At 43.1% G+C, this 72,089-nt stretch overlaps 1 protein-coding gene across 1 annotated transcript; it reads left to right on the top strand.

The window, feature by feature from the left end:
- Positions 1-17,730: 17,730 nt before the first annotated feature.
- On the top strand, positions 17,731-71,265 carry PTCHD1 (patched domain containing 1). Its single transcript, XM_031445711.2, has 3 exons — positions 17,731-18,131; positions 53,603-54,263; positions 65,653-71,265. Exons 1-3 carry the CDS (start codon positions 17,781-17,783, stop codon positions 67,305-67,307), a joined length of 2,667 nt encoding a protein of 888 aa, XP_031301571.1. The 5' UTR covers positions 17,731-17,780; the 3' UTR covers positions 67,308-71,265.
- Positions 71,266-72,089: the final 824 nt, after the last annotated feature.

The following is a 72,089-nucleotide window of genomic DNA, read 5'->3' as shown; positions in this document are numbered from 1 at the left end:
GTTGTTGTTTTATCACATTTCGATTGTTGTGGAGCTCAAAATACTGGGAACACTCATCACTGCTTCAACATCACAGTAATTATTAGACCTGTTGCTAGATCTTGTTATTTGACACGTTAATAAAGCAGCACACAGATTACTCTAGCACAAATCTGTGTTTTCTTAGTGTTTTGTATTAGAATTTAGCATTTTGTATTAGTGTTTAGTATTTTGTTTTAGTATTTAGTATTTTAACAGCTGTACTTCAATATAATTGATTTCCTTTGTTACCCTATGTGTTTTATTTTATGCATTTAAAAATATTTTCTGAGAGGGAGTTCACAGGCTTAGCCAGACTTCCAAAGCTTAGCTCCCACCACACATTGTGCATTAAAGTGGCCAAATCCTCTCACTGATACTGCAAAGAAGTTTTTGTCTTAGGTAACTTTGCAACATAGATAAGTATGTCTTACTTGTCTCCACATCACGCCCCACTCTGTTCTGTGTCATTGTCCCCAGCAGGGTTTCTCAGCTTTTGTGGGCCATGCTACCTTTTAATAAACATTCATGACCACCTTTAATGCTCTCTGCAATGCAAAACAAATTAAACACTGTGATTAAAAACCACTCAATAGGGCAAAGTGCTGCTTTGTTTTAAACCATCACATTTCAGCTTCACCAGAAATTCTCAATTCCCAATCTCACCAGCAACCTTGCTTGAGAATCACTTCTAAACGAATGCCCTTGTGAGAGGACGGTTGAAATCACACTTGTCCTTGGCTACCCTCTCCAAGGTATTTACCTCACTAACCACTCTACCCTTACTAGACTCACAGGTTAGGACAGTTTGGCTTCTCCCATTCCTGGCCCAAGATGTAAGGGAGAGGGTCTCAATGGGCAATTCCCCTTTTCTTTTTGTTCTGAGATGACAAGCGTGGGGTTTCTGGAAAAGTTTACCAAGACACTAAAGGGAAAGGTAGAAACTGCAGAAGTACAGAATCAAACTTGTCTTCAGAGAACAGATATTTTATCCCAGGGTGACTGCAGTCTGGCTTCATGCTGACTGGGCTGGCATCGAACATGGGGCACTCAAGTCCCTGTTATTTTCCTCCTCTCTGTCTGGCTGGGATGTGAGACTTGGCAACTCTGAACCCTACCCAGAGGGAGCTCATGGTTGGCACAGTTTCTAGGCCTGGCAGGAGTCAGGCCCTGCCAATGTCAGTTTTCTGACTTCTCTCCAGGTGTGGGCAGAGTGAGAAAAGAAGGGGGCCAATGACAGAATCGAAGAGAAAGCCAACATCTGAGGGGCAGGGTGAGGATCTGGATTCAGAGGAGCAGTATAGAAGCCACAATGGTGGCGAGGAGTGACCACAAGAGTCCTGAAATGAGCTCTGCGTGGGGCCCAGTGGCGTGTCCTTCTCTTTGGTTCCCCCTTGAGGCCACTACTGGTACTGCATGTAGTCCTGCACCCCAGCCAAGGGAACAGATAGCCCTGCCTAAGCCTGCGCGTGCGCACGCACGCACGCACGCACACACACACGCACGCACGCGCGCACACACACACACACACACACACACACACACACACCCCTGAGTTCTTGCTTGGTCCTCCGGACGCTCATTTCCAATCCCCTCTCCCTTTTTCTGACAGACTGAAAACCCTAATCTCTTTCTCTCTTGCTTGTAGGAGTGACCATGTGCTACAGGTCTGGCCATTCAGACACAACAGGAAATCTGCTGCGGTGCTTCTGAGAAAATACTACTTTCCTTATTAAAGGAACAGACGTAACTTCGCCCCCTTTTCCTGCCTGAAATGCATATCTGATATTTAGAATTGTAATAGTCATATTTCAACCATAAGGCAACAAACATGAAGGCAAGACCAGAAGGGCAGAGATGCCATCTCTGATGTTCTTGAGCCACTGAATCAATGCCCAATGGATACCTCCAGATTTTGAATTATGCAGGAAAAATCAGTCCTTTTTTGGTTAAAGCCACTCTTAGCTGGGTTTTGTAACTTGCAGACAAAATCATTCCTAACTCATACACCAGAATAGCCTCCTCCTTCCAATATCTATCCATCAACTCAAAATAATCACCCTATTCCATTCCCAAATCCATCTGCTATGAGGCCCACTCCCCACTAGCAACCACTCAGCCTATCCAAATGCTGATGCCACAGGTGACTACCCTTGAATAGCACTACTAGCTGGGTTCAGATTCAATGTCAAATCCTTCTCTCTTGGTTAATTACATCCAGCTCCAACCTATACCAGATCCTGGGCTTGTCTCCTCACTCAACTCTCTACTAAGAGTTTCCACGATGCACAGTAGCAGAGGGGCCAGGCACGTGTACTTTTTGACATCAACTTTCACACAAATCACACTCCTTCATGAAGTCCTCCCTCATCACCCCAGCATGAAGTGACCTCCCATCTTAATTTTTTTATGTTTCAGAATGGCAATAGACATTTTTATTTTCAAAGTAACAAACTATCAGTGTAGAAAAACTAGACAATGCAGAAAGTGAGTAAGAAAAAAGTAAAAAATCATTGCAAAACTCACCACCGGAAAAAACTAACCACCAGTTATCTTGTAATATTTATGACTTTAGTCTTTTTTCTTTTCTTTTTTTTTTTTACAAAAGTCTTACAAATTATTTAGCTATCTGAGTTTTTTCTACATATATTTTGGATATTGTTCCATGGGAATAAAATAGATGAAAGTCACTGTTTTTAAGAGGTGCATAGTACTCCAACATATAAATGTGCTTTAACTTACTTAGATTAATAGACATTTTTATTAATATAAATTATACTACAATGAACTTCTTATGCATACGACCTTGCTCATTTGTCCAATTGTTAAAATTTTTTAAATTTTTATACAATGTTTAAAGGTTACCTTCCATTTATAGCTGTTACTAAATATTGGCTATATTTCTTGTGTTGTACAATACATCCTTATCTTACACCCAATAGTTGGTAGCTCCCCATTCCCCACCCGTATTTTGCTCCCCCTGCCTCCCTCCCCACTGGTAACCACTAGTTTGTTCTCTGTATCTGTGAATCTGCTTCTTTTTTGTTCTATTTACTAGTTGTTATATATTTTTTAGATTCCATAGATAACTGATATCATACAATATTTGTCTTTCTCTGTCTGACTCCTCTCACTAAGCATAATGGCCTCCAAGTCCATCCATATCAGATACACTTGCACCACTCATTTAGGGCCGAACACTTATGATGCTGTTATGCATTAGTCTTAGTTATCTTCCACATCCAGCAAGCCTCCCCAACCCTCTCATACAAACTCTTGCAATGCCCTATGTGTTCCTCCTTTGTCACCTTCTGTCACTTCGCCTACATCTTCCAGTAAAGTATGACCTTCTTTAGATAGAGATGATATCTTACAACAGATATCTGTTCTCAAATTGGACAGAGTATATATTAGGTGCTTATTAAATTTATGTTGAATGAATGAAGAATCTCATCTCCCCACCAAGATATAAAGCTCTTTGAGAACAGGAATCTGGATTTTTACCTCCTTTCATCCCCCCAGTGATACACATAGTGGGCTTATAATAGATAATTAGTCATTGATTTGTATAGAGAGACAATTATGTTTTACTTCAATAACTTCTACTTGACAACTAAGAAACATGACTTTGTTTGCATATGCACATATATAAACACGTAATCATGAAATATGTATATACAAGTATAAACAACATTTAGCCAAGAGGTGCCGAATGAAAACTTCGCCTGACAATTTTTTTCCCCACCAAATTGCATGGTGGTTTGACTCAGCCCTCCAATTGCTCCTCTATCATGCATTCGTAGCCTCTATTATTATCTTACTAAAAGCTTTGCAACAAAAATCACCAACAATTAAAAGGAGCCACTTCTGAAGTTCTCAAAAGATGAGGGTTTATCACAGGCAAGAGCAAGGTTCCTTCTAAGGCCAGTTTAACACTGATACAAATACTCTGTGACATGACTCAGAGAAAGTCTACCAAGGCACTGCTAGTGATAGTCTCAGGAAAGAGATAGCATTGCAAGCACAATCCATCACTCACATCAAGGGCTGACCATTGAGACATGATGGTTCAAACCTAGGGGTTTAAGATATTTAAAAGGATGACCTCAATCCCCTTTCTTCCAGGTGGTAAATAGCCGAGAGTCTCCCAAATTCAACTAGAAAGCCACACAAGGGTGACGATGGGGTAGAGATGGCCAAGGTGTTGCCTGAGGAAGGGGATGCTGATAGGTAAATGGGGCAACTAAGGCATATGTTTTCAAATAAAGTAGAAGGGAAGACTCTGAAAGCACACCTGTTAGATAAAAAATATGAAAATTCTTGGGGAGAATACCTCTTGTGGGAGATAGTAATTTTATAAAAAGTGAAAAAAAAAAAAAAAGAAAGAAAGAAAACACCCATGAGTCTTCTGACAACAAACTTCAAACTGGACTGGAAAATACACAAGTAGGAATTTTCTTGCACTGTAATCTTCAAGCCAAGGGGAGACCTAAAGCATCCTCAAAAAATGTGGGTGATTCACCAAAGCTCAAGCTTCTCTTGGACTCCAAATCTTAAAGCAACTTTTAGTCCCAGTGCTCTCAAATGTGGGAAGAAGGCATCAAAAGGGCATTAAGTGAAAAAATAGTATTTTATATTGCCAGTGTCTAGTTGACAGTAGATTTCTACTTTGCCCTTATCTTCACCCCACAACATCCAGTCAAAGATGACTCTTGCCAGAGCTCACAGAGACTTCTGGGCCTCTATTAGACGGTATTAATCTCTATACCAGAACAGTAATCTATACCAGATGTAACAGGCTGAATTGCACCCCAACAAGCTCACTAATTCATATATTAAAGTCCTAACCCTCAGGATCTTAGTGGGAACTAGGGTCATGGCAGATGTAATTAGTTAAGGTAAGTTTATACACAGTAGAATGGGCCGCTAATTCAATATAACTGATGTCCTTATAAACAGGAGAAATTTGGAGACACACTCGCAGGGAAAACACCATGTGAACATGATAAGACTACACTAAGGAATGCCAAAGGTTGCCAGCAAACCACCAGAAGGTAGGAAAGGAGCCTGGAACAGATTCTCCCTCACAGTTCTCAGAAGAAACCAACACCCCCAACACCTTGACCTCAGACTTCCAGCCTCCAGAACTGTGAGACAATACATTTTTGTCGTGTAAGCCACCCAGTTTGAGCTATTTTGTTATGGCAGCCCCAGGAATCTAACACATCAGATTAATAATTGCAGCCTCCAATGTTTAAATTCCCAAGTGCCATCTCTTCCACAGATTATCTTACTACCACTAAAGAATTACCACTGCCACAGTTTGCGGAGTTATCTTTAAGTTGCCTTCTGCCTCTGGCCCCTTCTTATGTATTTACTTCCTTTCCACAGTTAGAAAAATCTGTGTTTACTAATTTCAAAGATGGGATTGATGCAAAGCCATCTGTTAAATGAGAAAAATTCCTGTATATATGAGATAATCAACAAATATGGTTCCAATTAATGATTTTTAAATTACTATTTAAATATTGACTTCACTTGTGCCCATATGATGTCAAAATAACTGATCTGCATGTGAATACTTCAGTCAAACAATTAGCTGCTTTGTCTATATAACGCCAAATAATGTGGTTGGTTGTTGTTGTATTATCATATTGACTGGATTGACTGGTGGTTTTTGGCATCATAAAGCATAGCTCAGATTCCTTTATGAGTACCAGGAGACCAAGCCAGAGAAATTAAAAGGTATTTCTTGTCTTTAAACTCCCAAGGACTATTAATAATGAAATATTACAGTGGAGGGAATTTTCACTAAGAAAGTATCACTTAATAACATTAGTTACTAGTCCTTCCTGTGGGATTTTGTCACCACCTTATTTCACCTTTATTGTTCTGTAGGGGAGTTCATTACCATGGCTTAGGTGATACTACTTCTCTATGGAGACCAGTGTTATCGCTGCAGGTGAGGCAAATTAAACAGAATGCTTACTGGACTGATATCAGATAGGGAGATGCAGAAGTGGGGGAAGGATTGTGAACATATATGTTCTTATTGTTCTCTTTTTCTCATTCCTTCATTTTCCTCACCACTCACTGGCCAGAGTGATGGGGACTGGATGGATAAATGTCAGGTGGAACTGAAGGAGTAACTTGGGGAGAGTAGTCTGAATTGGAGAAAGGAGAAAGAAGTGAATTTGACAAGCTTCCAAGTGGGTCCAAATCAGACGCACTATTCTACCTCAGGCACTACCCCTCTGGCTATTCCCAGAGCTATAAACAGTAGTTAGCATATTATGTCTCCGTGGATTTCCCGCAACTCTCTCTGAGTCTTTTACCTCCTTTTGGCCTCCCCCTCCTCTCTTTCCCCTTCTGAGTGCAAAATGAGAGAGCCTCATAGTGGTCTCCATATGCCATCTTTGCTGTTCCATTGCTTAAAAGAATCCTCTCGATTCTGTGGAAGGTTGGACATCCATTGTAAGATGTGGACATCACAATCTGAAATTCAAAATCCCCAAGCAGTGAGCTTCCCACATGTATCTAAGTAATATGCTAGTCAGGTCTAGTATATTTTCTAGACAATCTCATTATCTGAATTTTTATTAGGATATTATGGGGATTTTCAAGTAACATTTTGAGATGCATTAAAAAAAGTCTTTCACCAAAAGGGGGAGTTTTAAAAATAGATAAATCCAGAAAGAGGTTGCAAAGGTTTTGTGAAACTAACATCTAATAATATGTAGAGAAAAAATTAGCATAAATAATGATTAAAACAAAGAAGCAAACAAACAAAAACCATTGCTGGTGCGAATGTAAAGGGGTTCAAGCCCTTTGGAAAACAGTTCAGTAGTTCCTCAAAATGTTAAGCACAGAGTTACGGTATGACCTAGCCATTCTACTGCTAGGCAAATAACCAAGAGAAATGAAAACATATATCCATACAAAAACTTGTATGCAAATGTTAATAGCAGCACAATTCATAATAGGACTAAAAATATTTCATTAAAATGGTCTAATGTTTACAGCGCCCCCATAAGGTGTCAGTAAAAGAATGAGTGTCATACTATAAAATGTCAGTGTCTATTTTCTTCAATGTGATTACTAATTGTGTAAATTAAAGCAGCCACATGTGGCTTGTGTGTGTGTGTGTGTCCTAACAAAAGTATAAGCTGCCACCAAGGAATGGGGGCCCTATGTATAGAGGGTACAGTCTTGGATCACCTTCAGGGATGGGTTCTAGGGGGTCATCAGAGGGGAAATCCCCAAGCATTATAAACATGAAGAGACTTGAGATGAACCAAAGAGGAAGGTTTCTGGGAAATCTCACCCATGAAGCCATACATTTCATTTTCCTCCCTCTGCCTCACCCCTGCCACCTCCTCATTTATCTCCTTTTCCTTCTTCCTCAAATAAAGTCATCTCATTTAAGCAACTGACCTTAAGATATAACTCAATTCCCTTGGGAGCAAGGACATTTATTAATCCACATGAATCACCATATTATGGATTTGACGTAATGGATTTTAGCCTCCACCTTGTGGACTCCCCCAGGCTACTGACCTCTCCTGTCCAGCTCTCATGTTCAAACCATCACATTCAACCCCCATTTGTTGTAGCTTAGAGCTTAACACAATCCATCTTTCCTTCTTCCTCATCCTGACAAGAAGCTCTGTTTTCAAATAGAATTTGGTAAAAATAAACTAATATCTCTAAGGTTGGATATGGTTTAGCGTAACTCTTTGGATTGGAACTGTGTCTGCAGAAACCATGATGCAGTATCTTAGCTGCATTCTGCAATCATCTCAGTCCTGTCGATTGTATCTCCCTAAAAACTTAGCAATCCTTCCCTTTCTCTCCATCCCACTAGCCTCTGCCTTGCTTCAGGCCCTAAACTCTTCATGTCCTCGTTATTATCATGACCTCCTAACTACTCTCTTTCTCTCTAGTCTTGCCCTCTCTTTGTTCATCTTCTACATGGTCACCAGAGTAACTTTATAAAATATAAACCTGACCATAAACTCCCCCATTTAAAGCCCAGAAATAGCTCCCTCCCACCTTCAGAATAAACACCCAGCTCTTCATCTGGGCTTATAAGTTTCTTTTTAACCCAGCTCCTGTCTACTTTTTCAAACTACTGTCTATCCATCTTGAAGTATTTGTAGTTCCCAAAACAAGCTAAGCTCTCTATGGCTATCCTTATAATTTCAAACATTATTCCCTCTGCCTGGAATAGTCTTTTCCTTCCGTGGCGGGTTGGCCAATCCTTTTTTTTTTTTTCAAACACATTTACTGAGGTATAATTTATATACCATTAAACTCACTAGGCTTGACTAACTGCTAACCTTTGAGACTCCATTTGGATGTCATCTCCTTTTCGGTTGGATTCCCCCAAAGACAAATCCTGAAACAAAATGTGGGTGCCAGTGGTTTATTTGGGAGGGATTTCCAGAAAGCAGAGTGAGGAAGTGGAGAAGGGATATAGAGAAGAGAGAAAAGCCAATAAAGGGTGTGCTCAAGAGTGGGTAACTACTGTGGGCAACTGGGGGGTCAACTCTGCTGTAAGTCTTTAATGTCTAAGCCTGTGTGAAACACCTCTCTGAGTTGTCCTACAGAGAGGCAAAGAAATTTGGGCATTTATTCTTCCTGTCCCTCATTAATTGAGGGTCACTCCTGGAGGTGTTAGCTCTCTGGCACTTCCAGCCTATCCCCCATGGACAGAGAATATCTCGGGGGGGGGGGGGCAGGAAGCCATAAGCATATATAGGAACTACCTAGAGTGAACTGCTAGAGTGGGCCAAGAGGGTAAGGATGGAGCGCCAGACAGTACCTCTATACATGCTCCTCATAGCTTTTCCAAACCCTACCTTTGCTCCTCAGTCCAGGTTAGGGGAACCTTCTCACTGGTCCCACAGCACCAATGTCCTTGCCATGCCACACGATTTCGTTGTTTCACTTGTTGGCCTCAGTCCGCTACATTTGGACACCTCAAAAGTAAGGTCTTTACACATCTTCATGCTCCACGTTTAGCATGTGCAAGGTGCCTTGGACTTATCAAGCCCAATAATAGGTATGGTTGTTTGGAAGCACTTTACATTCATTACTATATTTTACACCCGAAAATCTCCTTACCTGGGAGACATCATCATCATCCTTATTATTCTGATTTTTATTAATAGCAGTCTGAAGTATAATGATGAGACAGAGCTAGATGGAGGACCATATGCGCTGATAGCTAGCCAAACTACTTTAGTTTCTGCTGCTTGGTGGACCACAGGAGGTAATGGCATTCACCTGAGGCTAAACCTTTCAACTCACAGTAGAACAGACTTTTCCACATCTAGAATAATCCCTTTTACAATATTCAGAAGATGCCTGAAGGTGGAAGCAAAGCAGCCCTAGAAATGCCAAGTCTTGTGCTTTGTCTGAAAAAGGAATCTTTGATTTTTTTTTCTTCTCTCACTTAGCTTCTCCCAGGAGCTCCCTCTTGATGTAACTTTTCTACAATTCTAATATTTGTGAATATGTATTCAGATTTTACTATTAATTAATTCACCAACATAACGCCACTCACTAGAAGGAAGTGATCAACCATGGGGAACAGAATGCCTTGTAGCTCTGTCATTTTTTAAAGTCAAAGCAAGAAGTACACAGTTCTAATAACACAAGGGATGAAGTGCTTTGTTCTTAGGTTATGCTCTGGAGTACAATTTTTAAAGGGATTAAATATATAAACATCAAAGAAAGACTGCCCTGAAGCTAAGAGTTGTATCAGGAAACCCTCTGCTTTCTTATGCCCCCTATGTTCATACATAAGACAACGGATCTACTTATTATAATGGTATCTGTTCATTTTACACAGTAAAGTAAAGGAAGAGAATTAAAGAATCTTTCCCTTTGCAGTATAATGACTACTGGCTAACCACTAAAAAATGGAAGAATTTCAACAGGCATAAGGTCAGAGTCTATTTGGTTGCTTTTTCTGCTATGTATTTTAGAACCACTTGACAGTTTTCCATTTTAACATTTTGAGGGATTTTTCTTGGTAGAATCCAGACAAGGACTGCAGAAGTTTTGCCATCTGCAAAAAGAGTGGGTTGGATTAGATCAGCAAACACTTTGGGTTCCATAACAATATTTTTGTTGGGCCACAGAACTCCTCTAAGGAACACCAACATCAGAAATGAATCCAAACACTAAAAAACTGATTAATGGATACATCATGATATTGCCACTTTACAACACTATTAAATGAATAGCAAATATGGAAATAGCACTAAATTGTTTATAATATTCATGGCATATTATGTTATCTGATTAAGATGCTTTTGACATTTTTTGATATCTAGTCAAGGCATTTTAGAAAAGGAATCAAGTAATTTTTTGCTTAAAAGAATGACTGAACAGAAAAACATGGATTTTGATATCAGATAGAACTGGATTCTATTTATACTTCCATTACAGTGTAACCGTGCACAAGACAGTTAATCTCCTTAATCTTCAATCTCCTCTCTTTAAAATGGGTTTGACAATACTTATAGCCCACAGAGTGATTTTGCAAATTACATAGGCTAAGATACGTGAAAATGCCTAGGGCTAAACTTAGCACATAAAACACATTAAAATGTTCTTTTCCCCCATTTTCTATCATTTGTGTGAGTTTTCAGCACAATCACTTTTAAAATTCAAGAGATTATATTGTAGAATGAGCTCTAACGTTTTCCTTTAAATCCCCTCCCCCAATACAAACACGTTACAAAGGCATAAAATTACTGGGCACAATTTTAAATATAACCATATTGGATTTAGTGGTCCACCAGTTTAAATTTATTTCCATTTTAACTGGCCTAGCTTAGAAAAAAAAAAGATCAACTCCCTGACTGTATTAGTTTTTAGCTCTAAAAATTTCCTATAATCAATTTAGAAGTGATGGGGACTGGAAGGAGGAGGAGTAGCTAGGTTTAAATGGATCTGTCCCTGGTGCTGAAAGTGAGTAAAGTGCCTAAATTCTCCTTATTTAGATACTGTGGAAGGAAAGCTAGCTTAACTTAATGAAAAACCTGAGTTGCACTTAGCTTGAGAAAGTGGCATTCCTCAGAAATTCTCAGAATTAGGAAGCGATCATCTTCTTTGACTAAGCTCAAAACTTTAGGACCATCCCTAGGGAAGAGAGATGGGGACTTCTAACAACCCAGTCCAGTGATCAAAAGTCTATCAAAAACTGATATATCATATTTACATATCATCAACATGTAGATATCTATAACATTAGATAACAAAGGAACTCAAAACAGCAAGATGCTAACCCTAGGCTAAAGGTATTCAAAGACGAGAGACCAACCAAATATCATCTATGCCTTTTTTGCACCCCTACATCATTGTAACCTCTCCTCTGAATGTTTCCCTTACTCTGGTTCATACTTTAATACTCAGTATATTTAGTCAACTCCATTAGACTAAAAATTTCTTCAGAGTAGGGAATTCCTCACTCAGTTTTCCCTAGTTGTTGACTACAGTAGAAACTTGCTCACTGAAATAATTCAAATAAACTTGCTCAATCAAGTTAAATTAATCAATGTTGGTTTGGAAGTCAGAAAGCTTATTAGATATGTGAGCTAGGATTTTAAGAGAGCCTTGAAGGATGGAAGGATTTTGAAAGATGGAAAGAAGGTAAAGCCATGTTTTCTGCTTTTTAGGAGAAAAAAAGCAAAGCAAACATTTGGACCTGGCCACCTCAACCAACTGGTGACGTGGTGAAACCAGACACCCAGACAGCATGTTCCAAAATGTTTCTCCCTGAATCGATGCATGAAATATCCCTTTCTTAACCCTAAGTCTTATGATTATTCAGGAAAATGATTTCGCATGACTTTTTTCCTTATGTCATGAATGATTATTTTTCTAAAAGACTAATGAAGATATTGAGAGCCTACTGAGTTGGCATAATATCCTGAAAGGTTCAGATACCCAATTAGCACACTTTTGAAAGGGGATCATCTACACACAGCAATGTGCCTCTTTATCTTAAGCAACCTATTAGGACTTTCCACACATGTATTCTCTCTTCAACTGCAAGTTTAAGCTATCTTCAGAAGTCTTCCTTTGTGTAAACTTTCTGTGAATACAGTGTTGCTCTGCATAAAACAGCTTATTGATCAAAACAGGGATGAGTCCCAGTAGATAGTTCATTGAGGCATCGCCACTTAAAACACTGAAGTTTGCCAGGGTATCTTCCCCACTCTGAAAGGAAAATCCTTGTTATAGTTTTCCCTTCCCTGCATGTGTTTCCATTCTCCAAGAAATGTTACCTAGATGGCATTTTTTAGGATGGCATAAGCGCCTACCACTTAGAAATATATCAGGGTTATTGAGATTAGGATAACATAAAGTGATGATAAACACACTATACTAAGTACCACCCTAAATTGCAGCCACCCAAATATCCTCTAGCATGATCCTACTATGCACAGTGATTTCACAGTTGACATAGAACAGTTTAGAGTTAAGATATATGCATGAAAATGTCTTGTTTCTCAGGAAGAAAATGGTGGTTTGATTATTGAAAGTTAATGCTTGATGTACTTGCTAGACCACAGAAGACTCTTGTTTCTAACCTTTTCAAACCAAATAAGCTTTCTTTTGGGACCATACTCCCTCTACACCATGATCAATCCCTCCGGCATCTCTGAGTAATACTGAGCCAAGAGACTGATTCCAAATGTAACAGATGATAGAAATTCCCCCCAAATGGGAATATTTCATTTATTTGACCAAGAAATTTAATCCCCATGAAGGAATGCCCTTGTCCCTTCTAATTTAACAATAATTAGAAAGGCATCTGTTAGGAGCTGTCCACTTAAAATGTAGTGATGGATATTTGGCCCTAAGAAAATAGAGATGTAGTCAGAGATTTATCTACAGGATGTTCATCTCAGTCATATTTATAACAGTAAAAATTTTAAAAACCTAAATGTCCAGCAATATAGGATAAGTTAAATAAATTAAGGTTAAGCCATATAGTGGAATTCTATGCAGCCATTAAAATGTTTTACAGCAATAATAATTGACATGAGAAAATGCTCATAATCTATTTAATGGAGAAAATGGTTACCAAACAGAACGTTTATTATGCCCCTCAATTTTAGAAAAAGAAAGCTTATCAACATTGTATATGCACTACCAAAGCCCTCCTGCTAAAGACCACCAGGAACATGCCAGTAATTGAATAAGCTAGGTTTATTTTTCATTGTAGACAAGAAGAACATGCACCACAGACAACTGAGGGGTGTCTCAAAAAGGTGTTAGGAAGGACTTATCACAGGACTTGGCTCATGTTAATAATTTTAAGTAAGATTTAACGTGGTGGGGCTTGCTCTGGTTTAAATGCTGTTGGGAAACAGGCATAGTTTTATGATTGGGTGTCTAACTAAATCTTTATCTAGAGGGAGAGAAGACTAGACCAAGGCTAAAGTTGTGATTTGTTTTCTAATACACCACAATATTCACTCATATTAGCCAAGGTAGGAACATGTTTGGTCATTTTGTGGTTTGGACAGGGTTCCTGTTTTGTCTGGGTTCAGACATGATTATGGGGTGCTCCTAGTTTTGTCCGACTGCATCAGAGTTACAGAATGACCTTATCTGCCATTAGTGTTTTGGGGAATGGTTTTTGCTCAATGGGAGAACACCAAAGCTTAGTTGTGAGTTTCAGGGCAGGTCCTAGCAGCGCCAGGTCCCAGCTGATTATACCAGGCCAGCTTCGGATGGTAGGGACTGACTTTTGTTTTCACACACACAATTCAGTCAGAGAAGACTAGAATTGTAACAAATATCATTTACTAGGTGTTGTTATTTCAGGCAATGTTTTAAGTGCCTTACATCTTCTAACCTATTTAATCTTCACAGCAATTCTATGGAGTAAGTACAATTAATATTCCCACTTTCCAGAAGAGAAAAGTGTGGCATACAGAGGTTAAGTTACTCAAAGTAAGTAGTAGAGCAAGGATTCAACTTAGTGGCTATAGACCAATAGTTTTAACCTCTAAATTATACTGTCTGTGTGTACAATAAATGATCAACAGAGGTTACCTTTGAAAGGTGGTGGAAGTACAGGGACACAGGTGTCTTTTTGTTTCCTTCTTTTTCTTGTTCTTATTTTCTAAATTTTCTACAATTAATATGAATTAATTTTTAATCAGAAAAAGGAATGATTTACGAATGTATTTATGGAAGCTCTGTACCCAAAGTCACTGTCCTAAATGCAAACCCAAGTCTTTGGTGGTGTCAATGCTCCCCTGAACTTCTGAATCAAAAGAGAAGAAAAAATCAAATCAGGAGGAGGCAACGCCCTCTGCGCGCGAGAGCGCGCTCGCTCCCTCTCTCGCTCTCTCGCTCTCCTTCACTCCAACTCAATTTAGACAATACTAACTGGATTTCCCGCATTAAAAAGTGGCAGGGAGACCCCTTCTCAGGCCATTCCGAGTCTCTGAATTAAAGTCGGTAGGGTGGAAGTTCCCCCAAATATGCATGAGGACAATTAGGGATAGGCTTGGGAGCACTAGAAGCAAAAGCCTCGGTCTCAAAGGAAAGGCCCTTTCCTTGTGGGAGAACGACACTCCCACTGGCCAGTAGAGCACTCTGGGCTTGCCCCGCTCTAAGACTCAGCCCAGGCACTGAGATAGGGCACACGCGCTCTTCAGCCTGCGTGAGGGCTTACACCAAAAGGCAGAAAATTCTAGGGACGATAGCGAACCAAGGTTAGGAGGGAACCATTTGGAGGGACAAAGACTTCAGAATGAAAAAAGCTTCGCCGAAATGTTAAAGGCTCCCAAGCAGACGTGTCGGCTTACTTCTGTCGCTGCGCTGGCATCAGGGCACACGAAACATCTCTGTTAGCTCCCCGCGCAGCCGACGACTTTGGGCCTCCTGAGAGATGCCCACCCACCAGCTGCCTCCGGCTCAGTCGCAAAGAACTGGGCTCGCAGAAATTCCACTGCCACGGCGTTCCCCTTCCTCCCCCGGCCCTTTCCTTCTTTGCGTCTGCCCCGGCCAAGAGCCACGCAAGGCATCTACCCTGCCATTTAGCACCTCGGCTGCGCAGTGGTGGGTGGTTTCCCAAAGCGTGTGCCCTCGCAGCCACTCGCGCTAGCGTTGCCGCTTGCAGGGGCACGAGTCAATGAGGCTTTTCCCTCCGCGATCATCGTGAATCAGCAAAGCGCTGCAGAACAGCGGCGTCTCCTCGTGCAGAAATTAAGATGATGGGGGAAGGGCACAAGTGGAGTGTTGCAGGGGAATTTCTAGCCTCTCCCAATGTGTCCCTCCCAGGAATGGGAATTCTGAGCGGGGAAGGGGGGCGGTATGTCAATGTCGCTGGAAGCTGCTGGTGAACCAGAGGATGCCTTTAGAAACAGAGCGGTGTGGGGAATAGGGAGGGTGAGCAGAGAAAGTGGACCAGAGTACGGATGGGTAGAAGGACCTAGGGAGCGCAGGCAGAGCTGAGAGGTTGCGCCCCCGGGGTGAGCAGCGCAGCAGTTGCAGGTGTTGCTGAGGGAATATAGGATGGAGGGTCTGGTGTGGGGGAAAGGAGGAGAGGAACCAAAAAAGGAGATTTCCCGGCCCACGACTTCCTGTTTCTAATGTGTAAGTTCCCAAGTTCAGTTTGAGAAGTGGAGGGCCGCTTGGCACTGGGAATCTGGGATGGGAACGTTAGGGAAATACCTCCCTTAGTCGCGTTCTCCCACCGGTTTCCCTCTCCCTCTTCCCTCTCCTCTTTCCCTCTCTTCCTCCTCCTCCCCCTATCCCGTCTTCCTTCAGCTTTGATTAATATGCATGCCCTTGCTCAGTAGTGCGGGCCACACTCCAGGGACCGCGCCTCCAGTCACAGCCGCCTCTCGCTTGACCCTTGGCACTAAGAGGCCAAGCAGGAGCGACCGGAGGCGTGGGACGGGAAGGCCGAGTGCTCAGAGCTCAAAGCCTGGGGACCCCTCGCCGAGCCCCGGTCCCCATCCCCCTGGCCGGACAGAGCGCCTTAGTGGCCCAGACTCCGAGATTCCGCTCGGTCTGCGTTGCAATGGATGGACCCCGGGGCTTGGAGCGCGCAACGAACCGCGCTAAATTGTACCTGTGCGTGGCCGTTCCCGCCGCCGCCGCAGGTCTATCCCGGGCCCGAAGCCGGCGCCCGCCTTCTCGGGGAATTCTCTGGAGGAAGAGTGCGAGGGGAACCACAGTGGCTGCCTGCTAGCTCACGGCTGGCGCGCAGAAGCACACGCCCAACTTTGCCGAGCCGTCGGCGCCCCCCGGGTTCCCCTGCGCCCCCTGCGGCTCGGCACTCTCGGAGACCAGTATCTCTCCAGGTCTGAGATAAGGTGTCACCCACTCCCACACTCGCTCCTTTGAGGAGGAGAGAAGGGGAGTAACGCTACTGACTCCCTGACCAGCTGTTCACAAACACTCTGCCCGCAGGGGCGCCCGCTCCAGCCCCGCCGCTCCAGGTCCCCCAGCCCCGCCAGTGACGACAGAGAGAGGAGGAGGAGGACGAGGAGGACGAGGAGGAGGAGGACGAGGAGGAGGACGAGGACGAGGACGAGGACGAGGACGAGGAGGAGGAGGCGGCGGCGGCGGCGGCGCCGCCGCCGCGGAGAGGGGGGAGTCCGGGAGCATCAGAGCCCTGGCGACCGGCGGCTCCACCGACTGACCATCATTATCAGCACTTTTATTACTGGGGGACGGGGTGGGGAAATTGAGGGGCGCGCCGCAGAACTGTCCAACCCACTCTGGAGCGACCCTAAATGAGAACGAAAAGAAAGATTCTCCACAGGCGCCTTTCAAGTGGACGTGCCCCAGACGCACACCCGGACTCTGTGGTCCCGCGGAAGCTGCAGTGTTGGGAATATTTTAAATGGCTCTTACTTGAGAGGAGGCGTGATTTCCACGTTCGAGCGTCTTCGCTCCCCACCCCCTCTCCGCACCAGCCAGTGCGCGCCACCACCTGAGCCTGGCGAGAGCCAGGGCGCACGCAGTCTTCAGCCTCCTCCTTTCCGCCTCTGGGGGGATTCGGCTCTGAGCCGGTCCGCCCGACGCCCCCCGGGAAAACTCTTTACTTTTTGTTTGGAAAATCGGGACCATTTCTTTATTCATCTCTGGGTCTCCCCGGAGGAGGACAGAGGCGGGGAGGGGAGGGAGGGAAGGGCGTGCGCGGCGGGCCGGGCCGGGGGAGGGGGAGTGCAGGGAGGGGAGGGGACTGGGTGTAGCCTGGAATTCTCCGTCCTCGTGTTCCTAGGCTGGCGCGCAGAGTCTCCCCACGATTGCGCCGCCGCCGCTCCCCGCGCCACCCCGTCGTTGGCCTTGGGGGTCGGGTGAGTGGGGTCATGACGCGCCGCGGGGGCTGCCCCGGGCCCCTCCCGCGCTGAGGCGGGACGCTGCCCCGCCGCGCGGAGCCCCTCGGGCTGGGAGGCAGCAGAGGGTGGGGAGGGAGCACGGGGTAGGGCGGGGTGGGGGCGGCGCGGAGGCCGCCAAGCTGGGGGGCTCTCCGGACCAGCGCGGCCGCGGGCAGGAGGGCGTGTCTCCGGCCCGAGGGGACCCTCCCGAGGCGCGGCGCGGGACTCCCCGATGGTGGTGCCGCGGCTCCGGGAGAGCACCGGGTCTCGCCTCCGCCGCCGCCGCCGCCGCCGCCGCCGCGGGCGCCACCACCGCCGCCGCCGCCGCCGCCGCCGCCCGAGCCCGCGCCGAGCGTGCGCCTCGCCCTCCTCCCGCGCCCGCTCTGCTCTAGGATGCTGCGGCAGGTTCTGCACAGGGGCTTGAGGACGTGTTTCTCCCGGCTCGGCCACTTCATTGCCAGTCACCCTGTCTTCTTCGCCTCGGCGCCGGTGCTCATCTCCATCCTGCTCGGCGCCAGCTTCAGCCGCTACCAGGTCGAGGAGAGCGTGGAGCACCTGCTGGCGCCCCAGCACAGCCTGGCCAAGATCGAGCGCAACCTCGTCAACAGCCTCTTCCCAGTCAACCGCTCCAAGCACCGGCTCTACTCGGACCTGCAGACCCCTGGGCGCTACGGCCGGGTCATCGTCACCTCCTTCCAGAAAGCCAACATGCTGGACCAGCATCACACCGACCTGATCTTAAAGGTGAGAGGGGGGCGGGCGCGGGCAGCCTCTGCCGGCGCCGCTGCCGCGGTCGGGCTGGCTGTGTGCGGGGGTCCGGGCAGAGAGCGCCGCCTCTCCTAGCCCAGGCGGCTGCCGCAGGGACTCCCCTGCACTGCGCGCCCCTCGGAGGCCGCCCGGAGCCTCCCAGCCTCCTGGGCGGGGAGCGTCCGGGTGCGGGCCCGGCCCTGCCCTCGCCGCCGTCTCTCGCCACCCCGGCAGCCGCTGCAACAGTTGGGGCGGCGGCGGCCACGGTGCTTTGGTCGGTGCGCTTGTTTTGGATGCACTGGTCTTGGGGGCAGGGAGGCTTTGGGGCAACTGGGCCAGAAGGAGCCGAACTAGAGAAGACATTCTAGAAAGTCCTGCTACTTGAAAACAAAATACTATACTGGGGGAATTCAGAGACCCCCCTCTCTCCTGTCCTCAGTTTTTCTCCCCTTCCTCCGGCCCCGGAGTGTTTTGGGAAAGGCTGCTAGGAGGGGCTGTGAGGCGGCAGAGGAATGTGAAGCGGGATGGTGAAGAAAATGCCTCCCACCCACCAGCAAGAAGTGCGGTACTGGCGAGAACCGGGGCTGCCCTGCTGCCCTCTTCCCCCGAGCGAGGTAGCCATCTCGGTCTTCTAGGGTGGAAAGTGATGTGTGTAATTCGCAAATGTTTCCTCTTTCACAGTAGCTCCTCTCCTCCGAAATGCAAAAACTTCTTTGGGAAATGAGGGATTCGACTGATCTACTTTTATTTGGGTGCATTTGGGCGTGAGGGTGAGGGGCAGAGACAGAAAGATGAGGACAGAAGCCAGTCTGTGTGGCCCTGAGGAGAGCACACGAAACCGAGCAGCTGGTTAGAGGGTGACAGTGGCAGAAACAGGTTGTGCCGTCAGCCCGAGGTGGGAAATTGATGTAAAAAGTGAGGTTCATGGTGTAACTTTCAAGAAGTTCCTAAGAAAAGCAGAGGAGTGAGGGCTAGAATTGGGAAAGTGGAGACCTTGAGAGAGAAAAGCAAAAATAGGGGAGAATGTTCCATCCAAGTCCTGGTAGGGATTATGGATCTTGTTTACTTAAGGTTCTCCTCTGGGGAGGGCAGACAGGAACCAGTCCCAGCTGCAGCCCTGGGGCGGAGTGATGGAAGGTGCTGGTTTTGTGTGAGTCTCTGGTCCAGATCTGGAGGCTGGTTAGATTTCTAGTCTACTTATTCCACGGGAAGTCAGCCAGTGAACCTGGGGAATGCTTTCCTTCTCTTTTCCTCTACAGGTAACCCTTGATCCCTAGAGACAAGCCAATTTTCCTCTATTATTTTCTTCCCTTTATTTGTTGACATGTTATCAATCAGCAATTAGTAATAAGTAGAATCTGACTAGGAACTTAGTGGAATTAGGACCTTCCCACGTTGGGTGGCAGGTGATATTTTTAATAGCACACACATTATCACCATACTCATCACAGAACCTTCATAACATTAATCCCAAGCTGTTTGTTTTTCTCATGATTAGATTTCCAACATTGAAGTGGCTTTTTCCCCCAATACTTTAAGTAACGTATTTTGACACACAGATAAATACTGCTCCAGATACTTTCCCAAGAAAACATGTAGTAGTTTCATCATAGGCTTAAGAAAACTATAATTTAGCCAGTCCTGACAGTTAGAAAGCTGTCCCATCTTCTGATAGATGATCTACTAAATGATGTTTTTTGTATTTTTTTTTTGAGGTGATTGTTCCCACTGGCTTTTTCTTTCCACCCTAACAAACCGTCACGCCACTGTGACGGGCAGTCACCAGTTACATTCACTCTCAAGGTTAATGAGACATCAACAGGCACATCAGATCTCTTTTCAACTAGATTGTTTCTCTCCTATTTGATTTTGATCTGTTCAGGACAGAAAACCATATCAGAAGAGAAAGTTGGGTCAGGAGGGAAAGGGAGGCTGGCTTTGCCTCTGGATCTAAAGGGCAAGTTTAAAGGACGGCGGTCTTGTCAGTGAATTGTTTTAAGAAATGGGATGTTTTTTCATGTTCTAGATATCTAGGGAAAACCACAATCAAGTGCAAGAGTGGTCAGAACTCATTTATAGCTGATGGCTCTCTGGTGAAATGAATTCATAGCACTTACGAAAACCCAGATTTATGAAACTGAGGGAATTGCCTTCAATTTTATATATCCATTTTTTTTTCTTATATCCAACCCGTATATTTGTTAGGTTTGGAGCCGAGAGGACAGAAAAAACAATGGACCCTCGGTAGTCATGGTAATGTAAAGTGTGCAACACGCACTTATCTTTTTTCTTTTTCCTATTAGAGACATGAAAGATTTGTCCTTTACAAAAGGTGTTAGGAGTGAGAGAGTCACTGTTTCTGCCCTTACTAGTGTTATTCTGATACTCTGTTGCTGGCATCAAGGACAGCCCTGACAGCTGACATTGTACACGATACCAACCAGCCCCTGCCTATTTTATAACATCACATTTGAAGGAAAGTGGACAAAGCATAACCAGGGTCTGAGGCTTCACTATGAAACTGAAGGAAGTAACTTGCAGGGCTGTGCCATTTACTCCTCAGAATGCTCGGGGGTGGTACCTCTTCAAAGAAGGAGATCCTTCTTGGGATTTCAGTCCAACTACTTTCTGATCAAAAACAGACTGGGAAGGGATGATGACAAAAAATGAAAATCCAGGTTGATTTTTGAAAAGTATAATTGAGGGTATCACAGAAAAAATAATCCATGTTCAAAAATCCAGCTGATCTGCTTTGCAGGCACTTCCTCAAATTCATGCGAGTGACATGATTGCAGAGGTGCTCTGACCTTGGCAGTGTAGAATCTGACCACCATCTATGAGAGGGGTGACTCTCCCTAGCAATGGTTTTCCTCTGAAGGCTGCAGGGCAAGGATGTAATTTGGGGTGGAAGTGGGTGGGACCTGATGGTGCTGGTAAGGGATCAACCACTAATTTCTGAACCCCTTTAAAAACATGTTGATCTTTAAAAGTCTTCATTTCCCTAGAAGATTAAATTTAGCTCATTATTCTATTTTAACAAAATCCATGATGTTCATCTTGCAGCAAATTTTAGAGTTAGTACCTCATGAGCTTTTATAGATATGTTTCTTCTGGATCACCTAAAATGAAGTGTAAGCAGGTCTTAGTTGAGAACTGATCTGGCTGTGGCCGAGACAATACTTGATTTATTCCAGAATCATCTGTGTAGAGTGAAGAGCCAGTTTAGCCCAGTGCCTATAATAACGATATCACCTTTATAACAGCTTCTAAGTTATAAACATGTACAGTGTGTTTAAATATAGTGAACACCTCAGGGTAGGCAGGAAAAGTGGTATTATTCCATTTTACAGATGTAAAAAGTGTTCCTTAGAAATTAACTGACTTGTCCATAGAAGAAAGACAAAGAGAACCAGGACTGGGACCTAGGGTTTTAACGCCTAGCCCAGTGCTCTTTTCACTCTTCTTTACTGCCTCCCATGTGATAAACTACCTGAATGATTTAAAATGTACATTTTTGTTATCTAAATGAAGTCTGTTTGATCAAAGTCTCATCCCACCCCATACCACTGTTCTAAAAGTGGCATCTGGATCATAAGGAGATTCTCTTGACGGATGCTGCCTGATCTCAATGGAAATCCACATATAGAGATTCTACATGCCCAAAGTAAACCATAAGCTATTTGGAATTAGCAATATACAAAGACAAAATATTTTACTGGAAAAGTCTCTGGATGATTGAATGCAGCAATTTTCTGCTTGAGTGCTGTTCATGGTCGGGTCCAGGTGGATTCAACTCCAGTGCCTCACACAGTCCCTGGCACCTAGTAGACCCTCGGTAAATATCTGTCTAATGGACTGTCTGCCCTAGTTTACTCAGACGTTTATGTGATGGGCAAAGAAAACTCCACAGAAACTACTATGAAATATATCTTCAAAATAACATTTTTATGTTTACAATTTTCAGGCAGTTTCTAGGCTTTTCTTTTTCCAAGATAGCATTCTTCCTTCCTTGATCATCTGTGTAGTCATATCAAAACTCCAATTTTGAAACTGGGTAGAGGCATCTCCTCTGCACAACATCCTCTTCTTCAGAGGAACCACATAGGATATTTTATTCCAAAGCAAGGGAAGGACACATCCTCACTACACAGACATTCTTCCTCTTACTTACTCAGGGAATCTCACTGTTCAAATGTTGAGTTTCTATTTATTTAAACTTTTTATGTTTAAATATATGAAGGAGAACTAAGTTGCAAAATGAGATTAATAGAATTTAACTTGGAACTATTTAATTCAAGCATTCCACGAAGGGCAGCATAAGTGCTAGCTCAGGGTCACAGAGACTTGGTAGCTGGATCAAGATCCCAGTTTTTCCAAATACTGTCTCAGCAATTTCAGTCATTACAGGAATTGCCATCATTTCTTTCTCTACAGTCTAAGGATGGGCAAATTCCAGCCTATTTTTGAGCTTAGGAGTTTTTACATTTTTAAAAGACTGTAACAAAACAAAACAAAAACAAAGATGAATATGAGACAGAGATGGCCTGTGACTCTCAAAGCCTAAAATATTTACTCTTTGGTCCTTTACATGAAGAAGTGCCTATACAGTCTTCCAAAACTCCCTTCCAGGAGCAATTTCAGGACGTTAATGCTGTTTAATAACCAGTGGTTCTCAACCAGGGGCAACTCTGCCCTGCAGGGGACATTCAGCAATGGTTGGAGAAACTTTAGATTGTCACAACTGAGGGTGGGTGGCTACTGGCATCTAGTGGGTGGAGATCATGGATGCTGTTCAACATCCTATGCATGCAGGACAGCCCTGCACAACAAAGAATTATCTGGCCCCAAATCCTGCTTGAAGGGGTTCTTTGTGTGTTTCTTTTGTTTGGATTTTTTTCATCTGCACTGATTACGTAAAATGTAAAAATGCCAAAGAGAAGTTCACATCCAAAAATCTTCTAGAACTTCGAAAGGGGTCAAATACTATGACTTCTGAGGAGATGTTTGGTTGAACAATCAGGCAAAGACAAGATTTTCCTGCGTAATCTTCCCCAAGATGCAGTCATCTTGTTCTCCTATAGCTCTGTCCTTTATGGTCTAAATCCCACCGTAGACGAACCCAAGAAACTGAAAAGAGTCTAACTGCTTCAGTAGCAAGGCTGCTGAATTGATGCTGGCCTTGAGACTTGTCAGAGCGCCCGTTATTGGCAGGCCTGACCCTCAATCCGTAGCAGTCACCCACTAGGCTGGGCTTCTCCTGACAGGATTTAAGACCCCACTGTATGCAGTGAGCTGCCGAGGAGGCAGGAGGCAGTGCTTTGTTACCTAGTCCAGCTGCTTTGCTTTTCTGAACATAAAATGACAAAAGAACTTGCATCCAAGAAACGGGATCAAAGACCCTTGGGTTTGGAAGGCACCTTAAAGGTCATCTCCACAGACACTGGGATATGCTCTTAGCATCTCAGGGTGCTTTGTCTGGTGACAGGTGCTACAATGACTTGGGTAGCCCAGTCCTTACTATGAGTTATCCAGGTGGTAGGTACTCTTAGAAATGATTGAGGCCAGGCCTAAAAGGGCAGCATTCGTGCATCCGGTGGACAAGCCAACTGCCTTTTGCACTTTATTTTTGCACTAAGAGAAAAGTAAGGAGAGTGAGATGGCTTTTCATTCCCCTGGCATTTCATAGGAACAGCATCCAGATAATCCAAGTACAATATCATTCTAAGGTTGTCTGACTTCTAACACATTTCATTTGTGTGACTAGCATCCTCAAATGCCCACTGTGTGTTGTCTCATTTAGACTTCGGGAACAATCTTTTACTCCCCCATGTAGATAAGCATTTGGGACAAACTTTGGGTAAACTGCTAATTTAAACTGAAATTTAAGGAGGGGCCAAGATGACGGAGTAGAAGGATGCTCGTAGCTCACCCTTTCCCACAAATACACCAAAACTCACATCCACGGACCCACCCACCCAGCCAACCAGAGCACCTGCTGAACTCCAACAGAACATCGCCCTCTTCAAAAGATAAACTGAAATTTAAATATAAAGCTGTAGTGTAAGAGGAAGCGCACCTTTTTAATGACTCAGTATCTTGACAGATGCCATGTTAGAGTTAGAGAAGGATGATATTTTTTAATGAACAGGAAGACTAAACCTCTCAGGATGCACCCGACTTAGAAACCTCATACAAACAGCTGAGCACCAAACTGGTGACTTCTTAGGATAATTAAGAGAAGGAGAAGGAAGCTAAAAGAAGTTACTTGTTTCCTGCCTGAGAGGTTGCAGCATCCCTTGGCACAAGAGCCAGGGGATCTGATCAGCTTTGACTTTGTGTTATCTGCCATCTGGTACCTGACTTTGGGGCTCAGTGTGAGCCCCAAGGGATACCTGAGATGGGCTTGAAGCAGGCCTTTGAAGTCACCTGCTTGGTAGCACATCACAGCAAGCAGGCCTGTCTGCAGCACTGCCTGTGCTGCCGCCACATGCCCGGAAGGCCACAGAACTTCCGAGGAATCCTGCCAGACTGATTTAATGACCAGCAGGGGAGGTGAGTAATCTCTAACCTTTAAAAGACCAAAAAAAAAAAAAAAAAAGGAAATCAACACCAGTTGTTATTTCATATGGGAAGCCTTGAATAATATGTTGTTCCTGCAACTTCAGAATTCAGGTTTTGAACAAAAGAAGACAATGGGGGAATAGGGAAGCTATTTTTATCTTCATGCTCTCTAAGAAAATCCTCTCGAGAATATTGTGTCTGGTGTTTTGAAAGATCCTCATCTTCCACTTTAGGTTTAAGTCATGGGCTTCAAGTATAGCCAAGATGAGGATGGAATACAAGCAGTTACCTTGGGAGGTGATATCCGAAAACACTGTTAAGGAAGTAAGGACGTGAAATAGGGAGTAGCAGGAAGCCAGTCATGGGAGTGTTCTCAAGCAAGTGTCCACCCAGGGCTCAGTCTCACTGGGGAACTCAGGGAGACACTGGAGAACACGTATCACCCACGTTATCCCAACTGTGGGTGAAGGAGCCGGCTATTCATTCCCCAGCTCTCCAGCCATCATTAATTAATTGATCAGGCTACATCCCAGGACATTAAATAAATCTCGAGCAATTCCAGATGCCGTATGTGTCCCTATAATCAGAACAGCTTTTGTTGTTTTATAAAAGCCAGAAGCAAAGAGCAGCAGGTGTTTGCAGTAAGTAGCCTGACAAGTAGAGGTGAGTGTGAACTGACAGAATATGGGTGGGACCCTGGGAGCATCTGCACTAAGGTCTTACTTCCGTCTAGAGATATTTATCTACGAGCTTGGGGCCCACATTGCTAAAGGACGTTTGTCTCTTCACTCAACAAGATGGCCACCATCACCTTGGCAAGAATGATCCACATTCAGTTATTCTTGAATTTGATAAGTAACTTCCATTTTCAGTTTTGCCACTGGATGGTGGTAAAGATGATTCCAAATAGGGCCTGGACACTACACGGACCTGGGGTTTCATACGCTAAACCCCTACATTTGAGTGACCTGTGTCCAGCCCCTCTTCCCTTTATGAATACAGGCCCTCATTTCACAGCCCCCATCTTCACACATCTACTTGTATTTTCTCCCCCCTAGAAATGCACTCATTCCTTCCTTTGAGGTCAGACTCACATGTCTCCTACTTTATTAGACCTTCCCAAATTCATGGCTCCCTTCCTCCCTTAAATCTATCTGGCTTATCTGGCTTTCAGTTGTATCCACATTCTTAATGCTTAACTCCACACTATTATGTAATTTGTTGTCTTGTCACTCGATAGTTTTTCTTAAGCAAGATCATAAGCTCTTCAAGGGCAGAAACAATGTCTCATATTCCCATATCTCTCCTAGAAACTAGTATAATGTGGAGTGTACAGCAGGTGCTTAATATATTGTTGCTGGTTGATGTCTTGTAGGATGGAGAGTGTTCTCTCCCTTCCCTGTTGATTTATTTTGGTCAAATATAATTTTGCCAGGTAGCGTGACCATGTGATTTCTTTAGATCTGTCATCATTTCTTATCCTTGACAAATTTTGGTTTCAAACTTGATGATAAGCAATAAGCATCCATTCTGCTTCAGGATCTGCTGACATTTACTTAATAGGAGGAGAAACTCTTAGAAAAACAAACACCTGATCACCTCCTTTGGTTCAAGTACAGTTTGGAAAGATGTGAACTTGATCTCAGTCTCCAGTGGTCCATTCCCATTTGGGAGGGCAGAGCAATCTGCAGTTCCCAGCAAGCACCCTCAAAGTCAGCTCTCTACTACGTCCTTATTTGCATGACGTAAAGTCTCAAAACATTGGTCAAATGATTACTTAAATGTAAACATGAAACACATTTTTAAAAAGTCAAGGACAAGTGGTTTTCCTAGATGTAGCATCAATGTTCAAGAGATCACCATTCTGATGTTACTCAGCCTCGCAGTTCTTAAGAGCCCAGGATAACAGACTTGTTCTAAGACGTGAACTTTAAAAATGATACTGGTACAAAATCAGTGTATCTCTGGTGAATTTAATGGAAACATGAGAGCTGCTAATTTCTTAGCATTAAAGGTGATATTCCTTTGCCCATTCTTCCATGGGCTCAATGAATTTGTCAAATGCCATGCTTTTGTCAATTCCTTCTAATTGTCTCAAGAAAAACTGTATTTCTGCTATAGAACTATCGTAAGTGCTCAGAAAAAATCTTTGTGATACTCTACCTTAATTTTGTGACGTTTGCATTGTTGCCTTTTGTTTTGATTCTGGTTTGGGTATGGCATGTAGGCAAGTGGTCATACTGAGTAAAGACTGATTGCTCTTGGACTCTTTAATGTGCCCACACAACACTTGGGCATCTTGTAAAAGCACAGATTCTGATTCAGCTGGGGTGGGACCTGCAATTCTGAATTTCGAACAAGCTGTCAGGTGAGGTGGATGCTGCCAGTCAGTGGAGCACACTTTTGAGTAGCAAGGCTCAAGTTTAGCTTTTGTGAACAGAACACTGGACTTGAAGTCAGTAAAGCCAAGATCAAATCCCAGTTCTCCTAAGGAGGTGACTTTGGGTAAGTCGCCTAACCTCCCTGAGAAGCAAGTTCCTATTTGACTGGATGTAACAGCATCCCCCACATCCACCCGCGGTAAGGGTGCAGTGAGATAAGGTATGTGAAGGCACTGTGTAACCATATCCTTCTGGAAGGTGTGTTATCATTATTGCCATTTGCTTTGAAAGTGACTATTATTTCCTCATATGTGCGAGCCCTTTCAGACCCATTATTGCCTGTTGAGTAAATACATGTAGGCATTTTTAAATTTTGATCCAAGAGGCAATAATGGGTGCTCAATCTACATTCTCAATACTCAGATTGGCAATTTGTTGGTCTTTAATAACGCCATCTGAGTCATTACAGACGATTGGATTCATCGTATGCTGAGCATACAGCTCCTAAGTTCTTAGCCAGGCAGAGCTGTCAGTGGCGATGGGCAGATTGCATTCCGCTCATCAAGGTGGTTTCTCAGGGCTCAGAACCTCATCTTCATGCTCGACAGGGCTCTGCACACAAAGGAAGCATTCACTTCTTGTGCAGAAGTGTCTTTGGAATTAAAAGCTCTGGGAGGCTGTGGGCTCCTGTTTCAAAGTTCTCATCACCCCTCCTCACAAGGTGGCAGGCCAGAAAGGGATTCTCCAGCAATTTAGGTGAAAAAGGTGATAACCCTTCTCTCTCACTGAATTTACATAACTCCAGTGTTTCCCAGAGAAATCTTGCCAACATAAGTGTATCTGCAAGCACTTCAAAGGGAAGAGTGGGTCAGAACTGCCGGAGATCATGAGAACCAGGCAAAGTGATAATTGTAAAGCCCTTTGAAGCCGTGAAATGTCAAATTTTGCTGACTAGGGGTTTTAATCATGTAGGTCAGTGCATTTCCCCCACCTTCCCTTTTCTAAAATTTCTTTTCATAGGGTTATAAAAGAAATCTATAATTATTTAGGATCAAAATCAAATCCACCGAAGAAGATTTTTCTGCCTCCCTAGTTCTCTATGCCTAAACTCTTCAAACAAAACTAACCTCAGTTTAAGTGAAGATTAGCAATTCTTCTCAAATTTGAATATGCTTTCGAATTCCCTGGGAATTTTATTAATGTTCAATTCTGATTCAATAGGTCTGGGACAGCCGACCTGAGCTTCTGCATTTCTAACAAGCTCCCAGGGCTGCTGCTGCCGCTGGAAAAGTTATTTGTTCAGCCATTAGTTTTGAATGATGCTGTCACAGTGACTGTGCAAAGGGTACTACCTAAGTCTGAACCTTTCAAGTTCACAGTTTAAGGCCAGCATACTGGACAGAGGGCCATGCCCCTGCTGCCTGTCTCCAGGTGCTGGATACTAGGAGAAAGGGGCTGAGTAGAAGAAAGTACACTCTGAGATGAGGGGGAGAGAGATAGCCCCCCGCTCCACACACACCCACTGTGGCTGTTGTTGCTACCGTCACTATGTGATTGCCAAAGCTTCCTTTCTTCCAAAGGCTTCTCACACAGGGTCACCTGCCATTTGCCTTTGCAGAAACATTCTTTACATTGGACCAGAAGGCACAGCAGGTACACATAGGAGCTACATGTTGTGTTTCTGAGACAAGGACGCAGCTCTGTGGTTGCCAGAGGTGAGGTGTCCATGGAGAGGGCCCTGGCAGCTCATGTTCAGTTTCAACTACTGACTGACATCAGTGCTGTTAGAGAGAGGTGCAGTAGACCTGGAGTCAAGTTCACTGAGTACTTGTTTTGGCATAGTGGAATTAGCATTGTTTCAGAGCCCCAAAGTTCTGTGTTTGAGGCTGTGAACCATTAATGTGCCCGTGACCAAGACATTTAACCTCTGTGCGGTTTTAATTTCCTCACCCATAAAATGGGATCAGCAATATCATCATCAAGGTGTTGGAAGATAAAAGCAGATAATGTGTGTGAACAAATTTTGTAAAGCATAGCCTGCTAAAGCCACTCAAATCTCACAGTATCTGCACCGAACACACACGTTCGTCGGGGGCAAGAGAACAAGCTCCTGGGGATTCCCAGGGGAGAAGACTAAACGTGTTAGTCACCCAGTTGTCACATTTCACATCACCATCTCCTTTTATAAATAGTGCCTGTACAGTCAGTGACCACCTTTTACTAACCAGACGCTTTGCTGACATGGCTTTATGCTCCCAGAAGATGTAATATTACATCAGTCTATATTTTTACTTTGAATTATCCAAGAAGAATTTTAAAATAGCACAGCCATTGTCTACACTTGTAAAGCCTTAGACTTGCACTGTCCAATTCAGAAGCCACTAGCTACATGTGGCTACTTGATGTAAGTTTACATTAATTAAAATAAGAAATTTGTTGCCTCACTTTTCAAGTGCTTAATAGCCACATGTGCCTGTAATGAGCAGAACAGATAACATTTTCATCACCAGAAAAGTTCTATTCTACAGTGCTGCTTTTTACAAATAACTGATACATCATATAGCTTAACTAATAAGCAGTGGAATCAAGATTCAAACACAGATCTAGCTTCTAAAGCATCATTTAATAAGTAACTACACCACACTGCCTCCATGAAATACAGAAACAGATGAGTAAGGCATGGCCCCTAGTGCCTGATGGCCTTGAAGTAGTATTTCAGTCAGTAACAGAGTAAGGGGGAATTTTCCGTTTCAGCTTCGACATGTAAAGAGCTTGGAAGCTGTCACTCCCATCCTTACAACAGGTAAAACCTAGACAAACAGAAAATCGATGGCTTTTCTTGGACACATCAGAGAACTGAGGTCACAGGGCAAACTAAAATCCCCAAATCTGCAGACGCACACACATCCATAGAGACACAGATACAGTCTGCCTACCTGGAGCAGAAGTCTCTGGCAGAAACACTTAAATGGTAATTTTGACAAACTGCTGGAAGCTTAGTGTGGAGTAACAGGAGACTGAGAGACTCCTGGGGGCTGCAGTCATTGTCTTTGTAGGCAGAGGGATGGGAGAGCTCATACTTTCTTAAGTTTCCCCTCCAGAAACCCTATCAGATTCCCAAGGTGAAGATGCCACGTTCACAAGCCCTGGAGAGGAGGAAGAGCAGCCCTCCTGAAACCCACCCGGTCTTCTCTGTAACACAGGGCTACCCTCCAGGGAAGGGGACTTGGCCAGAACACAATTTTGAAACTTTATCCTGGGCTCCTCCTTCCCACAGAGACCTCCTTGAGCTGTTCTGTCTCACAGAAGTTGGGGGTGAGTAATCGACAGGTGTCAGGACTTCAACGAAATAAATTAGGAGTGCTACGGCCAGGGAAGGGAGTAGGAGGCAGGGGAAGAAAACTACACCACTGGAGAAACATTTGTGAAGGGCACAGGCCCACTTGAAAACAGATTTCTTCAGAACATTATGTAGCATTTCCCCTTCCTACACCTTACCACATCATAATAATAACAGTGGATTACAGTTGAAGAGCTGCAAGACACAGAATCTGGGGAAGAGTACTTAGGGAAGTCAAAGTTAAGAGGAGAGACAAAAACAATGACAATAAAGAAATTCAAAGCTTCTGGCACTTATAGCCACAATAAACATTATATACTTCCAAGCTCTTAGATTTTCATAAGCCCTTACTATGAAAACCTATTTACCTCAGTTCCCATAGACTGATGCAACATGTCCAGCTTTGGCAAAAAAAATTACAAGGCATGCAAAAAAGAAAAAATAAGTCTGAAGAGACAAAGTATCAGAGTCATCCTCAGATATGACACCGATGTTAGCATTATTAGACAAATGTAAAATCACTGAAATAACTATGATTAATATGTTATGGGCTTTAATGGAAAAAGTAGATAACATCAAGAACAGATAATGTACGTGGAGAGAAGGAAACTCTCAGGATAAATCAAAAGGAAAAGCTAGAAATCAAAACTGTAGCAGAAGTTTTCTCAAACAACTGAGAGAATTCATTGCCTGCAGACCTACTCTGCGAGAAATTCTCTTCAGAAGGAAAATTATATAGCTCAAAAACTCAGACTGACATAAAGAAGAGTGTTAGAGAAGGAATAAATGAAGGTAAAATAAAATCTTCCTTATTTTTAATAGAGCTAAAAGGTAACTGTTTAAAGCAATAATAGTAATAATATATCGAGTGACTATAACATATGGATAAATGGAATGAAATGTCAGCCATGTCACCAGGAACAGGAGAGAAGAATTGGGAATACTCTGTTATAACTGTACTACACATGAAGCATTACAGTATTATTTGAAGGTGAATTTAGATTAGGTATAAATATATACTGTAGGTGCTAGGGCAGCCACTGAAATTTTTTTGAAATATGTATAATTGATATACCAAGAGAGGAGATAAAATTGAATAATATAAATTCTCAAAACCAGACAAGACAGAAAACGAAGGGAAAAAAAGCAACAAAGAACAACTGCAACAAAAAGAGAACAGTTACAACTATGGTAGATATTAATCCAACCATATCAATAATTATTTTAAACATAAATGATATAAATATACCAATTAAAAGGCAGTGACTATCAGAGTGGATCAAGAGAGAATAAGACCCAACTCCACGTTGCCTACAAGGAACCCACTTTAAATATGAAGACTCAAGTTAAAAATAAAGGGATAGAGGAAGATGTACCATGCTACCACAAATCAAAAGAAAGCTAGAGTAATTGTATTAATTTCAGATACGGCTAACTTCAGGACAAGGAAAATTAGCGGGGATAAAAAGGGGCATTACATAATGATAAAGGGATCAATTGTCCAAGGAGACATAACAGTCCTAAACATGTATACACCTAACAAACAGAGCATTAAAATAACATGAGGCAAGAACTGATATAAATGAAAGAAGTAGACAAACACACTACCATAGTTGGAGATTTCAACATTCCTCTGTTAGTAACTGGGAGAGCAAGCAGGCAGAAAATCAGTAAGGACATAGATGACTTGGACAGAAGTAAGGAGGAGGATGTCTCATACTTTGGGGAGAGACATACCTAAGTTTTATAAGGATTGCTCTTATAGAAATATAGACGCTAAGCTGGAGAGGCAAGATATTGGAGAGGGAGAGATTCCCTTCTCCACCCAGGAAACTGATACAAGTTTGTAAGCAAGAGGCTTTGAGTAGAATAGCTGTAGAAGGAGAAAAACGGGGCTAGATTAGACCACCATTTTCCGAAATGTGTTTTAGTAAAATTTTCTTTGATGCTACAAAAAAATTGGGTTCTGTGACCAAACAACTTTGGGAAACAATGTATGTGGTGTCCCCATATCAGATCCCTATATTGAAGGCATATTAGCATACCAAAGACTTTTAAAAGTTCCTCTGTAAAGAAATCTATTTAACTCTGTCCAGTCCAGCATTTCTCAAATTTATTTGATCATGGATAATTTTTACTTTTTTGGTGACCACTATTAACAACCCAGGGAACTAATGTGCTTCAGAATCCACACTGAAAATACTATCCCCAAAATCAAGAGATGGAATCAATAGGACTTGAGGGTCATTGGATCTGTGAGTAAACAAAGGGAGAAGAGTGATACCGGCTTAGGTTCCCACCTGGGTATGTAGAAGAAAGAGGAGGATGTTAACCATTAACAGGAATGAGGTGGAAGAACAAATTTGGAGGAAAGATTCAGCTGTTGGATATATGCCAGTTGAAATACTGCCATAATATGTACTTGCAAATCTTCAGGAGGCAGATAGAAATTCAGATTAGGAGTTTGGAAGAGAAGTGAGGTACTGATGTGAACTAGGGATTGGTCAGCATAAAGATGACAAGCCAAACCATGGAGGTGGAACTCACTGCCCATGAAGAGTTTATGAATGTGACAAGATTAGAAGTGCCAGAGACAGAATCTTGAGTAATATCAAACTTACAAGGTAGGTGAAGGTAGAGGAGCAGTTAGATAGACACTGGAAAGCCAGGTTGAGAGGTGGGAGGAGAGGAGAATGTTGCTTCACGGAATTCATCATGGGAGAGAGGGAGGGTTTCAAATTACACATATTGAGCACCTTTGTTTGCCAGGCACTTAGTTAAAGACGCAGCTGTAAAAAAAAAAAAAAAAAAAAACCATACCTATGCCTTCATGGAGCCTAGTGGAGTCTCATGAAAATCTCAAAACATTTAACCCTCTTTGATATTTATAAAGTACTATTTGACCCTGCATTATTGACTTAACTGTGTGTATCTGCTGAGAGTTTCAGAAAATGAGGACTGAAAAGTAGTCACTGGATTTACCTGCTTAGAAGTCATTGTGGAGTTGTGGTTGAGTGCTGGGATAAAGTCCAGACTGGAGTGGTTTGAGAAGTGAGTGGGAGGTGAGGAAATGAAGTTAGCGAGCATGAATCACTCTTTGAAGTGTAGCTGGAGATGGCAAATGTAAAGAGCTCCTTAAAGAAAGGGGGATAGGGCAGAAGTTGGAAGGGAAGTGGTGTCTGTTAGGCCTTTTTTAATATGGGAAAGACATAAGCATAGTTCAAAGCTCATGGGAAGGAACTAGTAGAAGAGGACATGGGAAAAGAGGGGATATATAATACTAGGAAGAAGGAAAGGAAAGCCAGACCCAATGGAAGGAATTGATCTCAGAGGAAGAGTCATGGCCTTGATTTTCACAGGAGGGAGAATAAAAACAGATGAGTGTGGGTATTTTTATAGATATGGTGGCAGCAAGTTGAGGGTAATTTCCATCTGATGGCTTGGGGTTTTCTCTGTAAGACAGAAAACAAGATCAGTAGCTGAAAGTCTTATCAAGTGCTGAAGAAAGTATGCATTTGTCATTATAATATTTATGGGCTTGGAGGCCAACTGCTAAGGGAATGAAAAGAGACTAGGTGGTAAATTGGAAGTAATCTTGGAATTTGGGTATGAAAGTCAAGAGACAGTCTCTTCCTCCCTTTTGTCTCAAGATGGGCAAAAGTATAGAGAAGAAATTGAAGCGGAAGGGAGAGGCAAGTTGAGAGCTCACACTGGATATATTTAAATTTGAGAAGAATATGGATTATATAGAAGTGAGGATTTCTTGGGGGAGAGGGTATAACTCAGTGGTAGAGTGCTTAGCATTCACGAGATCCTGCGTTCAATCCCCAGTACCTCCACTGAAAAAAAAACGTAATTAATAAATAAATAAATAGACCTAATTACCTCCCTTCAAAAAGCAAGCAAACAAAAAGAAGCAGGGTTTTCTTAAATCCAAGGGTTGTTTGGCATTTGAATGCCAGAGGAGACTGAAATGACCTAGAATGGTTCAAACAGAGGTTGGAGACGGTGTGACCTCCGAGAGTGACATACAGCCTTGGCATTCTGTCACATATCTCAGTGGTTCTCAACCCTGGCTACATGGTAGAATCACTAGAGGAATTCAAACATACCATGCCTAGGTCTCACACCCATAGATTCTCATTCCATTGGTCTGAAAACGGGGTGGCCTACTCCAAATGTGGTCCTCACACAGGGAGCAGCAGCAGCAACAGCAGCATCCCCTGGGACCTGGCTAGTACTGCAGGCTCCACCCAGACCTACTAGATCTGAATCTGTATCTTTACAAGACCTCCCATTGATTTGTGTGCAAATTAGCCTGAGGAGCATTGGACTAAAGCATGGTCTAGACAAGGGCCAGTCATGGATACATTTTGAAAGCTCCCCCAGGAAATTCTAAAGTGCACCCAGACTTGAGAACCACTAGATCCTTCTAAAACTATTAATTAAGCTCATGTGATAAAATGTCACAGTATCACACACACAAAGTGCATGCAAAAACTGGTGAAATCCAAATAAGGCCTGGACAGAGTTAAATAGCTGTTTAATGCACACTGGTGATGCCAAGGCAATTGCACAAGAGTGTGTTGGCTTGTAGTTGAGTTAATAGTATTGCACCAAAGTTGGTTTCATGGTTTTTATCATGTACTTTGGTTATGTAAGATGTTACCATTAGGGGGAAGCTGAGTGACAGATACCCAGGAACTCTGAACTTTATCTACAACCTCTTGTGAGTCTTAACTTTCTTTAAAGTAAAAAGTTAAAAAGAAAACATTTTAAGCTACAAGAAAGCTTGTCTAAGATGAGGAGCAGCTGTTCTCCATCGTCATCTAAGAAATAAACAGGCTCCATCACTCATTCGGAGTGGAGCCATTGGAGGATTTAAAGCAGAGGGATGACAGGTTTGGATTTGTGTTCTAGAAAAATAAATCTGGTGGCAGTTTGGAGGACTGACTAAAAGCAAAAAAGATGAGTTCAGAACCTGTTTCTGTCATCTGGATAGATCGTAAGGGCTAGAACCCAGTCAGGCGCAATGGAAATGGAGCATGAAAGGATGGATTTGAGAGATTCTGGAGGTAAAATCAACAGGATTGGATGAATGATTCGACTGTCAAGGCCCCTGGGAAGCTTTTTAAAATACATATACCAGAGCCTTCGCCAAGGAATTCTGATTTAAAGGTGTGAGAGGGTAAGCCCCAGCATCTGAGTTTGTAGAGTTCTACAGGTGGTTCAAATGGGCAGGGCTGAGAGCAGCTGGCCCCGACTGAGGAGGCGGGAAGTGCAGGGTAAACCTCACAGGTTTTCAATCCAGCCGTGCTGGAACCCACAGAACATGAGGAGGAGGCAGCAGAGAGACAGCCAGGATAAATTAGGGAGGTAGCCCTTCCTCTTCCATTTGTTTTATGTTGAGTAAAACTGTAAAACCCTGAGTTAAAATGGGGAAAGCCATTATCCTTGCAACCTAGCTATCTTCCCATGGCTTATGTAAACAAAGTTTTCAATGAAAATAAAACCTTAGTTCAATTGTTTCTGCCATCCAAATGGAACTTTAGCTTATTTTAAAACAAAACAACAACTCTCTCTTAACCCCAAATTTTGAAGGATTTATACAGACAAATCTTCAGGAAGCGAGGCTAAATGTTTGTTGTGACTACCACTGGCCCCTCTGCATATTCTGGAAAGCCCCTCCCAACCTTTCTCCTAAATCCACCCAGATACCACTCCCATCTTCCTCCGAGCAAGTCTTTCCTTTTGGGTTGGTTGGGTTTTGCTCCTGTGAGGCTGTGTTTTGGAATCCAACAGGTGCAGTGTGGTCACTGCTGCCCGCATCTCCTGGGTCAGCAGGACAGAAGGCGCAGTGAAGCCTCGGCAGTCAGCCCACACTCCTAGTAAACCCCCAGATTCCATGGAAGGGGTCTGGGAGCGTGCACCACGCCCTCAGAGCATCAAGTGAGAAGCCGTGGATGGCTAATGGCTTATCTTTTTCAGGGTAAGCCACCAAAGCCACCAATCTCTGCCTCATAAAAACCATCTAGGGTTTCCCCACTGAGAGTTGCTTGCTGTCTATTGGGATCTCTGTTTATAAAGTTGTATGCGAAGCCCTCGTGAAAATGTTTCCTTTTCAAAAATCTGTTCTTTAGCATTTCAATTTTCCCCATGAAGGATATTTTTGACCCTTTTTTAACTTAAAAAGAGAAGTTACAAAGCCCACTAGTATCTAATAATGCAGAAGCACCTCACAATATATAATAAGCACATTGCAGAGCTTTAACAATTACTTAAAAGGTTAATGTGAGATAGAAAACATCAAGGTGGCACTTACAGGGATACTTCAGTGTTTATGTCTCAGCTTTCTACTTGCTCTGTTATTTGCAAGGTAACAGAGTCACGCCTAAGCTCATCCATTTCTTAAATGAACCCAAACTTAGTTTGAGATCTGCAGGCTGGTCTATATTGAGTCTGATAAAACTCCTTCAGCTTGGAAAAAGAGAGAGGAGATGATAGACTGAGAATTTTTAAATCTCTTTATTCCTAATTCCAATGTCCCATTCTTTCTAGAACTGCATATATTAAAGCTGCCTGTGGATTCCCTTGAGAGCTGGGCTGGAAAAGCACTACAATGCTGTTTTGTTTTGTGTTTAAATTGTCACAGCATCTTTACTTTTAGACATGAAAGTATGTGTGCTCATTGTAGCAATCATCTTTCCCCACCTGTTCTGGTTCCTCTTGGTTGTTTGCTTTCTTGTCTGTTTTCCTCTCTCCCAACCCCTACCCGCACCCAAGTCTTTGAGAACTAGCTAGTACTTTGGGTTGATCATTTCTCAGTATTTAATGTTTCAGGATATGCAGGTGGAAGCTATTTAATGCATGCTGGTGATGCCAGGGCAATTGGACAAGAATGTGTTGGCTTGTGCAGAATGTTCCTGTCTTGAGCATTGTGTACCTGCACTGTGCTGGGAGTGGGGCTATAACAAAGAATGAAACTCAAAGAGCTGAAAGAAGATGTCCTTATAACATGGCAACTGATGAGACAGATGTGTCCACACACAGAGGACCAGAGAGAACCTCATTTGCGTTTCCAGGGCAGGCTTCCTAGAGGAGGCGATGCCTAAGCTGAGCCCATCACTCGTCACAAGTCCAAACTCCTAGAATGGAGGGCTGGAGTCCGCAACTGGGCTGCTGACTATGCAGCCCTTTCTGAAGCAGCCCCAGTTTCTTATCAGCTCGGATCTACAGCGGCTTCTCCCCACAGATAGAGAACAGGGCTCTAAAAAGTACCCTGCACACCCTGCCTGACATCACATAAGGCACTGCAGAATATCAAGTTTAGTAAACCTTGCCATTGTGCCTCCCACAAAAAGAGAAATGCTACTTCTCACAAGGATAAAACCCTCACATCACAAGACAGGCATTAGCTCTATGACAAGAACACCACTAGACAGCAAGGACGAATATGGGATGTCTAGGCATTAAATTAAAACCATCATGGGTCTCATGAATAGAAACACATAGGTGAAGATGCCCACTGTACATTCTGGTTGAGACGGGGTGAGGTTCCAGCATTTACTAAGAACCTACTTTGCCTCATTCAGAAATCAACAACACTTCTACACAGTAATCCCTTTTGATGGTGTGGAAATGGAGGCTTAAGGGGATTTGTCCAACACCATTAGATGGTCACCAGCTTAGTTGGCTAGGAACCCAAGTCTGTGTGAACCCCTTTTAGCACGCCAGGCTGCCTCTAGAACTCTTCTTTCTTTCATTCTTTACAGTCAGCCTCACTTGTCTTGAACTTAGATATTCTCTGACAAATCAATAAAGAAAAGACATAACAACCCAATAACCAAAGGGACCAACAGCTTGAACAGGCACTTTGGAGAAGAGGATAGCTGCATGGCTACTGAGTGTGTGCGATGATGCTGGGTTTCAGGAATCATGAAAATGCACATTCAACTAAAATGAAGTACCAGCACACACCCACCAGAATAGTAAAAATTTGAAATACTGATAATATCAAGTGTTGTTGAGGATATGGGGCAACTGGATCTCTCATATATTGTTGGTGGGAATGTAAAATTGTACAATCACTTTGGAAAACTTAAACTATATATGTGCCTACTCTCTGATTCTGAAATTCCTCTCCTGGGTCTCTGTACTCAGTGGTATGCTAAGACTGGCTCCCACTGGCTCCTGAAAGCCCAATGGGCACATCTCTTCCTAACCCACATCCCCTTGGTAGCTTAAAATTGGCCATGGTGGGGGTATTTACAAATTCTTACAAGTCAGAGCTATTTTTGTTAGAGAACTTACTGTTTAACATTTGCCAACACACCACTGTAAATTCCTGAGAGAAATGAGTGTAGATGTTCACAAAAGGATTTGTACAAGAATGCCCATTGCAGTTTTATTGATAAAAACCCCAAACTGAGACAACCCAAAAGGTTCACCAGCAAGAGAATGAAAAAAATAAACTCTGGTATCTTCATGCAATGAAATGCTGCACAACAAAAATAAAAGCAAACTATAGAGAAACACAACATGGCTGAAATCTCCCAGGCTGTGGGTTGAGTAGAAGAAGGCAGACACAAAAGAGTACAGTTGACCTTTGAACAACACGGGGGTTAGGGACACTGACCTTCCGTGTGGTGGAAAATCCATATGTAACTTTACAGTTGCCCCCCCAAATCTGTAGTTTTATACCCACCAGTTCAACCAACCGAGGATCATGTAGTACTGTAGTACGTACTTACTGAAAACCCGAATGTAAATGAATGAACCCACGCAGTTCAAACCCATGTTGTTCAAGGGTCAGCTGTATACACTGCATAATTCCATTTATCGGAAACTCAAGACAAGCAAAGCTACTCAATGTTGATAGAAGTCAGAATAATTTTCCTCTGAGGGTTCTGGAGGTATTGACTAGAAGGGACACAAGGGGGCCTTCTGGGTGCTGTAGATGTTCTGTGTCTTGACCCGAGGAATGATCATATAGGTATATACATATATATATAATTCATTGAGCTGTCACTTGAGATTTGTGCACTTCACTGTATACATGTTATACCTCAATAATGAACACTGTGCACACACACTCACATTCTATTCAGTGACCCTGTTAATATGGCAGAAGAGTTAGACTACCATCTCAGCAGTGCAGAGCATCCAACAAAGGTGAGTACCGACAAGAAGAAAAGCAGTCTGAATCTTGGCAGACAAATCAGCTCAGTTTTACTGACATCTGACACACTGCCATCATGGAGACTTTCAACACCTGTACTGGCAGCACGGCTGATGCATGAAGAATTTGCCTCCACCAGCACATTCTCCCCAGGCACATCACTGCCTGGGAAGGGATCCAGTGAACACATCAGCTGTCTCTCCCACACACCTACCACCGTAACAGCAGAAATCCAGAAATGTAAAGATAGGGACTCTCATCCAACTTGGGCAATATTCCAGCACTTGCTGTCAACAGAGAACACTGAAGCCTGAGACCCTACCTGCTGAGATGTTCCAGAAGGATGCAAAAAGGCTAATGTGTCTCTGAGTGTTATTTTTTTTTTCAAATAAAGAAAAGCCAAAGAAATGCCTGCTTCCTTTACCATCAGCAAAAAGGAGGATGAGAGATCATGTCAGCTCAGAATTCTCCATTTCTGGCGGGATGCAAGCCTCATCCCTTCCTGAGGAGTCACGGTGCATTCTTGCCTTCAGTAGACCCTGGGCCCAGCAGGTGATTAGCTTTAAACCTTAACGAAAGACTGGGCTCTGCCCCAAATCAGGGAGAAGTGCAGTTGATAGCATCCGGACATTTATATTCACGAACATATCAGAGCCACTTGAGAAATATTTGTTGCATACCCACTGCATGCAAGTTGGCAACACGAAAGAAACGTCCACCATCAAAAGACTGCATATGAAGAAAAGCTCAAAATATCGTAACTTTACTCCCTAAGGGCTGAGTTTCGACATAACCATTATTTGAGTCTACAAGAAACTGAGGGGTTGGTTTTAGAATGGTTGAGGGTTTTGAGGACACTAGGAAACTAATTTCAGAGGCTTTGCACATTATTAGACATCTTAGTTTGGGTTCCCCCAGAAGCTGATCTTAAAACAAGAAAGCAAATAAAGGTAGTTTATTTGTGAGGTGAAAGGCAACTGGAGGGGAAGCAGGGCAGTGAGACACAGGAGAAGGAGCCTCAAAGGGTATGTGATTGAGTAGGCCACGGCTGTGGGCAACCAGGACAGGACCCACTGGGGAAGCTCTGAGAACCAGTTTGAAGCACACTCAGCCGTGGGTAATCCCACCCATGGGGAGGGAGCTGGGTATTTCTGTGCCAACTCCCATCTGTCATTGGTTGAGGTCTGCTCTCAGAGGATGTTAATTCCCCAGAACTTTTGGCCTGCCAAGCAGATGGCAAAGTGGGCTCTCTGACAAAGAGGGGTGGGTGCTTGCATTCGAAGTGAGGCAGGCATGTTCTCAAGAGGTAAGGGCTGGAGGATACAACCAGGGTGCCAACCACATCTGCCACAGACGAACTTGAAGCAACTGGCCAAGAATGTCTGTACTTGTATGGTCTATGACTGCACTTTGGAATCATACATACGGAAAAGTGAAAGGCCACACAATGGCTAGATCTGCACATCAACGAATCTGCAATTGATAGATGACACATTAAGACCCAAACCTGGGAAATGGAGCTCAAATGTTTAATCAGTACTGCAGATTTAAAAGTTGTCATCAAGGGAACAGGGTATAGCTCAGTGGAAGAGTGCATGCTTAGCATGCACGAGCTCCTGGGTTCAATCCTCAGTACTGCCATTAAAAAAAGAAAGTTGTCATCAGATTCTACTACCTGGCTTACTCCTTGGGCTAAGATGTCCAGATATGTTTAAAAAAAAAAAAAAGCATCAGCCTTCTGGCTCCTCCAAGTCAGTATGACCAGCCACCTTGGTTCAGATCTTCACTTCACCAATAACTAGTTACTGTATTAATGTTTTACTCCATTTCCCTGCCTACAATCTCCAGCCTTCCCATTCCAGCTACCACCTGCAGAGAGAGAGATCTTCCCAAGACACAGTTCTGATTATCTCATCCTCTGTCTGAAACCCCTCATTGGCTCTCAGGTGCCCATAGAACAAAGTCTGTCTTTCAAGTTCAGAAGACAAGGCCTTGTGTGATTTGGACCTTTCTTGACTCTTTAGCTTTTCTCTCAGTTCCCCGACCAGCCTGAATCACTTTCTTTCCCCCGACAGCTGTTTTGTGCCTCTGAGACTTTGCCCATGCTGTAGCCTCCACCTGATACACCCTCCCGAACAGTTCCATACCCCTATGCCAAGCCTCTGCCTGGGGTTAATTTTTTCTCATTCTTCAGATGCTAATTAAGAAGTCACTTCCTCCAAGAAGTCTTCCCTGGTGCCAGCAAGGTTGGTGTAGGTGCCCTTCCCTTAATATCCAGTACCTCTCCCATCTTAGAACTCCATGCAGATTTTGTAATTGCCTCGTTGCCTGTCTGTATCTCCCACAGTTTGAATGCTCTGGGAGGGGAGAGCCATATCTATCTTGTTCACATGGCTTGACCTAAGATTTACTAGTAGTTACTACTAAATAATGGGTGAATGTGAAGCTCCTCCTTTATCTGGCCCCTCTCTCCTCTCCAACTTTGTATTTCATTGCTCCCCCCACTGGTACACACACCCCAATATACTAGATTCCATGTATCGCCATTACATCCTTTAGCTACTCCTATCATAGAACTGTAACACTTAACTTCACTTTGTGGTTCACCTGTGCTAACCAATTCTGAGAATCTGCCTAAGTCCCTCCACTGGACTCTAAGTTTCTTGAGAGTAAAACTATGTCATAATGTTCTTTATCTTCCCAGGGCTTATATTAATGTCCAACATAGCATAGACACTTAGTATATACTGAGTAAATGGTTCATTGCTATAATTGATGATGAAATGCAGACTTTCTCTATATGACGTCTAACTCTCACCAAAGCAAACATGCTCTGGTCTCCCACCTACCACCTGTCTGAGACCCATCACAGACTTCACATCTGCGAGCCTTGAAAAATTTCATCAGCCAAGTCTGTGAGCCACTGTCATCATTAAAGCAAGACAGAAACACCCAGAGTGACGTCTTTGGACATGCAAGCAATCTTTGCTCTTGGCTGGACGAAGCCACATTTCAGTAAGAAAACCAAGTGGAAGCTATCTGGCTATTCCAGCAAGGCCAATGTACTCAGAGTAGGTAGATGGAATGTTGTAAGTGTGCTGCAGATGCATTTTGCCTCTACTGCAGTGAGAAGAACTGAGCTACCTGAGAGCTGAATCCTGCAAAACATCAGAGCCTTGACATGGAAGGAGACTGCAATGGTGGGAACGTGGGTGGGGTTGGAAGTAGTTAGAGACGGCAAGAATTTCTCCAGATTCCTTTCCCAGACGCCTGTCTGATGACAGGATAGCATCACCTGCAACAGTCTAGGTTCTATCAGTGGTGATGTGTCTGCAAACCAAAGGACCACCATCTCATGCCCATTGTGAGGCATAAATTGATGAAGTCACATCAGTTCTCACCTACTGAGACACCAACAAATAAGGAGAACATCCTGCTTTGCTTGCGATGGTCCCACTTTCTGCCTATGTTCCTGTGAAATTACTAGTGCCCTCTTGCATTCTCAAAAGTGTTCCAGTTTGGATGATAAACTTTATGGTCACCCTACACATGTACAGCATTAACAGCAGGGACAGAATCTTCAAATAGACATGACATTGGATGTTGGCACATGGGAGTTTTTGTATTAGTCTCTCAACTTTTCTGTATTTTTAAAAAACTTTTCCCCTCCAAAAAAAGAAACCCAACAAACAAATACACTAGAAAAATTCAAACTACTCTATAATTAAGCATAACACATAATTATTTCAGTACCCAATCTCCTACCTAAATTGTTTCTCTGCTCTTAGATTTTTAAGATTATATTCTAACCATATCCATTTGTCTAATGAGGTCAGCCATTTGTCTGCAGTGTGTAAGTGACAGGACTAAATTCAATGTCATCTGTTTATTTAAGATGGAAATGATATGCATGTAGCACAGTAGCCTTTGGGTACAAATGAAGTATCATTCAATGTCACCAGAGAAAATATAAATCAGTAAGAAGGAACAAACACTGAAGGTTCAGTCAGTACAGCTTTGCTGGGCTTCCTCTATGTGCCAGGACACAGGATGGAGTGAAACAGAGTCCCTGCCCTCATAGAGCATATATATTCTAATGTTAAACTGCCCTTGGGGAGGAGTGATACTCAAATCCTCTAGCACCCCAACTTCAATCTGATGTTTTGCAAGAAATCCCCAAACTGCCAGCGCTTTCCAGTAATATGTTCTATAAAGTATTTTTTTTCCTTCTCTGTGTGTATATGCGGGGTGGGAGGAGAGTCACATAGAAAATATATGAGATGGAAAGGATGCTATCTGGACTGATAAAAGTCATCTCTTCACATATCTGTTTTCCTCGTCTCCAGCACATGTTTGTCATTGGTAACAGGGTTGTGGCTTCTCTCTGGGGTCTCTGTCATAGATATCTGGCATTTGCTGGGCCTAGCTGTTCAGTACAGGTCAGTCTTGTGCTTCTCCTAGGCTGTTTTGTTATGTATGACCCCTTGATTTTGCTACGTCATCACCAGTGTTAATTCAAAACTGCTGCTAGCCACGTCGTTCTGTGGCTTGACTGTGCTTAAGCCTAGTACCCCAAAACAAGGTCTTCAATATCCAAATGGCCAAAGCAGAGAGATTAGGGCGTATAGTCTTCACTTTGCCAAAGGAACTCCCATTAGGGGACAATCTTATGAACCTGGGATTTAAATCTGAGCTGATCCACTTAATAAGTTTGTGACCATGGCAAATTATTTAAGTTCCTTGAGGCTCAGTTTCCCCATCTGTAAATGCAAATATAACATCTACCTCCCTGAACTGCTGTGGGGATTCAATGAGATGATAGATGCAGAATTCTTTGCACCAGAACCCAACACTCTGTAGGCAATTAACACCTTTTAGTTTCCTTCTTTCATCCCCATCCTAGCTCCCCGCCTAGTTGGATGTGCGTGGTAATCTAACTGGGCAGCTAACCTGGAAAGGGTGGGATGATTTCAGGCTGGGAGCTTATCCTAGAATTAGGGAGTGCCAACTTGTAAACACATACCATCCAGATATTCTCTTTAAATATTTGTATTGATGCATGTGATTAACCCTGTTTACTCTTTAGATTCTCAGTAAAGATGTGAGCAACAGTCACCTTTACATGTCATAGAATACATTTTTCAAGAACAACTGAGGAAGTTCTATGGGTTAAAGAAAAAAATTAAGGAGGACAAGGCAAAACAGGATAGAAATGGAGGGTTTTTGTTCATTTTGTTTTTTGCTAACAACCTTTACTGGGTACCACTAGCATGACAGAGACTAAATTGAGCAGTTTACATTCAATTTCTCATTTCACCTCCAACAATCCTAATGAGATAGGTACTATTATTGACCCCATTTTACTGATGAGGAAGCTGACATACAGAAGCAACTGTTAACAGCTCAGTGTTCAGGATCAGGCATCTCCTAAGAGCCACAGCTGGCTAGTGAGTCCAGGCAGTCTGTTTCCTTTACCCCACACTACGCCACCAACATTAGCACCTCCCAGAAGGGTCATGGCCCTAGCAAGCTGAATTACAGAAACGATTATGGCCTTGACCATTTGCTCTAGAAGACCTCTTTAAAGATTTGGAAAAAGAGGGCAGCAGCTGAGACCCTCCTGTGATTTTTAAGGTTTCAAGCTTTGTAAGGTCAGTAGTTTGGTGAACAGAAAAAATATATATTTCTGGGGGGAAAAAGTGCACTATCAGGTAACACACGCTGTTATGAATTATATCAAGCACTCGTCCTTGTAAAGCTCACGGTCCATCATTCAGGAGCACCATCACTATGTCATTAAGTGGAACTTTTTTTCTTGCTCAGTGCCCATTAGAAATTTAGTAAATCCTTTGGAGGAAAAAAAATGCCAAAGATTTCATCTGGTGGAGACAGTTGTTCATAATTTGGTACGTTTCATATTGTCATTAATTATTTGCTGTTTCAAATATTTCAGGGATGTGGGTTATTATACAGCATTTTTTTCCCTTAAGCTAAAACTGCTTAAATTGTGAATTTCATTTGCATGCAAGGACTCATGTCCACAGTATCTGCAGTCTTATTTCTGCTTGTGGAAAAGGGAATGAGTGGATTTGTGGGATATTTCCTAGTCTGACACTATTATCTTTTTTCCTAAAACCCTGTTCTGGTACCACCAAACTGTCCTTTGGAAACCAAATAAAACTGTCTGACACTCCACACCCCTAGGGGAGCTCTGGTTCTGACAGGACTCTTGGGAAGGAGGAGAACTAAGAGGGGGAAAGAACTGACCCTCACTGAAGGTCAGTTAGGTGAATCACGTAAACTTGCCTATGCTGAACCACTTTTAACCTATAGGAATGACAATTTCATATAGTTTAACCCAATATTAAATGCCAGACAAGACACTTTTTATATGTTATCACACTTGATCTTCATAATGACCCTAGAAGGTCAGGTTTATCCCCATGTTACAAATAGCGAAACTGAATTAAATGCCTAAGGGAATTGTCTTAGTTTTGGTTCCCCCCAAAGTTGATTCAGAGTCAAGGAACTGATGTGAGTAGTATATTTGGAAGACGACTCCAGGAAGCACAGGTAAGAAAATGGCAACATGAGGCAGGGACGGGAAGAAGTAAGTTATGGGGACACTGTCCAGCCAGTTACTCTGTGGGCAGCTGGAGCCTAATCCCACTGGGGAACTCACGCATGCTGCAGAGTCCTCTCACTTTGGGGACAAGGGAGCTGGGCAATTTCTGCACAAACTGTTTTCAGTCATCAGTCCAGGCCGCTTGGGATTGAGACAGTATGTTAATGCCTCAGTAATTCCACATCAGGCTGGAAAGAGGGCTGATGTGCACCGAAGTGGTGAGGAGACAGGGGTAGGGCCACACTGTGCCTGCTCCAGTCCCACAGCTAGAACTCACAGAGGCAGGGTTTGAACTGGTAGCATTCTGACCTCACAACCCATGTCTTCCCACTAAAGATGCTGTCAAATCCTGGAAAAGATCAGGGGTTCCAGGAGAATTGGGACTCAGTTCTAGGGTGACGTCTGGACAGCTGTAAGTCACTAACCAAAGAAGGTACCACTCCATGCTTCCCTGCTGTACAAGAACTACTTTTGTGTCGCCCTCTAGAGTTTACAAAATGCATACACATCCATCACTTCATTTGGCCCTCATCATGCCCATGAGACAGACCAAAATCCATCCCCTCATGAGATTTATTCATGTGTTTAACTCCGTAACTATTGAGTATAAGTTCTAGGAACTGTTCTGGGTGATGGAGATGTAGAAGCAGACAAAACAGACAAGCACTCCAGCACGGTAAAACACATCAGATTCTAGTGGGGGCAAAAGAATAAAGAGACAGACATAGAATGTAATGCCATATCATAATTGGCTCCATGAAAAACTTAGAATCAGTTAAGATAATGGTGATGGCGAGGGAGCTAGTTTTTTAATTGGGGATGAGGTCAGGGAAGATGATTCCATTTGAGCAGGGACATGAAGGAAGTGAGGATACATGAAGGGACAACATTCCAGGCAAAATCCAGAGAAAGCCAGACTGTGATGAGAGCATGGTGAGACATGGATGCGGAGAGAGCAGCAAGGGCAATGTACCATCTTGTTGGCTACCGTCAGGACTTGGGTTTTTGCTCTTAGCACGATGGGGAACCACTGGGGAATTTAGAGCAGGGAAGTGGCATGATATTTGTTTTCAAGGGTTCATTTTTTATTTATCTCTGACTCATGCAGCCAGCAAGACCCACAACCAGGACTCGAAGTCTTCTGACTTGTGATCCAGTGCTTTTCCCACTCAGATCCACGGTTTTTCTCCAGACCTAGATGTCCTTGGGATCCTTTTTTTTTTCTGTCCCTTGCAGAGTTATTTGTGGTCTCCTGACCAAATCTTAAAATGGCTGTTGCCAGTTCCCCAGGCATTTGGCTCCTTGGGACTTCTCTTTGCCTTAGCCAATGAGCTTTAACATTCTCCCATTTCTGAGAGCATCCTGTTCTCGTAGAGTTAGCCAGCACAACTCATGACCCACAAACTTGCTCAAGCAGAGTTTAAGCTTGACCATGAAAGTCAAGTGAGGACAGCAAGATTCAAAAATAACCACTCTAATCAGAAAGTTTAACTTTACAGATTTCCAGGGGTCTTCATATCAAGGAATTTTTTTTTCTTTTTGGTAATTAAGACCGAGTAAAACTTTCTCCCAGACTATGGGAAAAAAGAGAGTACCGGACCTGTGGTCCACTGCATTCTTTCTCATCCAGACCAACGTGGAAATCAGGCAAGGGCTGCAATGAGATAATGCAGTTGCCTTTTCCTTCATCTTTACTATTTTTTTCCTTCTAAAATCCAAAGCTGCAATGGTTTTTCAGTCAAGGCTACAAAAACACACAACCTGTTTGGGGAATTATAAATGTGGGGCTTTCTGTGTCAACACCCGCAATAAGAGTGTTTACTCCCTGGTAAAGCAAGGAGAAAAACAGAAACATTCCACTTTCCCAGACCTGCAGTGGCACGACAGTACTGACAAAGGGAACCGTTTGTCAGGACACTAGGCACACATGTACAGACGAAGCATGTGGATAGATAATGGATAGTCACTTGTTTAGCTATATCCACAGCTTAAATTTGGTGTCCTCCGAACATGTTATGTTTCAAAGGCAGAATGATATTTCTGTTCACTTATTAAGGAATGACTAACTTGCTTTTGGCTGCACTACAAATGAATCACGGTAACAATCCCCAACTTGCGACTGATGTTCTGATGTAATGCATTTCTATTAAAAGAAGAGGAAAGAGAGTGGGTGAGAGTGAGATCATGCAGAGACAGAACCTAACACCGGGGGAGCCTGCGTAACTGATGAACTGCAGAGCCCAGATCCATCCACTTGAAGGTGTTTTCTTGTGTCCTGGGTGAGGATATCCTGCCAGTTGGTTTCTACCCATTTACAGTCAAGTGGCAGAATGTAGACCCTGATCAAGACCTGGAATGTGGAGGGATTCAGTGAAGAAAACCTTTCAATTGGGAGTGAAAACCAGATATTCCTTGAAAGCACTTTTTAAAGTAATTTGGGTTTAGTGTCCATTTGAAGGTAATATTTGGGGGCAAATGATAGAGGTTAGAAAGGCAAACCAACAACCTCCCTTTTTAAATTGTTTTAATGTGCACAGCTAATTTGGGAGACGCAGAGGAAGGAGTGGGAAGGTGAGACAAGGAAAGGAAGGCAGCCGGTAACGGTGGTGTCATCCGGCTGATTCCCCCTGGGAACGGGGAACCTCCACCTCCTCTGAGTCTCCCATGGCAGCTGAGGCTGCTGGGGGACAGCTGGAGGTGTTAATTGCCCTGCCAGGCAGAGTGGTCTTCCTGCCTTCTCTCTCCCCGTTTGCAAAAAGGAACAAATACAAAAAGAGCTGGAAGGGACTGTAAAAGGCCTTCTGAACCCACAGGTATTTTTCCTATGTTAATTACCACGCCGGAGCAGACACTTCCTTCCTCCCAGATCCCTTCTGTATTCTCCTCTACAAGGTGCCCCTGCTGTCTTCTGAGGAAGATCTGAGTGTGCCAAGGAGAGGCAGAGAGGAAATTAGACTCTGGCCTGTCGTGACCAGCAGCCCACACTGGCTTTGTCCCAGGCTTCGGCAGAAGGGGATTAGAAGAGCCAGTGCCTCCCCAGAACGGGAAATCACTCAGAGAAGGAAATCTTTTTTTTTTTTCCCCGGTAAACCTACTTTCTCTACCCTGTGGTTTTCTTTCTGGGTTTCATCTACTATCGGATCTGTCACTGACCTAAAAAGAACTTCAATGTGTTGGAAAAGCGTACTTCAAGCCACTGTAATAAATCTCAAATTGATATTTATGAAGTTAACTTTCTCTCACACAGGATCTGATTGTATACTTTGTGGCTGTCACTCATCTTAGAATTATGTCATGTTAGAACCAAATGGTCTGTCCGTAAAGATTAGCTAGACCAACCTCCTTTTTTACTGAAAAGCCTGAGCCCTTAAGAAGCAGAGCTGACATTCCCAGGGTCTCTGACACTCCTACCTAAGCAGCAAAAGCCAGTCACACCAAGGCTGGTCATTTGAACCAGGTGGCCTGACAATTCTTCCTCCTTTCCCACTTCCTCTTCATCCTCACTACAGTTCTGAAGTCGTCCTGGTCTTTTGCTTCAGCTATAAAGTGGGAATACTGATTTAACCATTTCCATAGAAACTTGTACTGAATAAATTTTTTAAACTGTATAGAAAGTACTTAGCAGACTAGTTACTATTACTATCCTCATTCTTAACCTGAGGGGTGATGAAAGAAAAGAGTCTAACAATTTAAACAGTATGTTCAGAGCCTTAGAATGAATCTCAATTTAACATTCAGTCTGGCCTATTTGACAGCAAATACAGTAACAATAAACATACTGTGATTGAGACTGACACTAAATTAGGCTTGATTATGACAGAGCGCTCATTGTTGTATATTGTTAGGTTCTTCCCTTTGTTTGGGTGTTGTATCTCTTGTGATTTTCCATGTGTAAGTGTGAGTACCCTAAATTCAGGGAAATTACCCTATTATTGACAATGCAGTAGATTTGGTGAGTACTTACTGAATGTATGTTGAGTGAGTAATCCAAACTCTATACATAGGCATAGAAACATGGATGCTATGTTGATTCCCATGACAGATTCAGACTATATGAAGGGTCAGGACTATTACTTTGTGTCCTGTTACCCTCCTTTTCTTTTCTGAGGGTCTCTGACTAACAATAAGCTTATGTGAATTGAGATTGTCCATTCTGTGGACTGAGGTGTCTCGGTCACCATTTCACTATTATGCTTTGATGTTTTCCTGTCTTTCTTTTCCCCTTCTGCCCTCAAGAGCAAAGATTAATGTACAAGCAAAGATGAAGTCACTGTAAACTAACTTGTCGTCATTTTTACCTTCCTTTTCTTTTTTAGTGCAGAAATTAAAATTAAAAATAAGTATAAAGCAAATAAAAAAAAGCATAGCTTGGATCTCTGGCTTCTGTTTCCCTCTGTGAATACAATCTAAGAACACCTACTAGTGTCTCTGCTGTCCAAAGCGGGCTCCTTTCGGGATGTAAGTCAAGGCATTCTAAAACTTTATACAGGTAGATGTCCAAGTAGCAGGTACAGTGTGTCTGCCCGTGGCTCCGTGGACAGCCAAGGGTAGACTGTATGTGTGTGTGATGTGTAGGTGTAAGACCCAAAAGTCAGAACAGAGCAGTTCCAGACGTCACAGAAGGGACTCTCAATTCTCCTTTCCCATGCCTCTTATTATCCTCTCCCCTCTTATCCCGCAGTAGAATCCCACAGGTTCCCCCTGCCAGGTGGGTGGCCTCAGCCAACACACCCCCTCTCTGGTTGCTTTGTCACTCAGCATCTCCCTGCCACTCAGAAGCAAGAGTGACACACGTTCTACCCACCTTTCCTTCGGAAATTCAAAGCAGATTAATCTCCCAGCAGCTCTGGTCCTGAGAGTTAAGAAATCTTCCCTCCCAAATTTCAGTAAGGTTCTCATTTTCCAAGTCTCCCTCCTATGATCTTGTGGCCCAGAGGTTAACACAGTGTCTGCTTTCTTTGGTCTGTGGTCCCAGGGGTCACAGCAGTAGATCTGCAGAGTTGGCAGATCACTAAATGGTTTACAACTCCCCACCCAGCACGGCACGGTCGCCTTAGAGAATGGATGGAAAATATCCCCTTGCTATAATTGGGTTCAGCCCTGTGGCTTAACACCATCTTATTTGGCAATCTTTTTCTCTTGACATATTTAGTAATCACTCTAAGGGAGATTTATTAGACTGTTCATGGGAACAAACAATGCACTAAATATTACACATATGCATGCTTTCAATACCACTCCTTTTCTAGCCTATTCTGGATCTTTCCCCCAAAGTCTTTCTTTTAACTCGTATCAAAACCCTCTCTTGTCTTTAAATTCCTCTTGGTTCTTCTCTCCTCCAAAGTAACCTTTCATATTTTGGAAATTTTTTTATATTTAGGAGTTCTTTTAATCAAAATTCACTGGGCCAAGCCTAGAGAAGAATGGATGAAAACACACTCTCAGAGCTTAAAGCCATTAAAGACATTCTACTCATCATCAAACCCAAAGCATCAACACAAAAATTTAGCATATGGTGAGAGCTTTGTGAAAATAGTCTCCTAGTTATCTCTGGGAGATCGAGTGTGTGTGGGTAGGGGGTGTGGGTATGGGTGTGTGTGTGGTGTGTGTGGGTGTGTGTGGGGTGTGTGTGTGTGTGTAGAACTCAAAATATTTCAGCCAGGTGTCATACAAGGAAGTGTTTCCTGAACATGAGCATTGGTGCCCATGCAGAGATGTGAGGGAAGAGGCACTGAGAATTAGGATTAACAATTCATGCTCTGTGCGAACTAAAGGACTTTGACAGCTGGTGCCCCTCAGACATTTTCAGAAACCTTAATAAATATCCCACTCATCCTGCACAGCAAAATGTCTTAGCAAATAATCCATCTACCGCAGATTTCAGAGAAAAATCTCTCAGGGTCATGGAGACGCTCAGAAGGTTATGAGTTATAATGGAATAGCCACAGCACAGCAACTCCAGATGTGAGGCTTTTATCCCCCTTATGTATGAAATGCGCTTCTCCGTTCAGCAGGTAGGTAACAGTGGCTAGCTCCACTCTTGGGAGAGCCCACCTGGTGCCAGGCATGGTCCTAGATGCACTCATTTCCTTAACACTCAACTCCACGTCTACCACTGGCCTCGTTTGGCAAACTGGCCTCATTTCACAGTGAGAAGGCCTTATCTTCTCACCTTACACTGTAGATGACACATACCCCTACATGTCTGAACTTGAGCACTTGTAACTTTTACGGGTGGGCAGTGAAAGCATAAATTCAAGATTGCTAGACTAAAGAAGGACCTTCATCCAGTGCCTGGCATCGCCAACCCACAGGTGTATGGTGAGGGGCTAGGAGCCCAGTTTCCAGAGCCAGACCACCTGGAATGGCCCAGCTCTCTTTTACTATGTGCGTCATCTTGGACAAGTGACTTGGCTTCTCTGTCTCAGTTTCCTTGTCTGTTAAATGAAGCTAGTGCTTGTACCTACTTCAGAATTTCTTGCAAGGATTAAATGAATTCATATGTATAAAGGGCCTAGAACTGTGCCTGGCATATAGTAGGGGCTATTAAATGGGTATCTGTGTTCCCCTGTGCACTTGAATCACAGGCACACAGAACTAGGCATGGCAAATCTGATTCAGGGCAAGGTGTACAGAGTAAATCCTACTGGGCTCCTTGAGTGTGATTCCCCTGTATCTCAGCCAAGCCCCTGAAGTTACAGCTCCCTTCCCAGAGAAGCAAAGGAGGAAATCGAGAGAAGTCGGGGGCCCTCAAGGTCAACCCCTTGTCTTTTATGTCACAGAGTGACTGAACTGAATGGAGAAATCACTTCTCTGCCCTAAAAATCAGCAGCCAGGGATGGGCCTGCAGAGGACCTCTGCACTTGGAATTGCATCGTAGTTCACTTTGGACATCACCGTTTCCGGGGAAGACTGAATGGTGGACCTATATAAGATTTTCAGATATTTATAGATCGACTGAGTCACAAAGAACACAAAATGGAGAAATAATGCTGGTGCTTCTCAAACTCTTGCTGCATCAGAATCCCCTGGAGGCTTGTGAAAACCCAGATTCCTAGGCCCCCGCCCCAGAGACTGTGACTTACCAGGTCCTGAGGATTTTCATTTCTGACAAGCTCCCAGCTTGTGCTGATGCCACTGGGCCAGGGAGCACACTGTGAGGACCACTGGTCAAATGTGTGTTTTACATCCTGACTACCCATTTCTGATGTAAGGTTATGACATTTAATTTGAACTCTTGCTTAGAGACAGCATGAGTGACTCCCTTCTCCCACCCACCCCAGTCAAAAAAAGAAAACAGACACTGGAATCCACAGAGCTAATGACACTTATTAATGTCTTATTTTTGGTAATAAACGCTGACTCTCACTTTTTTCCCCCTAGTTGCATGCTGCTGTGACCAGGATCCAGGTTCCAAGGCCTGGTTTTAATTACACGTTCGCCCACATATGTATCCTGAATAACGATAAGACTTGCATCGTGGATGACATAGTGCATGTTCTGGAAGAGCTAAAGAATGCTCGGGCCACCAACCGGACCAATTTTGCTATCACGTACCCGATCACTCACTTAAAGGACGGGAGGGCAGTGTACAACGGGCACCAGCTTGGAGGTGTCACTGTGCACAGCAAGGACCGGGTGAAATCCGCAGAGGCCGTCCAGCTCACCTACTACCTGCAGTCAATCAACAGTCTCAATGACATGGTGGCTGAGAGGTGGGAGTCCAGCTTCTGTGACACCGTCCGACTATTCCAGAAATCCAACAGCAAAGTCAAAATGTACCCTTACACGTCCTCGTCCCTGAGGGAAGATTTCCAGAAGACCAGCCGTGTATCGGAACGTTACCTGGTCACCAGCCTGATCCTGGTGGTCACCATGGCCATCCTCTGTTGCTCTATGCAGGACTGCGTCCGCAGCAAGCCCTGGCTGGGTCTGCTCGGGTTGGTGACCATAAGCCTGGCCACTCTCACTGCGGCCGGAATCATCAACCTTACCGGTGGGAAATACAATTCCACCTTCCTGGGAGTCCCTTTCGTCATGCTAGGTAATTACTACCCTTCTTTTTTTCTGTTTCCTCCTGCTGCTGGTGGCGACTGGGTTCCTAAAAGCCAAGGAGTAGCCGTCTAACAACTTTGTTTCATTTATAGCATCTTTCTTTTGCCCAGAAGCCCTGGGACCAATTCTATAAGATGCTGGTGGTTGGCAAGAAGCAACTTTATCTGGTAAATGTGCCAGAAGTCCAAAATCCTGGGTTCTAGTCCTGGTTCTCCATTAAGTAGCTGCGTGGTATTCAGCAGACAGTAATCTTCTCTGTGCCACAGGGTCTTAGACTGGGCTTCCCCAGAAGACAAGGATTTAGCTACAAGTGGTTTGTTTGGGAGGTAAGCCCAGGAAGCCCCAGTATGGGAGTGAGAACAAGGGACCAGGAAGGAAGACGATTCAGGGTATGTTAACAAGCAGGTTACTACTGTGGGCACCTGGAGCTCAGTCCCACTGGGGACCTTTGAGAGACCTCAGAGGTCTCCTTGAGGGGTGAGGAAGCTGGAAGCTGCACTCTGTACCAGAAACCCGGTGTATGAGTCATTGAGGGCTCTCCCCAGGGTCATGAGCTCCCCAGCACTTCCCAGGGAAGACAGGGTGCATTTCTGCAGCTGGAAAACTCCTCAGGTTACCAGTGTTTGGAGTAAGAAGCCTTCCATGAGCTCAAGAATGGGGAATGGGAGGGCACACGGGTTGGACTCTGACAGTGTTCACTACCCTCAGTTTCCCTACCCGATGGACAGAGTCGATGTGAACATCACACATATGATAAATGGGCAAGAACTTTGAAGGCAACAAGTGAGACATTAACAGGAAGGTAACTTTTCCCCATCCTTATCTGAACTCAAGAGAATGTTTTAAAATGATGGTTTGAGAATTTTACTATATTCTCTTGGGGGGGCTGCAGGAATTTGCTCATAGAGATAATGTTCAAAATAAAGCCAGAGTCATCATGATAGAGTATCAGTCGCTCTGCCCATCTGGTATTGAAGACGGCATGCCCAGCAAGCTGGATGGCAGGGTTCTCGTGGGCCAAGGATTCCAACAGTTAGCTTTCCCCCTTTTCTTTGGCAACTTCTCATCAATTAACTTTAGCAAAATTAAAATGTCATTTGGAATCAGATAGTGACATGACAAATGAAGTGGCATTTCTCATTGGCTGAGAAGTAACTCTGGTGGAGTTCATTAGTATGCCTTATGCCCTGTTTGGGGGTAGGAGAACAGAAAAGAATATCCTTGGGAAATCTCAGCGGCCTGATGGTTGAGCGATAATATGCAGGGCCGGCGGGGCCGCAGAATGCCGTGCGCCCTCGATGCTCTGTGGCCTGCGGGAATTTAGACCCAGGCAATAAACGTATACGAGGAGCATTTGTGGAAAAGTGGGGCACTACATGGAGACTGAGCATGCTGTGAATTTACCAGATCGGTTTACTCATCACTGCTGAACACAGCAGAGAAAGGGGCTGCTGCATTTCCTCCTGAATGCAGTCTGTTAAGATGGCAGCATAACTTGCCTCTTGAAAATAGCCCCCAGATGATGTGTGCCAGCTGTGGAATACAGGGCGGTTCCTTGAAGAGTGAGTAAGGACTGGGGATTAGTAGCTTCCATAGAGGCTTGAGTCAAGATTTAAATTAAGGTGTTTTGCTCATGATTAGTCACATGCTTGGGTGGTTTGGGATTTTTTTGTTGCTGTTGTTGTTTTTAGCTTTTCATTTTAAAAATACAGTGTTTTTTGTTGTGATTGTTTTTGTGGGAGGAAGATAAACAGGGATAAGGGTTTGTGGGAAACTGAAGGGAGACAGTAAGGTTCTCAAGGTGAGGAAAAAGGATGTTAGGGCTAGAAAAAGGACTATCGTTCCTGGTTTTATGACACTCTGAGTAGTTCCCAGTATGCTCAAAGAATGATACAATATTTAAAACTTTCTAAAAACTACCTGCATTAAGTAAAATAAAATTACAGTATTTAGAGCTTCTTAAAATTCATTTTTAAGCAAAACCAAATAGTAATACTCAAAACTTCTTAAAACGAATTTCACTAAAAAAAATCTATTTCACTATTAGTAAAATGAAAGGAAATAATCAAAACGTCTTAAATTTTTTTAAGTAAAACAAATTACAATACTTAAAATTTAAAGACAGCATCTTAAAAAAAAAAATCCAGAAAGAGGAATGCCACAACTCCACAGAAAGTGAGTATCAGTGAACTTGACATGAATTCAGTTCAGCAAAATCTGGCATTTGTAGTGAAAGAGACCAAGCGCCGCAGCTACCCAATACACCCTCGTTTGTAATTTGTGAGGAATGTTACATGTATTGATTTGATGGCAGTTTTCCCCGCTGACAGTCAGTATGCAACCCTTCTGTACATTTTCAGCTCAAAGAGATTTCAAATTACTTAGTCACAACATGAAAGAAAGCTGCGCGTTTTAGTAGCTAAGGCCCATTTGCAATAAATAGTTTGTACCATGTAATGGGTGCTTAATATGCTCGTAAAGCCAGTAGTGTCTGGATTTAGGATGGCTGCCCTCCTGTATTTCTCAGATAAACTCTTCATTCTCAGAGTTTGATTGTAAAATGAAATATAAGCCAGAGCACGTTCATAAATGTTGCATCCAGAGCCAGTGTTTAATTCTGGATTTTTGATGACCAGTCCTAAAATGCCAATAAATATTTCAAATGACCAAGAAGAAATGCGGTGCTAAGGGTTTTGCACTATGAGTCAATAAACTGCTTGTCCAGTTTCTAAATCTGCCTGTCTATAACATATAATGGCTATGCTTAAACTAAGCAGATTTAAGCAAAATTGCTTGATTTTCTGTTACATTAATATACTACTGAATAAAAAATTTTAAATATATGGCCTCATTTAGAAGGAAAAGTATCTTAGAAAAAGCCTCTTTTTCCTTTCCAGACATTTCCTTGGCCGACAATCAGTGTATAATGTGATAAACATTATAGATTTAAAATTCAACAAACTAAACATTCTCAGTGTGCTGCCGGTCACATAAGGCCAGATCCAGCCAAATGCCAAAATGGCAGTAGATTTAGAATGGAAAATTTTAAGACCACGTGTGTCAGGCAGTATTAACCTGACAAAATTCCAGAATAGGAAAGAATTTGGATAAACTCTGAGAGTTCACCATAATGGGATGTGACTGTGTGCTTCTAGCCAAGATGATACGTGACATTTCTGGCAGTAAGAATATATCCTACACAGATGAATCATTCTGGCAATGATGTAAGCATAGATACATCAGGATTTAGAATGTTTTTAATCAGTGTCATGCATATTAGACAACCCCACTTCTGCCAAAACCCTTGTCCATATGACTCAGATCATTTTATTTAGAGCTGAGATTCTTACAGGTCCACAGTATCCTAAATACTCATTGACATTTTTTAGTTATTATAATTTGGAGAGGAGTTTATTTCATCCATACCCCTTATGCATAAAGTAATATCCTTACTTCCCAAACCATATTAATCCCAGGTATTGAGGTACTTGAACTGCCATTTGTAAACATTTGACACAAGTTAATCTGTTACGGAATTTCCTTTAAAGGATGAGGATTTACAAGGCTGTCCTGCAGTTGGGTATGATTTAAGAAATTGGCATAGGTTTTGTATATGCAAGCTCTCCGTAAAGGCTTAATATTTCCACAGCTTTGCTGATCAGACACAAATCAGGAAAGGAATGGAATGTTGAGAGGATATAGAAGGGAACAGAAGGAAGGTTTTCTTCCTTCTTCATCTGGCAGGTTTGTTGCTTCACGTACATTCTGTTCAGCTAAAATGGGAGAATTGAAGTTGTGAAAGATATTTTGGATATTAGTTTATATGTGGTTATCTTATTTATAAGGGTTGCTTCACAAGATACAAGAGCCTCAAAGATCGAGTGAGACAAAAAAATATTCTTCAAGAAAAATATTCTTCAAGCCCTTTCAAATGTTTGGGATTTTGAGAAGGTCAAATGTCAGATCTAGGGTGCCTTCTTCCTTCTAAATCATCCAGCCAGGCCATTCCAATTCAAGGATGGGAAAAGAAGAAAGGATGTAAGTGCTAGGTGGAGAATAAAAAACAGCAGGGATGTCTGGCCTCTTTCAGGCATATATTCTAAGATGATCTGTATTTAGTAGAAACCAGAAGATCGGGTTCAGTTCTCCAAGAATTCATTCTCATTTGCTGCCACCTGGACTCTGATGACGTATACAGAGCTCAGGCTTATATAGAGGTAAAAGTTTGTGTGCAAGAAATTTAGTTCTAACTGAGAAACTGGAGCTCTTAATTATTTTTTGCTCTAAACTTAGGCAACCCTGAAAAGTTTTGCCTTCCTGTTGAGTATTCTTGTGTATTTTTATTTCTAAAGTCCTGAGAAAAATGGGGGGGAAAATCAGCCAGATGATAATAAACTTCAAACTATACAAAACTGCTCAGATTCAACCATTTTTGACCTACAAAACTGGTACCAGTATCTGACCATCTCTGAACTATAAAAGTGGTCATTTCTTATGGTTCAACCTAAGACATTACTGTAGAAGTTGATTATTTGCAGCAATACAGCAATCTATATGATGGAGTTGAAGTATGTTAGAATGCTGTGGAAATACTCTGCTTAGATATAAATCATGAATAGGTTCAGTAGTTTCTAGGAAAAATTTGATTCATAGGGGTTCTGTTCCCCTTTTTATTTACATCTGATTTAAAATAAGAGAGTAACTCCATACAATATTTTCAAAGTTTTCTCCTGAATATTTTTTTTTTGTAATGGTCTATGGTCATCGTGGGACTAATTTACGAAGATTGTGTAAACGAGTTTTGTGGGTAGTTCTCACTTTTTATTCTTATGCTCCACCAGTCACAGTATAGTAAGGGAGGGTGGGGAGAAATAGGTTTGAGGGGATGGTACAAATCCGTTCTATTGTTCTATTCTTAACCATAAAAGAAGACAAGAACGGGACTAGGAGCACAGGTCCAGAAAGGCATAGCTCATTAGGCAGAGGAGTACAAGGGTGCTTTGTCTCTGACCCAGGTCTCCTGGGTATCCTCTGGGTGGTCTAGCCAACTAGTCTAGGGAATAGGGGAGTGGTAGATTCCATGAAAGTCAGGCAGCAAGAGGTAGCATCAGGTCACTGAGCTGCTTAAAAACAACAACAACAACAACAACAACAACCCATGAGGCGAAACACCTCGTTTGTTGTTGCATTTGGATTAGGATCTCACAAAGTCACTGCTGGGGCTGGGTAGTGTTGACCAGGTGGGTCTACAGGAGCTCACAATGCAAGCAGATTCATAGTCATTATCAAGGAAACCCTGCACTTCACCTAGGCTACTTCAGCAGCCAAGAACCAAAATGTAGATGGAACCTAAGAGACAGATTCTAGCTCCTTCTCTGCATTGATTGGTGTAGCAGCACTAACATCACTCTTCCTCACCACTGAAATAAATTTCATATCAACCTACTATTCATCTTGTGTGTGTGTGTGTGTGTGTGTGTGCGCGCGCACATAATCTGTGTGCATAATGTATACTACATATCACATTACCTATATATCATATGTAATATGATATATTATGCAGTAAGTTAATGTTGTACATATATTTTATGTGTTTGTAACATATGTACCGTATATTGTTTGAATGTTTGAATGTAAGTACTATACATTTCTCTCTAGATATAGTATATAGATAATAGAAATTCACACATCTTATATGTGAATATGTGAAATGTGTTTGAATAGGATATGCCATATATACATATATTTATAAATTACACGTCTTCTATATGAAAAGATACTACAGAATGACCATAGCATATACTACAGGCCATAGTTGTACACATTGATTTTATATACTACACATACATATGGTATTTAATACCTTTAAACAAGGAAGAGCTGTCAGCAAATTTATTTCCTGGACTATTATTTGCAGCTCTCTAGTGAAGGAAAATCATTTCTCAGATTAAAACCCAGTGCTGGGATCAGAATTACCAAAACATGACATGTCTCTGGTAGAAAGAATAAGATGTGTGTACTCGCCCTGATGTGAGCATCCGTCTTAACTTAAGCAGAGTACATCTTTACTCTCACTCTTAACTGTGAGACAAAACAGGCTGTGATAAACCAAACAATTCAGCATAGAAAGTAAATGTTTATAACAGGCAAAGTGTAAATGTAACCCAATTAATGAACTTCCCCCAGAAAACAGATGTTACTGAACCCAGACATATACACACTTTAAATTTCTTCTCCAAAAAACAAAAATCATCAATTTATGTGGACGACATTGAAAGAAAAGCTTTTTATAAACAGGAGCTACTTAGCGAAGCTCATCTAAGAATAAAATATGTTTTATGCAGATTTTGCTCACGCATTCATTATACTCCATGGATTTTCTAGAAGACTGTAGTAATTTCACTTTCATATATGAAATCTGGCACTGCCCAGGCATGCTATAAATGGCTCCACTGTCTCCTGATATTAAATGTTTTCACATTGAAACTGGAAGATCATTCATCAGCAAGCCATCCCATCTCACCTCCTCCTTTTCACAGGTATTCCTTACTTTTCAGAACTCAGGATAAGGAAATCCTGCTAGTATTAAAGGACTAAAATGTGAGGTGTACCCAAAGGCATTAGCCTCTGTTCTGTGGCAGGCAGGAGAATCTGGGCAGGAATCTTTAAGAAAAATCTGCCTTCCAAAATCCAGAGGTTCAAAGTAGATCGATTTGTCTGTGATTCATTGACCAAAAAATAAACGAATCACCCAGACTGCCTCTGATAGCAAAACCATTAAACACATTTAAAATATGATTGACTTGATGAACAACCTTCCAGAAGTGTATCTACTGGATAGAGTTAAGTTAACTCTCAACTATTCATTTGTGGACTCCTGCCTTAGTGAATTATAAACAACCCTTGAAGGCTTTGATCAGGCCCCAGGAAAGAGTCTGGGTGAGAGTGAGTTTGAATCTCTGAGTGCTCCTGAGACTCACCCTAGGTGACTGGAGGATTAGCCAGTTGAGGTTTTTCCACCATTAGTGTCATTTATCATCTGTGCTGCCTTTTCCCTTCATTGGCTCCAAAGCCTGAAAGTTAACTGCACATAAAGATATAAAATTCTTTAGAAAAGAAGAAAAATTATTAGCCTAAATCCTTTAATATTTGATTTTACTGGATGACAATCCCAAAGTATACTGCTAATAAAATTTAAATTGTACTCCTGGTACAAAGTGTATCTGAACAGCAGTGAAGAGCTCTACTGTCCTTATTCCCAGGCCCTGCTCACAGCCCACGCCGCCTCCGAGCAGTCACTCAGGAATAATTAGAACTTGGGGCCTGTGTGTGTGTGTGTCCTGACACATACTGACATGTACATGCTCATATGCATGTAACTATACAGACATGCAATGAGCCAATAACAGAAACAAATATTTTGAATGTGCTTTTAAAAGACGAGTGAATACTTTAAAAGCGTCTATCTTCCGAAGTTGGTAGAATCGGTATATGTTGTTTAACAGTTCCCTCTGGCACCTCTTCAGCCTTAAATACTGTGGCTATAAGAGACGGACCGCCTGGGAATGTTGGTCAGTTCCTGGCATGTTCACGACGACACAGTCTTTTACTTCTAGTCTTGGGCTGCCCCAGGTCTTGGAGCTGTCCCTCTGTTAATGAGCCCAGGCTCCCATTATGTGCAGGGCCTCTTGTCACCAAAGGCTCTTTCTGTTTGGAATTTCATGTTTACATAGCTCCCCACGTGAGCCCTGCTACCAGAGTGTCCTCTTGAACAGGCTTGGAACGTTGGAGATGGAAAACGGTCCCCTGCCGAAGTGATGCTTTCTGCCAATGATACAGTCCCCTTGGTCAGATTTAATAGAGACGCTTATTGTGTTCCGACTTCACGGAGAAAATTTAAAAACTAGAGTACAAAGCAGACAGCAACACTTTTGCTTTTAAAGCACATTTTTAAAATGGAAGCAAATAATAGGCAAACCTCTGAAAGATATGGTCAATCCACAGGCAGTATTTATCTGTTGCCTACATCTGTAAGAGGTAGCCTGAGTCCTGCTGGCTGCACCCCAGCCCCAAGGTTAAGAGAGTAATGGATGGTGGGGACAATAAGGAAGGGAGGTAGCTGCTGAGAGAGGAAAGTGAAGAAGAACAGAACTGACCGAAATCTTTCTTCCCTACCTTTCCTTGGTTTGCAGTGGCCCAGTTTCTGAAGTGGGTAAGAGATAAGACCAGGGCTGGCTAGAAGGAAAACTGTCACGGAGTCAGTCCCTGTGAAATCCTCCTCCCTGTGATTCCTCTGCGCGCCCTCCCCATCGCCATTCTCCGTCCCACAGCCCAGAGTGAATGGACGCTGCTTCAGCAGACACACTATCCCAGAGGGGGCTGCGTTTAAAAGAACACCCTTGAAGGCCAAAACCAAAGGGAATTCAGCTGTGATTATGGGCAGAGCAGACATTCTCGAGGCGCAGGGCATTACTTGTGTCCTTGGGCTCTTGGGACATGTCTCCCCCCCAGTCAGGCCTGGAAACAGGGGCCCCACAGTTCAGCTCTTCTTGAGGGTAACAGACCAACCTCTTCAACATAAAATACTCGGCTGTGAATCAGGGCTGGTGCTGGCGAGGCGCCCCAGGCTGCTCGTCCCTGGGCAGCACCCGCGGCTCCGCTGGCACTTATTCCTCCCCCCCTTGACTGAGCTTCAGTGAGGAGGCCCAGTTATGGGGTCAGCCGTTGCCCCTGAAATCCAAAGAGCTCTCTGAAGTCAGTGCACAACTGCAATTTGGGGGTCAGAGTGTAGGCATCTGCTTCAGAAGGGTGGCTGGAGAAACAAGAATCTGGCTTATCAGGAATAAGGGTGGGGGCCTTGGCAGGCAAGGCCAACAATGACTAGCAACAAACGCTGAGTGATCAGTTAAAACAGGTTCTTTCTCAGGGCCTCCTCTCCTGGCCTTTGTGAGTGTCTGCATGCGTGCCCCTTCAGCAAGAGAAACGGAGAAGACGCATAGTTTCCAAAAGCCCCTATGAATAATATGAGAATCCTTTCTGGAATTCCCCCCAGAACCAAGAACATGTGATGTGCAAAAAAGAATCAGGACTCAATAAAAATGATCCAACTATGGAAGGACAAGGCATTTAAAATGCAGCAACAGAACTCAAGAGACAAGCTAACAGCCTACTTCCACCTTTCCTTGACTTCGATTATTTTCATTCTGGACCCTCAGTCCTTACCCTTTCCACCTAATAGCTCTGTTAATTCAAATTCCTCTTCTCAAGTAGCTTCTAAGATCATTCAACACCAAGGTAAGAAATGGATTCTTACTGTATTTTCCAATAAGAGTCAGGGTTAGATAATGTCATTATAAAACATCACACCAATTTTTAAAAAGGACTGCAAACAGATTTAATTTAAATCCTACTATATGACTAATTCTAATCCTGCTATATGCATCTTTATTTTCTTATCATATTTAATGAGTCAACATTAAAACCCTGTTATAAAATTTTTTTTTGTTTCTAGCAAGAAAATGCTATTATAAAACTCCATTTGCCATTTTTAGTGAAACTCTAAAATGTGTTTTGCGCACCAGAACTTATTCTACATGACCCCAGATGAAATGGTTTCCCCCGGGTGCAGATGCCTCGGAGGTACTGTTTTTACCCTCATCATCAAGGGGTCAGTCCTTCCTGAGAACGCAGTGGAAACAGATTTAATAAATAGTTTTCCTTCCTAAGACTAGACGTTAACTATCGAAAACATAATTAACAACAGGATGCCAGTCAACAAGTGCACTTCTTAGTTCATGTCTAGGGAGTTTAGGTGCCTCCAATTTAATAAGGGCCACAGTGCTAGTGATCAAATTGACAGTCTTGACCTGACCTCTAAAAGTGGCTATAAAACGATGCCTAGTAAATTAAGATAAATGCCAAATCCCTGAGGAAACAGGCCTGTATCATGACTATGAAATGGGCATTCAAGTTCAAGGCCAAGACTTCACAATAATTATATAAATACCAGCCTGGGCACGAGGGAAGACAAGCACTCAGTTAGTGTACACACAAGAGAACAGTGACTCACTTTACTCAGCATTACGCCTGGCTAGAGATTTTAAGTTCCTCTTTAAAAACAAGACTATTGTACCACAGGGTACAGATTTCATTATCCTCCATAATGGGATTGACTATGCCAAGGCATAGAAGCAGAAAATGAGATCTGCTGATCCCAGTGCCAAGACAAGGGTGATTGAAAGCCACAACAGGTCAGTCTGCAGGGTGCTTTTCAACGCTGAGTGCCCTGGAATCCCAGGGAGGCCCATCCGGGAAGTGTTTGGCTCCATCCAGGTGAGGTGTGAAAAGTTAAGCAAGATCTGGTCTCAGGCACTAGAATCGAGTCAGAACGTGAGCAACTATACTGTACCTCTGCTCTTTCCGCATTACTGGCACACTAGCCAAGGAGGCAAAGGCACTAAGGAGCTTGGGAGAGAGGTTACTGGTCTGGCTCTGTCCCTCAGAGACCAATGCAAAATAGTGCAAAGAAGCCAGCAGAGTCACTGCCTGCTTGATACGTCATTGATGAACAACCCAAATTGGTCCAACAGATCCCTGAAGACAAAAGACAAGCCCTAAACCTTCGTTCTGAGTTTTAATTTTTATCCACTGCAAGGAGAGTTCACATGAATCTTGTTCCTCCTTCCATCCTTCCTGTTCACTCAAACTTGTTCCTACTTATTTTGCTTCCCTCTGTTTCTCAGATTTATTGCTTTCTGCACTGATACTTGGGGAAGAAGAAGAAAAAAAAAGAGGCTGTGATTTAGGTTCCTGTCAAGGCTCAAATTAAATATAGTGCTTTTTTTCTCCCTAAAGCCCTCTACTTGGCCAAACTTAGATGAGGTGATGAGACATTAACTCGAACCCTCTGCCCACTGCCTTCCTCTGTGCTGACCTCGGGCCAGACTTGTGGGGATGACAAACAAAATGATGAGGAGCCAGGCATCCTCTCTGGAGTGGTCCACAACCAAGGCAAACAAATATTCTGCAAACTGCATCCACAACCCTAAACTCTCAATGTGTATAAATATCCCCAAGAAACACAGGCACAAGTCTACTCAGGTTTCTATAGGCAAAAGTCCATGTAGTTTTTGTAAGGCAGCAGGAAGCATGAAGATCTTAGCTCCTCTGTCTGCCCTCTGTCTATTAACATTTATGATTCACTGAATCAGGAGTCTCCCTCTCTCCACAGGAGAAATCACTGACATTCACCTGTCACCTGTCACCACTAGGACTGGCTGTTTCCTTTGACCCCAGAGTTCCCCAGGACCAGGCTGGTTCCCCTCTTTATAGAGATGGGTCTTTTAACTTTTTGATCTGGTCTTTTTCTGCCTCCTCAGGTCATGGATTATATGGGACCTTTGAAATGTTATCCTCCTGGAGGAAAACTAGAGAAGACCAACACGTGAAAGAGAGAACTGCAGAAGTCTATGCAGACTCCATGCTCTCCTTTTCTCTCACCACTGCCATGTACCTGGTCACCTTTGGCATAGGGGCCAGCCCTTTCACGAACATTGAGGCAGCCAGAATTTTCTGCTGCAATTCCTGTATTGCAATCTTCTTCAACTACCTCTATGTACTCTCGTTTTACGGTTCCAGCCTGGTATTCACTGGCTACATAGAAAACAATTACCAGCATAGTATCTTCTGTAGGAAAGTCCCAAAGCCTGAGGCACTGCAGGAGAAGCCGGCATGGTACAGGTTTCTCCTGACAGCCAGATTCAGCGAGGACACGACTGACGGCGAGGAAGCAAATACTTACGAGAGTCACCTATTGGTATGTTTCCTCAAACGCTATTACTGTGACTGGATAACCAACACCTATGTCAAGCCTTTTGTAGTTCTCTTTTACCTTATTTATATTTCCTTTGCCTTAATGGGCTATCTGCAGGTCAGTGAAGGGTCAGACCTTAGTAACATCGTAGCAACTGCGACGCAAACCATTGAGTACACTACTGCCCAGCAAAAGTACTTTAGCAACTACAGTCCGGTGATCGGGTTTTACATATACGAGTCCATAGAATACTGGAACACTAGTGTCCAAGAAGACGTGCTAGAATACACCAAGGGGTTTGTGCGAATATCCTGGTTTGAGAGCTATTTAAATTACCTTCGGAAACTCAACGTGTCCACTGGCTTGCCTAAGAAAAATTTCACAGACATGTTGAGGAATTCCTTCCTGAAAGCCCCCCAATTTTCACATTTTCAGGAGGACATCATCTTCTCTAAAAAGTACAATGATGAGGTTGACGTAGTGGCCTCCAGAATGTTTTTGGTGGCCAAGACCATGGAAACAAACAGAGAAGAACTCTACGATCTCCTGGAGACCCTGAGGAGACTTTCTGTCACCTCCAAGGTGAAGTTTATCGTCTTCAACCCATCCTTCGTGTACATGGATCGATATGCCTCCTCTCTGGGAGCTCCCCTGCACAACTCCTGCATCAGTGCTTTGTTCCTGCTCTTCTTCTCAGCATTCCTGGTGGCAGATTCTCTGATTAATGTCTGGCTCACTCTAACGGTCGTGTCCGTGGAGTTTGGAGTTATAGGTTTCATGACATTATGGAAAGTAGAACTGGACTGCATTTCTGTGCTATGCTTAATTTATGGAATTAACTACACAATTGACAACTGTGCTCCACTCTTATCCACCTTTGTTCTGGGCAAGGATTTCACGAGAACTAAATGGGTAAAAAATGCCCTGGAAGTGCATGGGGTAGCTATTTTACAGAGTTACCTCTGCTATCTTGTTGGCCTGATTCCTCTTGCAGCTGTGCCTTCAAATCTGACCTGTACACTGTTCAGGTGCTTGTTTTTAATAGCATTTGTCACCTTCTTTCACTGCTTTGCCATTTTACCTGTGATACTGACTTTCTTGCCACCCTCTAAGAAAAAAAGGAAAGAGAAGAAAAATCCCGAAAACCGGGAGGAAATTGAGTGTGTAGAAATGGTGGATATTGATAGTACCCGAGTAGTTGACCAAATTACAACAGTGTGATAGGGTCTGCTTGTTGTGTTTTTCACCCTAGGTCTTATCAGGAGCAGAGAGATGACGTTAATGAAACAAATTTAAAGTTCTTCTTTGGTTTTTAGGGATAAGAAATAGGTGTTAACAAAAAAAGAAAAAAGAAAAAGTAAAGACAAGGCGGGGAAATGGGCATTGCATATTTTCAATCTTTAAAACAAAAGGTTGTCATCAGAGAAAATTTACAGACACACACACACACCCTAAGAGACGCATAGTCTCTCCAACTAAGATCGAATAGGAGAAAGCTTATGAGCAAGCAGAATCCTATTTTATTCACGCTGCAGATATTGCTGGTATTGTGACAAAAACCTTCTGATTGAAAGGTCAGCTTCCAAGGCAGAAATAGCTTTGAGCACTGTTCAAACAATAGGCTTCCAGAACTTCTGCAGAGCAGTAGCTCCAAGCAAGGTCTGTGGTTTAAGGTCTTAGCCATCTCATCTAGCTCCCCAACACCCCAAGGAGATGCTTGTAAAAGTTCTGGCCAGCAAAAGCAAGCCAGAACCTCAGAAGCAGACACATGGTAGAGTGGCCATCACGCAGGGGCTGAAATTGAGTCGCCTCGAAATTCACCCAGGTGAGGCAGTTTTGTTATCTAAAACAAGTTTATCATATCCCCTCATCGATATACTTTTCACATTTGTATGGTTTGGTTGATATACCTTTAAACCAATGACAGTTCCAGCACTGCAGAATTGGGGCGATTCTATTTTGGAGTATCTTGTAGCTTGTCACCAAATGGATCTGCTTTATTAGTTACAGCTCTTGGCAGGAGGCTCTGAGCACCAAAAACCACAGAACCAAACCCAAATACCTGGCATGATGGAGGAAAAGCAGGTGTCTACTTGAACCCAGAGACAGTGTTTCTATTTTAACAAAAAGCAATGGCCAGCTGGTACAGCTGTTTGTGGTTTGGCCCTACATGCATTTTTTGCGTGGATGCCCAGAAACATCTGCCCACGCATCGCTGAGGAAGGAGAAATGAACACTGAAATGGTTATCTGCCAAAGCTTCCCACTTGTAGTATCACTCTGCATTCGCTTAGGAGATATCCCTGCTCAGAGATACAGAGGAGAAAAGAAAGTTCTTTGGTGAGTATAAGTCCTGAAACTGAGATACTTCAGGCAGGGAGATAAAGGGCTGAAAGAAAGTAAATGGACATGACTGGAAGATGTAACCACCAATATAAATCTATCAATGATGACAGTCAAGCTTTCCTGCTAAACTGGCTGCACTTTCATCTTCCTGGTCCCCTCACCACACCTTCGTTAGTGCCCCCACTCCCTCACTGCATGGCCCTTCTGTACCTTCACGAGCCTAGATGTTTATAATGTTGACTTACAGTTTCTACAGGTTCTAAACAGAAAGGGTTTGCTCTGAAGAGGCTGTGTATGTTGCCCCAGACCCCTGCATTTCTTTAAGTCTATAAAAATGAAGCTAAAACCTGGTCACACTTGAGGCAAACGTCTACAGTATTTTTCCCTTTTAGAGACGTAGCTTATTTAGATATCTGTAGTGGTAAGCATTTCCCCAGAGCACCTTCCCTTTCTGGACCTTATCGGATGTGCTGTGCAACTTCCCCACCCCCCCGCAGAGGAGGAAACCGAGACCTAGGAGAATGAAGCGACTCACCCAGGGTCACACCACTGGAGGGGTTCCATCACTTTAGCATGCCCAAGACAGGGCAGGCCAATTTTAGATTTTTCATAAGAGGGCTATTACTCCCTTAAAAGTACATTTCCAAGGAAGAAACACAGGACTTATTGGCCACAAGGCAGACTTTTTTTTTGTTTTAATGTCTGGGTAATGTTTGGGATTTAGGTTTACCATTGTCTTTCCAAACAGCAAAAATGCCCAAATGATTCAGATATAACTACACCAAGTGCAAACCTGTGCTTTCTATTTCATGTACTGTTGTTCACACAGTTCTAAATATATGTGCAGGGGATCATAGCTAGTGCATTACACACTTGTTTAATCTCTCCTGCAAACACACCAAGTGATCATACCAACATGTTATGCACTCAGCTAGAAGATAATGAGCTTTAATCTAAGGACAAGTACAATCCTCGAAAAAGGGCAAGTTCGCATAATAGATCTGCGATCAATTCTCTCTCCAAGGGGCCTGCAACTAGGCTATTATTTATAAAACACAGCTGAAGAGGGGATTGGTTTTATTCTTAAATCATAGGTTGCTAACTCATTTTCTGAAGAGAGTGTTCTAAATCAGCCATTGATTTAAGTGTTGGGCATGTGGACCACCCCGGGTTAAAGGGACTCCACAAGACTGATAACACACACACACACACACACACACAACACACACACACACACACACACACACACACACACACACACACACACACTCTCCCCCCCACCCAGTTAAGTGGATTCTGGTGAGAATTTAACCATTCAGTTTGGTCAACCAGAGTGACTTCTGTGGAACTTTGTTTTATGACAGATAGTAGTTTTCCAACTTGACTGTGTCTCTGTATACCTTGGGATATTGTATTTTTAAACGAAGGGCATTTTCAAACTTGTCAGCTTCTCTTTCCAGCACTTGAAATCAAAGCTTATGGAATTCTGACTGTGGAATGAATGAATTTTTTTACTAGGGGACTCTGCATGCCAAGATTTACTACTTATTATTATTTATTGTTAGATCATTCTTACTTATTTGTTAATATTGATTATTAATAATTGCTCTAATAGCATTGGTTTAGCCCCACCATGGAGAAGACACTTTAGAAGTAACTCAGAATCACATCCTCATAATACTGAAGTCTTTACTTCATGAAGTTTTACTTTTTCAGTTGCTATAAAGAGGGAAGGAACGATTCCAGCAAACACTCGCAAGTTTTATTTTTCAATTAATTCCAACCAAGACATTAACGTTCACTTTACCAAAGAAACTTTTACTTGGTTGGTTTTGAGTTGGTATTTGCTATTTGTTTACCAAAGAAAACATTCCATTCATCAAAAATACTGCTCCTGGTCAACTAAAAAAAATAAACTGTGATACTAGGGCTTTCTTGGCCATTCATAAAGAAAAAAAGAAAAGTCAGAGTAAGGGTGATATTCTCTCACTGAGTGAAACTCAGCAGATGATGTAAATTCACAAGAAACTGGGGGTTTGTAAGAAAGAAAATGATACTTGAAATAGGACATTACTGTTAAATCTGACAGCAATGGCTCAATGAATAACATGAGGGCTCCTCAGGCTAAAAGGAGTACATTTGTTCCACAGAAAAAAAAAGACAAACGCTGATGAAACTCCTTCTCCAAAGTTCCAGCTCATCAGTTTTGTGTTGGGTTTGGGGGATTCGGGGGGGTTAGGTTTGGGGAGTTTGTTTTTGCTTCAGTTTCATGTGTGCTGTGTGTTTGTGTTTGCTTGTTTTGCTCCCACCTTTCCTATTTTTACCACCTCAGTTTTCAGGTAGAAGCGAGATAATCAGACGCCATCCTCCATGGCTACAGTTACTTGTGCAATATACTGCTCTGAGTAAGGCCCTTGATAACCCTTTTGTTTTAATGAACCTCCACCCAACTGTTCTGAGTGGCATGCTGGGACCATGACACCACTTTCCTCTGGCCCCAGCAATGGAGCTTGGCTGTGTCTATCTCAAGAACGGGTGGGCTGGGCAGCCGCCTTGGGGGTGTGGCATGAGGCAGAGCCTCTTGGACACAAATGATATCCTCCTCATAATGGCTTTTTATTCCTTCGGATCCTATTAAAGTAGTCCTGCAGCTTATAGTAGTGTTTGATCTCTGTGAATCTCTGTTTTCTCATCTGTGAAATGGGGATAATAACAGTAACAATCTTTAAACTCAGCAAATACTTAGTGCCTCGTATCACTCAGATACTGTTCTGGAGACTGGGGACAGCAGTAAACAAAGCAGATTTAAATGATATATATATATCTGCCCTCAGAGAGCCTACATTTGACAGATCTTGCAGATTCACTGTAAGGATTAAATGAGAAGATGTTCAGAAAGCACTCGTGCAAGGCCTGGTGTAGAGAAGGAACTCAAGACATTATCTGTAATTTGTCCATCCCACACAGTAACACCATGGCTCAGGATCGAAAACTACAAAGAAGTAGGTTTTTGCAGACATGAGCCCAGGATTAGGGCTATATATAGATGCAATGAGTTGTCCCAGTCATTTTAGGACATTCGAAAATTGGCTGGATCACCACCTAGTGGCACGAGTGTAAAGGGACACAAGCCCTAAGATGCTGGGGCGGGACTGTAATGTCCCTTAAAAGAAAGGGATACAGGCACTTGGGGATGGGGCAGGGAGGGGAGTGCACTTATTTAATTACTACGCCTGCCTTGCCTGAAGACATCTGAACATTCCTTTGGGGTAATCTGCTTTTAAGTTAGTGCAACATAAAAAGCACCAGGTATATGAAGACAAAGTTCCTATTTTTTAAAAGCATGGTAAAGCTGCAACACGAAGGAAAATATTAAATTAGTACTACCGGATTCTCTGGCAAAGAACTGAGAATGGCTTCAGCCAACACATTGCGGAGTTCCTCCCCGTGGTGGTTACAACTGTTTGTTTCTGTTTCATGCCAGTCCAGGAGAAAGCAAAGAGGAAACTGAATGAGCTAAAATCCATTCACCTGAATAGGCAGTGTCAGGATGTCCTCCCCGGCCAGCCTCTCACCTGCCCCTCTTCTGCCCAGGTGATCTCTTTGAAATCCTCTGTGATGTCTGTGAGGGCGCCACGCAAGGAAGAGGATGTGAGGT

The sequence above is a fragment of the Camelus dromedarius genome, chromosome X, assembly GCF_036321535.1.
Source record: "Camelus dromedarius isolate mCamDro1 chromosome X, mCamDro1.pat, whole genome shotgun sequence".
In the NCBI taxonomy this organism is placed as follows: Eukaryota; Metazoa; Chordata; class Mammalia; order Artiodactyla; family Camelidae; genus Camelus; species Camelus dromedarius.
The sequence above is the reverse complement of the archived record's forward strand: the minus strand, read 5'-3'. Positions and strand labels throughout refer to the sequence as shown.

What these genes read in the sequence shown, in the direction of transcription:
- PTCHD1 (XM_031445711.2), top strand. Translation starts at nt 17,781, where the DNA reads ATGCTGCGGCAGGTTCTGCACAGGGGCTTGAGGACGTGTTTCTCCCGG. An exon ending in ACACCGACCTGATCTTAAAG is followed by an intron (nt 18,132 to 53,602) that starts GTGAGAGGGGGG and finishes TTTTCCCCCTAG; the next exon opens with TTGCATGCTGCTGTGACCAG. An exon ending in AGTCCCTTTCGTCATGCTAG is followed by an intron (nt 54,264 to 65,652) that starts GTAATTACTACC and finishes CTGCCTCCTCAG; the next exon opens with GTCATGGATTATATGGGACC.